This window comes from Hyperolius riggenbachi, chromosome 1 (assembly GCF_040937935.1).
Source record: "Hyperolius riggenbachi isolate aHypRig1 chromosome 1, aHypRig1.pri, whole genome shotgun sequence".
NCBI classification, from domain to species: domain Eukaryota; kingdom Metazoa; phylum Chordata; class Amphibia; order Anura; family Hyperoliidae; genus Hyperolius; species Hyperolius riggenbachi.
In genome coordinates, this window is record NC_090646.1 from 212,513,313 (window position 1) to 212,585,401 (window position 72,089).

The window sequence follows — 72,089 nt, forward strand, 5'->3', positions numbered from 1 at the left end:
TGTTTTTCTGATGCCTGAATCTTGCCGCTATCCATGCCGTGTGTATCACAAAAAATTCCGGGTGTGATATCTGTCACATTCGGCGAATAAACAAATTCTGATTCTGATTTGTGATTGCGGGTATCTGAGCATCACTGTTTACACCTTATGTACCAGCTTTACAAACCATTTACTTGGTCAGATCACTCGAATACCTCTCCCCGAGTCCCCCTTGAGGAGACTTTCTTTAGAATAAATGGATCATCTCCACGGGCAATAACATTCAGCATTCCTGAAAACTATATCACACTGTTGGTAACTATGCAATTTTCCATCTCCTGAATGAAAAAAGGCCAAACACTGACATAACTAGTTTAACAGAATTAGTTTTGTCCCATATATGGTAATTCCAGCTATTGTTGTTACAGTGAACTGTAAAAAAACACAAACCTTTTATATTCCTTAGATACATGTATATGGAACATGTTACCGAACACTTTATTGACTTTTTGGCTGCATTTTTATATGAAGGGTTACGCTGAGCATAAAGGAGACTTTGCAGGGACAGAGGCACACGTGTACTATGGACATTTGTTACTATTTTACTAATGCAATAAATGGAAAGTGTTTTTGGCACAGCTTTTAGCAAAAAATAGTTGAGAAATGCAATATCCTGAAAAACAACCTTGCTTTTCTAGGTTTATATCACATCTTGGTTCATTTCCAGGGAGGAATCTTGGAGGAATTTTACTCCCCCAGGCTCTCTCTGTGTTCCTCTCCTCTTGGCGTCTTGTGATGTGTTGTAGTTCATGACCAGTGATCTATGTAAAGAAAAAAAATAGGATGAATTAACTGGAGCATAGTAAAATGCATACAGAGTAACGGGTCTGCATGCAAAGAATAGGAGGATGAGATGTCTGTGCTGAAGTGAAGTTTTATTCTTCCAGCCATGTCTTCACCATGCAAGATCTCCTAGTAGGGGCTCATTCCACATTTTACCACAGTAGAATGTGACACCAGGGAAGCATTCCACAGAAGAGAATGCTATGATCATCAGAGCTGTCTAGACAAAGTTGCTGTGTTATTTCAATTATTGTATTAGTGTACTATGTTTGATAGTTATTATTTGAGTTAAGGGGCAGCAAGCTAAGTAGTAGACTGGTGGAGAAAGTCCTTTACCACTCCTATGTCATGATTTTCCGGTTGTGCATGTCACATTTGTAAGCTGCGCAGAGTCGGATCATCCACAAGACAATTCTAGGCAGCTGCCTAGGTCTTGGAGAGAGTCTAAGGGCCTGGTGGATGCTAGCCCCCACCAAATCTTACTACAAAAAAAAAAACAGGTGACCATCCATCAGTGGAGGGGAAAACTGCTATCTTGGCCAGGTCTTAATTTCATCTTTACTTATAAAGCACCAAAAGATTCCCCAGCAATATACAATTCCAAAGAGGGCACAGGTTCAGAAATGGAGCAATGGAGGTACTCAATTTCTGAACCTCTGCCTTCTTAGGAATTGTACATTGTTGGGGAATCTTGTGGCGCTTTATAAGTAAAGGCTAATGATCATGCTATAATGCACATGTGCTAAAGGAAAGAAGCAAGACATATATAAAATTTTCAAAGTCCAACTCCAAGCACTGGTGGAAGTATAGGATGTAGCACTGTAATCAGCTAGGTTCCCAAATGTTATCTCTTTTTGTATACCAAACAAGCACTGGCCTAACAATAGCCCCCATGACTCCTGCAATCATGGGACAATGGGGACCTGCTCTTATACCCCATGTTGCAGGTAAAGGTGGCCATACTTCAGGCGACTTGGCAGCCGAACCCCCACCTGATTTGATTAATGTAATCAAATAGGATGAAAACCGGTGCTGCCAAGAGCATGCCCGATAAACGAATTCCGGGCTGAAGCTGGTCACACGTATCCATTGGACATAGTGCAAAAGGTAGGGCCGATGTGCTTGATTGGGTACACGGAGGTAGCAGCGTGTGATATCGGGATGAGAGATGATCGTGACGGAACTTCCGGCTCTGTCCACGATAGTTTAATATGTACCCATGTGACGTCACGCACGCACCCACATTACACCGGTAACCATGTGGGCGCGTGTATGTGAAGCAGTGCAGAGAGCGAGCCAGCGGCAGACACCGACAGGTAAAGTATTCATGCACAAGAACCAGGGTGGGCACAAATTACACTAGGAGGGACAGCGCTCGGGTCAATGAGGCAGCATCATTACACTGATTCCCGCATAATTTCATGCTGAAATCGATCAGATATTGTACTCTGGTGTATGGGCAGCTGACATCTCTCCGATCAGATTTGATCAGAAAGAGCATATGAAGAAGCTAGCACATCCAATTATCTTTATTGTTATTTTGCAAATAAGCCAATGTTTCAGAGCCATGCAGAGTGCCTTTATCAAGACACACGTTGCTCTTGGCAACAATCTGTCTGCCGCTTCAAGTTAAACCTAAAAGGTTAAAAGTAGGTAGTCTCTGCAGTCTGCACCTCTCCACACTCACAGATGTGATGTGCATCCAGCAGGCGTCTACAGCCTCAATCAGAAAAAGATCTGTCTCTTGGTTGAATCTGCCCATCATCACTATTTGTATGGCCGCCTTAAGTGGAGTGGTGTATATTTTACTGCTCCAGTGTTGTGTCGAGTCTCCTCTTCTTCCTGGCAGCCGCACGTTCTCTGCTGCCGTCCTCTCGCTCCCGATGTCAGGTGATTGGGAGTGTGAAAGAAGAGAGCCAATGCAGCTCTAGAGCAGGAAAATATACACTATTTCTTGCACTCACTCTTCCAGGAATGGGTGTGGATGTGCGTCTTGTCACACAGAGGGGGCTCAGGCAGCATCACCATGCTCTTCAGACCGCTGGGGTAGGCGAACAGCCATCTGAGAAGATTACAGTCTACATCTGTAGTGTGCGTTGTGAAAATTGCGGAGAAAGGAACTCTTGACCACATCTTTTGAAACTGATCTATTAAACATTAGGCAATCAAGGAGTTTTAACACTGATAAAAACAAGCCTCCACTGAATGCCTGCACATAGCAAGGAAAACATTTGTGCCTGAAGGTGAGCTTTATCCTGTCAAGCAGACATCTAACTTTGTGAAGACTGACACTGTGCATCAAGGTAAAGTAATACTAGTCTTAGGTAAAGCTGACCTGTGGTAAAGGTAAAGTTCTAAAGCACACTGAATTACACCACTTCATACAGCAGTAAGATCCTATTCATAATTATTACCATATTCAAGTTTCCATGCAGACATTTTCCACTGCATAACCTTCATATTTGTATGCTTTAAAATATTTGCATCTGCAGCCGCTTTAAATTCAAAAATGTTCACTGTCGTGTCTCCAAAAGATCATTTTGCTCCAGGATTTATTTTTTCCCCGTGAACAGAGAATGCGGTAGATTTGATTGAGCACACTGAGTAACCTAGGTCAGTGATCTGCAAACTTGGCTCGCCAGCCACGCCAGTTAAAAATGGCGCCAGGAGCGGCCTCTGTAATAATGGCGCCTCATAGAAAACCATTATTGAACGATATTTATTGTTTTATAAGGTTAATAAATGGCGCCGACCGCCAAAACGTTATTTATCGTTTTAAAACCTGCTCTTTTTTGTCCTGCCTGAACGATATTTATCGTTTTAAGCCCTGCTTTGCTGCTGTTTGGAAAATGTCTGCCCGCCGATTTTAACGTTTAATAGCAAAGCCCCCTTAAAAGCTAGAAACACCAAATTTGCAGGTTATGTTAAGAAGAAAATTAGGAACAAGAGGAAAACATTTTTTTAAAAAAAGACTATACAGTTTTTGAGAAAATCAATTTTAAAACTCTCCTTCTGACCGTGGGAAAATTAAACGCTCGCCGAATTTAGCGGTTAATAGCAAAGCCCCTTTAAATACCAGAAACACCAAATTTGTAAGGAATGTTAAGAAGAACAGTGGGAACAAGAAGAACATTTTTTATTTCAAAAAGACCTTGTGCTTTTTGAGAAAATCGATTTTAAAAGTTCAAAGAAAAAAAACGATACATTTAAATGCTGCCGGTCAAAGAGTGTGGGAAATATTTCCCAGCAGTTAATACCAAAGGCCCCTTACATCCTAGCAACACCAAATTTGCAGGATATGTTAAAAAGAAGATAGTGGGAAACAATATTTATTTTTATTTTTTTTAACATTTTTAATTTTGGGGAATGTTTTGTCTGCGTGTGGGAAATCTGAAAAAAAATGGCGTGGGGTCCCCCTTCCCGAGCCCCTGTAACCCCTTGTCCCCCATGCAGGCTGGGATAGCCAGAATGCGGAGCCCCGACCAACTGGGGCTTCGCACCCTGAGCGATACCAGCCCGCATGGTCCATGCTATGGGGGGCTCCGGAGGAGAGGGGTGGTCAAGCCTTCCCCTCTACCCCCGAGCCCTTGTCCAATTCATGGACAAGGGGCTCTTCCCCACCTCCGGTGCACCAGGAGGAGGTGGGGCGATGACCCCCTGGGGGGGTTCATGGCGGCATCTGGGAGTCCCCCTTAAGAAGGGGACCCCAGATGCCCACCCACTCCCAGGAGAAATGAGTATAGGGGTACAAAGTACCCCTTACCCATTTCCACAAAGGGTTAAATGAAATAAAAACACAACCACAAGCAAAGTATTTTAATATTTTTAATTAACCAGAAATACCTGTACCTTTAAAAAAAAGTTCCCACACCATTATCCTCGGTAAATGATCCAACGAATACAGTATCCTCCAATCTTGCGATCTTCAATTAAGTTGATTGAAGATCTCCACCACCCCCACATAGCAGAGAATGTGTCCTGTGGGACACATAGCTTCTGGCTCCCACTGTCCTCCCCGCCTCCTCACCTGTCGTCTCACCTAGTCTGGCACCTAGCAGCACCCTGGGTGCTGCTAGGTGAGGGGTGACAGGTGCAGCCAAGTGGGGAGGAGAGCCGGGAGCCGGCAGCTATGCGACGCACTCATGAATGAGCCGGTTCTTTTTGTATTGAATCGCATGAATCGGTTCAGAGCCGATATTAACTGCTAAAGTCGGCGGGAATTGTTTCCCTAATAACTGTCATTACGGCATTTAAATGTATACTTTTTTTCTTTTGCAAAAATCGTGGAGTGGAGGAGTACTCAGTAAATGGAGAAATTCCTGCGTGCCCAAGCCAAAGGTCTCAGTAGCAATGAGGCCCATACAGCATGCGTACAAAAAGGGCTGGCACCACAAAATAAAAATAAGCTCTTTATTGAAATGCCATTAACCACTTGCCGACTGCCCACAGCCGATGGGCGGCGTCAAAGTGGAGTCCGCAACGACCGCGATACCCCCATCGGCGGCGGCTCATTGCGGACTAGCTGGCCGGGGATCGTGCGCTCGATGCACAATAGGCTCCGCCCACCGGCGACGTCAACCCGCCAGCCAATTAGCAGCACCGGCGGGCTGTTAACCCCAGACTTTTGAGCAGATTTTCCTGGGTTAAAAAGTAGTCTTATACACCAGAATATACAGTAATTGTTTTGTTTTAACCATGAAATACGTTGGCGTTTAGACCACATTTTCCTATTATGGTTAAGAAATATAGTAGGACCTCCGTTATCCGGCACCAGCGGGGAATAGCTGATACTGGATAAGTGTAGTTTCTGGTTGCTTGTGAGTCAATGTTAAAAATAGGCCTAGCTAAAAAAAAACCTGTACTATACCCCACACTGTATACTTACCATAAACTCTGTATTAATATTGAAATACAGTAATTAAAAACAAATTAGGACTCAGGACAGATTTAACTAAATGTAAAAGAGGTTTATTGATGTATTAAGAAATGTAAAAGTAGATTTATGCATCTTGCAAGGCAGGAATTTTTTTTTTCTGGTTGCCTGAGAATTCTGGTTAACTGAATTCTGGATGACAGAGATATTACTTGTATTAACTTTTTACATTGTATGTGTTCTTATGTATGGCTTGTTGCACTGCTGGAAATCTGTCTCTTAACATTTTCATGACTGGACATTGTAGAATGTTGCGGTCTCTTTACTGTACTTTAGTGTATAGTTGCCTTAGTTGTATCTTTAAGTTGGTTTATTTTCCAGTTTCCTTTGTTTCTCCATATTATGTGGAAACATAAGTTCATGTAGTGACACTATAAACTAATCATTACATAGAGTTAAATTTTGTTAGCCTAACATGGAATTACTGGTGTCAACATTGATAGGTATAAAAGCCGCTTCTAACATAACATTTTCCAGATAATCTACTATTCAAATGCTAAAGAGCAAGACACAAATCATATTCCCTTTCCTAGAAATATAAACTACTCGAATAGCAGAGATGTTTTTCCTGTACATGTAATACTTCCCATTGCTAAACTTGAAAAGGACATGTTTCTTGTCTTTTTGGTATCTTGATTTTATTGCCTAATCTAAATTTAAAGGAAAATATGACTCGGTGAGCAGAATAAGCATTAGGTAAAATTATCCAGATGCTCAGTTTCTCTATAGCTCCTGGGATGATGGGTAATAAAATTAAGGACTTACCCCACATTACAAAAAAACCCTATTGTTTTCCTCCCCTTTGATGCAGTTCCATTGTATGTCATCACACATAGATTCAAAGGGGGTCCATGCTCCAGTTTTATGTACTGCAGATGTAGACTATAGGGGTAGGGGAGCTGTTGTTTCTGCATATAGGCATAGAGTGTTCTCTGTCTTTATCTGTCATAGACAAAGAGGCAATCAAATGTGTGTATATACCGTATAAAAATCAGACAAAGCTGCAATCCAAAAGTACATGCATGGTGTCAGTATTTGCCACACAATGGCCAACTCCCCCCCCCCCGCTCTGATGCTTGAGTCCTCCAATAAAATGTGACAGGCCATGGAATCATAGCTGGTTGGATACAGACAGAGCCGGGCCGAGGCAGAGGCGAGAGAAGCTCCAGCCTCAGGGTGCAGTGTAGGAGGGGGCGCACAACTCCGCTATCATCCGCCTATTGTGTTTGAAGCAGAGATAAATAAGAAAATGGGATACATGGCAGTGACTGCAAGCCAGATACCTAGAGATTAAAGGGTTAGGGGGGTTGGGGGCCCTGGGGCACCTCTTAGTCTAATAGCAATCAGTGTGTGACAGCTGGGGTGGAGGGATGGAGGGGCTCACTTTGGTGTCTCAGCCTTGGGTGCTGGAGGACCTTGTCCCAGCTCTGGATACAGCTATGTATACACCCACAGCCTATCACATTTTATTTGGTAAGCACAAGAATCACAGCAGGGAGATGTAACTTGTGAGAGCAGTGCTAGCACACTTCTGGGGAGAGGGCAGTAAGGCCTGGACAGTGAACATGCAACTTTTAAGACAGTCCACAGACAGAACATCCAGCCAGCTGCTGCAGGGTAATTTGTGCAGCTTTATTAAGTAGGGGGTATTTAACAAGCTACAGTAAAGTCACCGTGCACTAGGGGAACCTTTTTTTTGCAAGCAGAGTTTCAGAAACGTGCGTAATTCAAAGCACTCTTACATCAAAGCAAATATCTCCATAAGAATTATTGATGACTCCGATGATTCGTTCCACAATCCAAAAACATTTATATAAAAAAAATTTAATACAAAGGACTGTACTGCAGAAAGTAAAAATAATTCCAGTAAAACAAACTAACCTGCACTTTACTTTTGAAAAGTATGAGTAAATGTGGCGGGTGGAAAGATGGGGGTTATTGTATAGGAAGACTTTCACTTTAACAAACAGAATTACTACCTGTTGGATCACCCCAATCTTTTTCTGTGGTTTTAAAGTGCAACTGTCTGGCATAAAATCAAAAATAAATTCTTTATTTTTATCTGGTAAACAAGTAATAAGGTTGCTAACAAGGCAATCCAAAAGTTAAAAATCAGTCTTACTTTTTTTATCCATAAAACAACATTCCCCAGTTTCCCTGGCTCTTATTTGGTACATCTGCCGCACAAAAGAAGTTGCAAGGCATGCTGGGTTTTCTTTTTTTCTTCTTTACTTTCCTGTCAGACATAACTAATGCAGCCTGATTGGCTGAAGCCTCTTTCCCTCCTGTTTTCCCCTCCCACACCTCTGTTCCTCTCTAATTGGTTAATATTTCTCATGCTGAGAAGCTGAGAAAATCACTCACCCCAGCAGCTTCTGCAATCCATCCATACAAATAAACCAGCTCTGCAGAGTCACACAGTGACGATGACAATGCACTTTCTAATGCAGAGCTGGGTGGGAGTGTCTGAAGACTGAGAGGAGGGTGGGCAATGTATACATAATCAGGCAGAGCAGAGTAAAGGAGGAAATGATGTCAGGATTGGCTTCAAAATAGACACAATTAAAATTTAAAATCCTAAGGATTCTCTCTTTTTTTACTATAGAAAAATCACTAAAACCAAAACGTGGACAGTGCATAAAAAAAATATATTATGTAAATAGAGCAAATATTTATCTACTTATGTATGTGTTTTTTCTGAGATAGTATGGCTGACAGCTCCTCTTTAACAGTCTCTACACTCAGATTAAAGTACAATTCTGCACCGTCAAAGAGAGAAGAACCATCGGCTCAGCTGTGATGATGTGACTCATGTATGTGTTCTCTGCTTGTATATCAAGACATTACTTGTTTATCGAGTTAACATTTCTTAAAAATGTTTGCCTGACTTGCAAAAAAACTTGCAATCCAAATTTACTTGCAATGCAAGGTATCTCTGTAATCCTAACAGTAAGGTAGTGCACGTTGCATAATTAGTATGACCCACAAGTAGCATAGCCTGCGGTACCCTGGTAACGATCACGGCACCTAGGTAACGCAAGCCACTCTAAATGCATAACACATCCTAATTTAGTGTCAGGATTACTGGTAACATTTGTAAAATTGCTGTGTGCTCCCCCTGTGCACAACAAGCTTTATCTGCAGTACCTATAGGGCTGGTCCTTGTGACCTTTGGTTTTTGCATATTTCATTCCCTGGTACCCATTCGGTGAGTGGGTCACATCCAAAATTAGCCACATTCCCATTTTGGCTGGGGTAGGCCAAACTTCAAATACAACTGTATGTTTCACTCATGTATCCTAGCCAGAAACCATTCAAAATATATCAATGTGCTTGAATTCAGGAGTTTGTTGTAAAGACATGAACATTATTATTGTATGTACTGTATATGTTGCAGGTGTTTAACTTTTATAATTACAATTGACAAATTTAGGTGGAAATATCCAAAGCAAATAGAATAAACATTTAACTTAATACTAAGATTATAAATCATAACCCTAATTATGATATAAAATATTCCCTAATTTTAAGATATCTATGTAGTGTAAAAATGTTTTTTAATATCCTCTATAATAATTTGCCTGTGTCTCTGCGCCCCCTCCTGCCCCTGTGTCCATGCTTTAGCGCTACTGCGCACGTGCAGCCGGGCGGCCGATGGGAAAGGAGGAGGACGTGGCCAAAGGAGCAGGCTGGTGCATGAGCATAGCGGTGGTGTGTGGAGGCGGAGCTGTTGTGACATGCAGCCGGCGGAGGTGGACATGCACAGGAGGGTTTAGGTCTGCTAGTAAAGTATAATTTGTCCCTTGGGGTAAATGTAGCACTTCATTTCTATACTAAGTATTATTTTTTATATACTGAGAATTTATGAAAAACATTATCACTGTTATTATTACCACTATGTATTTATATACATCACAGACATCTTCTGCAAAAAAAATGTTATGTCTATGTTTATTTTATTTTTATTTATTTATTTAAAGAGACTCTGTAACAAAATGTTCAGCCTTATTTCTTCTATCCTATAAGTTCCTCTACCTGTTCTAATGTGGTCTGTCTTACTGCAGCCTTTCCTAGTTGCACAGTGGCTGTATTATCTCTGTTATATAATCTAATCTTCTTTCCTCTGACGGCTTTGTCGGACTCAGGCAGGAATCTGCTGCTCTGCTGTGATAGGATAGAAGCTATATACACCCTCTCCACACACCCTGCAGGCTCTGTGTAAGTTACAGACTGAGCTCCTCTTAGCCTATCACAAGCTTTTAGCAGCCATGTCTTTTGTTGTAAACACTGCCTAAAACTGGCAATTACAAGCCAGGATCACAGCAGGGAGAGGCAGAAACAGCACAGAGGGGCCCAGGAGAACATAATGAATAGAATGGTATGCTTTTTATTGTAAGAATTTTAGAGTACAGATTCTCTTTAAGTATCTTATATAGGTTTAGTCAATGAGATGCAAATAAATTGGAGTTAATGCCCCGTTACGCAAATTTTGTATAACAATTTAAGCAGCTTGAAAATGGACCAAATCCATTGGTCCATTTTCAAGCTGCATCAATTTGCATATAGAATTTACATAATTCGTACAAGAAAGCTGGTCCGGGCACTGTCCCTTTAAAAGGCTTTATTCAAACCACCACCATGTCCATAATACAGAACAGCTCCATACATGCAATAATCCAAGATACGTCTGACCTGTGTTGCTGTGTGGTGTCAGGGTGATGGAGAGAGCGGTGACCAGGGGATGTAGGACGGCACTACAGCCATTTCATGCCGGTTCGGCGCTTGCTCACGTGCACTGTGTCCTTGGGTCAGCGGTGGCGTGCTCGACTCATCTTGGACACCACACAGCAACACAGGTCAGATATATCCTGGACTATTGCATGTATGGAACTGTTCTGTATTATGGACATGGTGGTGGTTTGAATAAAGCCTTTTAAAGGGACAGTGCCTGGACCAGCTTTCTTGTACGAAGTGTTTTCCATGTGTTTTTCTGCTATTCCGCCCGGTTGCACGCCCTGTGGCTACCCTGTTAACACACCATACCAGTGGTTTGGGGTGAGAAGTCACATTATTTTGTTTTGGTGCGTGTGGACATAGCCCTCCACCTCCGTTACTGGGTGCCGAGTAAATCCTTCTCAAGTGTACTTATTAGAATTTACATAATGCTGTATCCACTCAGAACTTTATATATCTCACTTACCATCCCTAAGTATGGGTAAAGCTATAATAAATCTTAAAATCAATGGTTTATAAATTGGCCTCAGTATTAGTGATAAAGCTTGATGACTACAAGCCCCAGTGCAAATACTGCAGTGGGCGTCTGAGAAATTACTGACACCCAATCAGAGATGGATTATGATGTAATAGGGCCCTTGGCAAGGTAATAGATATGGGGACCCCTTGTGTTGCTTTTGGTAAGCTGAAGTGGGGAGAGGTTAAAGAAGGTGGCAGGTGGGCCCTTTGACAACCACTAGGCCCCAAGCACCTGCCTAGGTTGCCTAGTGGTAGATGATCCTGCTCTGCACCCAATATAGACACTTGAAGAAAGTATTGACCCCAATATCTGTGGCTGAAGAAGGTCCACGCTTGGCTCTACTGCACAAGAGCTCAGTCACATAGGCAACATGACAACTATTCTTCCCAGAATCTACACCTCTATATTTCTGCCCCTATGACTCAGTCAAAAGAGTGTAATTTCAGGGGAACATCCACTTCTTGGAAAAATACAGAAATATATCTTGAGAACTCTCTACAAAGCAGTTAAAGGGACTCCGAGCAGTGCAGAAACTATGGAAAGATGCACATCATTTTAAAGCTCTATTTCTCCTCTTTCCAATGATATATAAACCACCACCCTACGTCTTTTAGTTTTCGCTATTTTCGCGATTGAAATTGCCGCGACCGCGATTTCGATCGCGAAAATAGAGAAAACTAAAAGGCGTAGGGCAACGATGTAGGTGTCGTCAGAAAGAGGAGAAAGAGAGCTTTAAAATGATATCCATCAAGCCATAGTTATATTGTATTACACAGGACGACACTTTCCCCAGTGTCAGCAGCTCCATTCTGCTGAATGCAGCTGCTGACTTTGACAAAAAGTCGCCCTGTGTAATACAATATAACTATGGCTTGATGGATATCATTTTAAAGCTCTCTTTCTCCTCTTTCTGACGACACCTAAATCATTGCCCTACGCCTCTTAGTTTTCTCTATTTTCGCGATCGAAATCGCGGCCGCGGCAATTTCAATCGCGAAAATAGCGAAAACTAAAAGGCGTAGGGTGGCGGTTTATATATCATTGGAAAGAGGAGAAAGAGAGCTTTAAAATGATGTGCATCTTTCCATAGTTTCTGCACTGCTCGGAGTCCCTTTAAGCTGACATTGTTGTGTTGGAAACAACTGAAAGTATTCTTTACAAGCCACATATAATAGCATGCTTACCAAACGTAATATTAGATGGGACGGAGAAGAAAGAGAAGAGGCAGGATATTTGCACTTGTTTAATAAGCATAAGCAAAATGATTGTAATGTCAGAAAGCAGTTTTCTTTTTGGTAAGTGAAAGGAAGTTAAACAAAACCACAAGCTGAACACAGAATACAAATTGTACTTCCTCTTATTTGAAAGCATATTAGGAACTGTCTGGGAGCCAGCTGTGTGTGGTTGTCTTCTTCACATACTGGCAGCATCCATTCCCAATAATTATTGCTAAGTTAGGGAATGAATACGGAGAATAGTTAAGGAAAATAATAGTTTTTCCAAGCAAACCGAGAGTTTATAATGTTGGAGAAACTCCATGTAAGTTCTATGCCTAAAACTCCACTGAACAAACCTTGGTAAGTCAGTGATCTCATAAAAGACACGAAGAACAATTCTGGACACAATTTCATGTATGCTGGCAGAGATGCCAACCATTGGCTTATCTGTATAAAAAAAAGTTTAAGAATTTAAATGACCTTTGCCAGAAGAGAATACAGACATTACATAAAGCACTGAAAGTTTATAGAAGTGAGGCCAAAAACGGGGTGCACAGTTCAGCTTGATGTTGGATGAGGTAAAGGTATGACCATAAGCCCTCAGCTTCTCCAAGCTGCATGGTCACTGAAGATAGGACTAGTGAGAAACAAAAAATTCTCCAAAAACACAAATCTCCATTGTCCCAGCGGGAAAAAAAAAAAGATTAAGCAAGGCCTCTAGCTACTGGGTTAATTAGCCATCTGTCAGCAAATCTTTCAAGGAACTGGTTTTCATTGGGTCAGTTTTCTTCTGTTTTTGGGTCACCGCAAATTCAAGACCATCGGAGGCCATCTCACTGTGGTGATTTTAACAAAGGCAAACAGAAATCCAACTCTATGGGTCCCAAATCTCCAGAGCAAGGCTGTCCAAGATGCACTTGAAACAAAAAGAAAAACCGAGAGCCCAATATAGTGCAGTAAGTCTAACAATTGTTGGCGAAATAATTAACAGATGTGGATATACTCACAAACACGGGTTACCACATAGGCAACCACTTGAACTGCAGGTGGGGAGTATTAGAACCTGACCCCACTCAGGTTTAAGAAGTCGCTCTCTGTAGATAGAAAGAAGGGGACAGTCCCCTCCACCCAAGGTGGACTATATACTGTGCAAATTTGGACAGAGGCGCCAGGCAGGTTAAAATGATCTAAAAACAACTAAAAAGGAGGAGTACAGGTGGACTTACCTCCTGAAATGATGGACAATCGAGATTGTTCAAATCGCAAATAACAATTTATTTTGGCACTCCGCAACGCGTTTCGCAGGTATAACCCGCTTCATCAGGCAAGGAGTGCAAGCTAAAAATCAAGCATACAAACCATAAACAATATACAATAAACAAAACAGGACCCTAAGAGCTTGCCATCATAATACAAAAAGCAAAAATGACATATGTCTGTCACAGAAGGGGCGATCTGCTGTGACAAGAGACGTGTAAATACCAAGGGCCTGATTTACCAAAGGACGATAAGCCCCTTTGCATGTCTAATTGTTTGTTTGCTCCTCCAAACAACCGCGAGAGCTATCGCGGGCGCCCGGACGCAATGCGCCACCCCGGACACGCAAAGCCCATAGACCCATATTGGGCCCCGCGCATCCAAGAAGATGCACCCCGCGCAAACGCAGCGCGCGCAAATGTATGCGCGTGCAAAGACGCTTAGCGCGAAAAAATCGCGCCAAGCGTTAGCAAATCAGGCCCCATGTGTAATGAGGAATGCGACCAAAGTAGTACAAGAATCTATCATGAAACAGCACATAAATAACTTTTCATTCAATTGTCAGCATAAGTTATTATATATATCAGCGTAAGTTATTATATAGTGACAATACCCGTGTGTCCATAGTGGTGTAATAACTATCTACATAGCCGCAAAAGTATCATCTATAAAAATGAAGTATAGCTCTTTGAATAAATAGGGAATTCCATCTTACCTCAAAAAGGTCCAATAGTGGCAATGCGCCTCTGTAACTCGCGCTGCTGCTGTCTGCTGTTTATAAAGGTGTCTATGTGCCTAAATTAAAGGTAGGATGTCAGGTGAGTACAGCGTGACATCACATCCCCCACACTGGGCTTATATGGGAAGTGATGCTGGGAAGCATGGGCGAGGTGGCGTCGGCCATGTTGATTGTGGGCAATTTTGCCAATAGCTGTAAATATGTATAAAATGTGGTGTTTTTGCCACATTATGCATCTCAACAATATTTCCATGCCTATGCGACCATATAGTGGCACTGATAGCGTTACTGGCTATCATTAGATTGTGATCTCTATTTGTTGTTCCTGTATTCATATAGTCTATGTAGTATATATATGAATGCTGCCATCTAGTGGTCAGAATATGGAATAGCAGGTAAAAGTAGTTCTACTCCTATACAAATGCATAAAACTGAATTAAATCCAATAACAGAGATAAAACAACAGTGTTAATATGGTTAAGAAGAAGTAACATCAATAAAATATATAAAAAAAAAAAAAAAAGATACACACATATACATATATATATATATATATATATATATATATATATATATATATATATATATATATATACATACACACACACATATAAAAAAAAATTCATAAAAATATGCTTATCTAATATAATAATTTTAAGAAATGTATAAAAAAATAAAAGAGAGGACTATCATAATAAAACATTGTTTGCTATTAGCAAGCGACTGTTTGGAGTAATAATAAATAATTAATCATTAAAATGCTTTTTCTAAAACCTCATTCAGACCATTGGGTATCAGGCACTTTAGAATTTGTATCCAATAAATTTCCTTTTGGCGCAGTATCTCGAAAGCATTTGTGTGAGATGGGGAAACTGATTCGATGAAAGTGATTTTAAATAAGAGAGGATTATTGTTGTGATGGATACCAAAATGTCGAGAAACGCTGTGTAAATTGTAATTATTTATGATGTTTCTCTTGTGCTGGCCAATCCTGCTGCGAGCCTCCTGGGTCGTACGACCAACGTATTGAGGCCCACATGGGCATGAAATAAGATAAATAATGAAACGAGAGTCACAATCGATATGTTGCGTGATAGGATATTCAATGTTTGTAGTGTGGGACTGAAAGGTCTTAGTGTTCACCACGAATTGGCAGGCTGTACATCTCGCTTTGTGGCAGGCATGTGATCCTGGTGGTAGGCGGGGGCCGGTGGATTGGGAGAATGTCCTCAGTTTGCTGGGAGCTAATAAGTTACGCAAATTAGGTGCACGTTTAAATGTGAGTGTTGGTTTGTTGGGTAATAATGGTTTAAGATAGGGATCTTGTGTTAATATGTCCCATCTAGACTGCAACGTGGTTCTAATAATATTGTGTTGTGAACTGAAGCGTGTGATAAACCTGGGAAATGGATCGTTAACGTTAGTAATATTGGAGTTAGGGGCAGTCTGGGATGTAGTGCTGGGGGTGTGAATTGCTTTGTATTTGGCGTCTTTGATTAATTTGTTTGGGTATTTTCGTTCGGAAATTTTTTTTGTCAATATTGTCGACTGTGTATGGTAGTCATTTATGTCAGTACAGTTCCGGTAAATCCTTTTATATTGGCAGTACGGGGTGTTGGTAGTCCAAGGTCGATGATGGTGACTGTTGAAATGAATGTAATTGTTGGCATCGACTTTTTTGAAATGGGTTTTGGTTTTTATATTGAGTAATTCGATGAACAATACCAGGTCCAGATATTCTATGGTGGTGGGATGATATTGGAAAGTGAAAAGTAGACCAGCCGGATTGTTGTTGAGGTATTGCACGAATAGAGGAATATTGTTGGGGTCGCCTTGCCATATGAAAATCAGATCATCAATATATCTACGATAAAACTTAATGTTCTCTGTAAAGGGATGCTGGGAATGGAATTTTAAATGCTCTAGGTAACCCATGGTGAGGTTCGCAAAGGACGGAGCAAATGAACTCCCCATGGCTGTACCTGTACGTTGGTGGTAATATTTATCCTGAAAACTGAACGTGTTATGTTGAAGTATGAATTCTGCACAGTGAATAATGAAGTTAATCTGTGGATGAGGCATGAGCGGATTGTTGTTTAAGAAGAAAGATAAAGCTGTAAGTCCAAAGTCGTGTGGTATATTGGTGTAAAGCGAGGTGACATCGCAGGTTAACCAGTAATAATCAGATTTCCAATGGATATTTTTAATCAGATGAATGAGGTGTTGGGAGTCTTTTAAAAAAAGATGGGAGGGACTGGACATGTGGTTGTAAGTGTTTAAAAGACTCCCAACACTCACAACAAGACTACAGTATGGAAATCTAGAATGCCAGATGATCCTTTGTGAAGTGTAAAAAACGGAATTAGTTATACCACACTGTTCCCAGTGCACATACACAATTAAGCCAGACAGAGTACAACTCTCCTACAGAGGCCTCTGCTTGGAAAGACAGACTACCAGGGTAAACCTGCTACCCAGATGGCTTAAGCTAGATAATGATCACGTAATAGGGTGGTACCATGAAACACTATGGCTTTAATTCACTAAGTTTTATCAAACACTGTATCAAACGTTTGATAATTTATCTGATGGGTAAAATCTATTTTGGAAATCACTAAGGTGGTATATATTTATGGAATGTTTTATCGATAAAACGTTCAAAACATCCATAACACCTTAGTGAATTCCAAATTTGATTTTATCTATGAGGTACATTATCAAAGGTTTCAAAACATGTTTGATAAAGCTTAGTGAATTGAGGCCAATATAGAGATATTGAAGTGTCAACTTTAGTTGGTTTAAAGTGGTTTTAGATTAGTGGAGGGATCAAATTCAACACTTTTTATTTTTTTTCAAAATCTTCAGTAATGTTTCTTCTATACACTTGTACCACTCATTATACCATTTTTTTCTCTTTTGATGGTGCCCCTATCAACAACACCTGGTTTCCCAGAGTGTACTGGGGAGGAGGCTTGATGCTTTAAGATTTCTGCCTGGAGTGGGTCTTTAAAATGCAAGTATGTTATCAGCTGATTATGGTAATAAAAATACATATACAATGACAATGCTAGTTTTTCTTTTATTTGCACAAGTAGGAAGCCCTCTAGCTAGGCCTGGGCTGGATTTATTGGAAATCCAAACATAGGTTGAAGCCTAGCATGGTAAATGTTCTTCCTGGCAGCAGGAGATCTCTTGTTTCAGTATACTGAAAAACATTACAACATTCTAAGCCGGAAAAACTTTTTTCTCTTCATATGTATGTTATACTGTTATGTATTTTATAAAATTAATTGAAAATTAAACAAACCCAAACAAACCCATGGGTCCGAGACTGCTAATGGGGTAGCCTGCAGGGGAAGGCGGGGCCCGTGAGTAGACCAGGAAGGCTCTATAAGACCCAGAGCCTTCCCTTTGCTTAGGCAAGTATCGGTTTTGGGTTTTTTTTTCACTTCAGACTCCCTTTAACCCTCCTGGCGGTTAATTTTTTTTGCCACTTAGGCAAAAATCCTTTTTTTTTTATTTATTTTTTTTGTTTCATGTAAAGCTACCAGAGTGGTAGCTACATGAAACACCACTAGAGGGCGCATGTGTCCCTCTAGTGCGATCGTCGCCGGCATCAAAAGCAAACAGGGGAACGCGTATATAACGCGCTCCCCTGTTTGGCTTCTCCTGTCGCCATGGCGACGATCGGAATGACGTCATGGACGTCAGCCGACGTCCTGACGTCAGACGTCTCCGATCCAGCCCATAGCGCTGCCCGGAACTCATTGGTCCGGGCAGCGCAGGGCTCTGGCGGGGGGGGGGCCCTCTTGCGCCGCTGCGTGCGGGCGATCGCCGCAGAGCGGCGGCGATCGAGCTGTACGCGCGGCTAGCAAAGTGCTAGCTGCGCGTACAGCAGTTTGAAGTGCGCAAATCGCCCCACCAGGGGCTGAGATATCTTCCTGCGCGGCATAGCCCGAGCTCAGCTCGGGCTTACCGCCAGGAAGGTTAAAGGCAACCTAGCTCTCAAAAAGGTAAAATAAATAAATTGCTTATTTTTGTGATTTGTCCACTGTGTGGGCATATTGATGTGTTTCACACGTTCCTGAATCTGCTTGCATTTGTTACGACTTATAGATAGTAGGGATGATCAGTGAGATGAAAATATCCTAGTTCATGCAAGATTATGTACATTTTTATGCAAATATATGCAGCTTGAAAATGGATCAATTAAGTACCACCCAGGTTTAAATTGATTGGTCCATTTTCAAGCTGCATATATTTGCATGAAAATTTGCATAATGAACTTTTGCATCTCATTGATCATCCCTAATAGATAGAATTATTCTCCCACAATGGCCCATACTCATAAAAGCACAGCAAAGTTGCCATGCGCACAGAGCACACTGCAAAGTTACTACAACTTACAGTGACAAGGTAGCACATGTTGCACAATTAGCATGAGCCTAAGTAACGCAAATGTTGTTAAAGTAACATGTGTTATGTAGGTTGTGCTAATTGGGCAACTTGCACCGCCATGTCACTGTAAGTAACAATAAAATTGCCATGCGCTCCTAGCACATTGCAACTTTACTGTGCTTTTGTAAATATGGGCCAATGTTACTGTGATGAAGACCTTGGAAGACCTTGGCAAAAAAAAGTTAAATCCCTTGACGGAAGCTCCAGCAACTCTTTTCACTAATGAAACATGTTATTTCTTTTCAGACGAATACTGTTAAAATACAATGTGATATGAAATCCTTGTATGCATACATGCAAACTTGGAATGTTGCTGAAAGGTTAGGTATACATTGGCCCAGAGGGTTTGAATCTGCAAGACGTGGGACAAAGTGCTGTTGCTTTAGTAAGTTGCAGCAGGTTAAAGAAAAACACAAAAAACACCATCTTAATGCAGAGCTAATGTGTTTAAAGCAAAAGTTAGTCCTTAAGCAAGTCATACACTCATCGATTTCTCCCATTGATATACGCCGATTAGATTGCTCTGATCGAATTGGTGAGAAATTGGTGCAGCATTTGGACTGATCATTCGACCAATCAATTGCTGGCCCAAATTGCTCAATCAGTCTGGACAGAAAATGTTGGGTCGATTGGCAGCGGATCAAGTTTGCGTTGCTATTGTCATTCAATTTGCCGACTGACAAAGGTACCCTCACCTGTCTGCCACAAGGCCTGGTCTCTGCTTCTCCCCAGCGTCTACTTCACTTCCATGTCCCCGTCTTCCATGTCCCACATCCTTCAATTGAGATCACACATGTAACATTACATTAGCAAGCACCTTTGAAATCACAAGCATTTACAAAAGGCTTAGAAAAGCGCTGCTAGTGGGTTCCAGGCAATACTTCCAAAAAGCAGTTGTGAGATAGCTTAAAGAGACCCTGTAACAAATTTTTCAGCCTTATTTCTTGTATCCTATAAGTTCCTATACCTGTTCTAATGTGCTCTGGATTACTGCAGCCTTTTCTAGTTGCACTGTCTCTGTAATATATCTAATCTTCTTTTCTTTGTCAAACCTTGTCGAGCCAGGGAGGAATGCACTGCCTCTGCTGTGATAGGGAGAATTTATGCACACCCCCTCCACGCCCCCTGCAGGCTCTGTGTGTGTGCTGTGTGTGAGTCACATGCACGGTCTCTGCTCACAGCCAGCCTGTCTGTGACCTTGTGAATAGCTGTGAGTGCAGAAAGATCAGTTCAATGTCCAGACAAGCAGCTAAGGCAACAAGTGGAAGAAACATTCCAGCAGTCAAGTCACGTTTGAGAGGAGCCACTGCAAACAGGTAGAGTTGGGCCGAACCTCCGATTTTCGGTTCGCGAACCGGGTTCGCGAACTTTCGCGAAAGGTTCGGTTCGCGTTAAAGTTCGCGAACCGCAATAGACTTCAATGGGGATGCGAACTTTGAAAAAAAAAATAATTATGCTGGCCACAAAAGTGATGGAAAAGATGTTTCAAGGGGTCTAACACCTGGAGGGGGGGATGGCGGACTGGGATACATGCCAAAAGTCCCCGGGAAAAATCTGGATTTGACGCAAAGCAGCGTTTTAAGGGCAGAAATCACATTGAATGCTAAATGACAGGCCTAAAGTGCTTTCAAACATCTTGCATGTGTATACATCAATCAGGTAGTGTAATTAAGGTACTGCTTCACACTGACACACCAAACTCATCGTGTAACGCACCGCAAAAAGCTGTTTGTGTAGTGACGGCCGTGCTTTACTGGTGCGCACCATGGCGAGAGTGCAGGTTTTGGTGGCTTTACAGCCCATATGGTCACCTGGCTGATGTAGCTGAATGACAGAACAGTGACTGTCCAGCTGATTAAATTTGGTCTGACCACAATGAGGCAACGACCTTATTATCGTGGGTGTGCCCCCCGATACACTCATCTAGGCGCCGGTCATTGCTCCATTGTGATACACAAGCCCCTTCACCACGGCAAGGTAATGATCACGAAGGGGAATGGGCGCATGTACATGCCTTTTCTTTTGTTGTTGCAGCTGCCCGCAGTGCAGCCAGAAAAATTAGGCAGTCATGTACACGCACCCGAAAAATTATTACAGCGGCCGCTGCTAGCAGCGGCCTAAAAAATTCAGCAATCCGCCTGGAGTCCCGGACCCTGTTGGTGGTGGCGGAGAAGGTAGTCAAGCGGCCTGCAGGCAGACATGCTGTGTGGAGGGACTGGGAGCGACTTAGTCTTCTTGGGGCAGGCCAGGCAGCCAGTCACACGGCGTGCAGGCAGAGATGCTGTATGTGCGGGGACTGACTTAGTCTTGGGGCGGGCAGCAGCCCTCCGGGATCCATGCCTCATTCATTTTGATAAAGGTGAGGTACTTAACACTTTTGTGACTTAGGCGACTTCTCTTCTCTGTGACAATGCCTCCAGCTGCGCTGAAGGTCCTTTCTGAGAGGACGCTTGCGGCAGGGCAGGAGAGAAGTTGGATGGCAAATTGGGACAGCTCTGGCCACAGGTCAAGCCTGCGCACCCAGTAGTTCAAGGGTTCCTCATCGCTGTTCACAGCAGTGTCTACATCCACACTTAAGGCCAGGTAGTCGGCTACCTGCCGTTCCAGGCGTTGGTGGAGGGTGGATCCGGAAGGGCTACGGCGAGGCGTTGGACTAAAGAACGTCCGCATGTCCGACATCACCATGAGATCGCTGGAGCGTCCTGTCTTTGACTGCGTGGACACGGGAGGAGGATTAGTGGCAGTGGTACCTTGCTGGCGTTGTGCCGTCACATCACCCTTAAAGGCATTGTAAAGCATAGTTGACAGCTGGTTCTGCATGTGCTGCATCCTTTCCACCTTCCGGTGAGTTGGTAACAGGTCCGCCACTTTGTGCCTGTACCGAGGGTCTAGTAGTGTGGCCACCCAGTACAGCTCATTCCCCTTGAGGTTTTTTATACGGGGGTCCCTCAACAGGCAGGACAGCATAAAAGACGACATCTGCACAAAGTCGGATCCAGTACCCTCCATCTCCTCTTGCTCTTCCTCAGTGACGTCAGGTAAGTCAACCTCCTCCCCCCAGCCGCGAACAATACCACGGGAAGGTTGAGCAGCACAAGCCCCTTGCGATGCCTGCTGAGGTTGTTCTCCTGCCGCTGTCCCCTCCTCCTCCTCCTCCTCCCCCAAAGAAACACCTTGCTCATCATCCTCTGAGTCTGATTCGTCTTCTGCACACGACTTCTCTTCTTCCTCCTCCTCCCCCCTCTGTGCTGCCGCAGGTGTTGAGGAAACAGCTGGGTCTGATGAAAATTGGTCCCATGCCTGTTCCTGCCGTAACGGTTCCTGGTCACGCTCATTCGCAGCTTCATCCGCCACTCTACGCACAGCACGCTCCAAGAAGTAAGCGTAGGGAATTAAGTCGCTGATGGTGCCCTCACTGCGGCTCACCAGGTTGGTCACCTCCTCAAACGGCCGCATGAGCCTGCATGCATTCTCCATCAGTGTCCAGTTGTCGGGCCAGAACATCCCCATCTTCCCAGACTGTTTCATTCTACTCCAGTTGTAGAGGTAGTGGGTCACGGCTTTCTTCTGTTCTAGCAGGCGGGAGAACATGAGCAGGGTCGAGTTCCAGCGAGTCGGGCTATCGCAAATGAGGCGTCTCACCGGCATGTTGTTTTTGCGCTGAATTTCCGCAAAGCGTGCCATGGCTGTGTAAGACCGCCTCAAATGCCCACAGAACTTCCTGGCCTGCTTCAGGACATTCGCTAAGCCAGGGTACTTTGCCACAAATCTTTGAACCACTAGATTCATGACATGTGCCATGCAGGGTATGTGTGTCAGCTTCCCCATATGCAAAGCGGCAAGCAGATTGCTGCCGTTGTCGCACACCACGTTGCCTATCTCCAGGTGGTGCGGGGTCAGCCACTCATCCACCTGTTTCTTAAGAGCAGCCAGGAGAGCTGCTCCAGTGTGACTCTCCGCTTTGAGACAAGCCATGTCTAAGATGGCGTGACACCGTCGTACCTGGCATGCAGCATAGGCCCTGCGGAGCTGGGGCTGTGTAGCTGGAGAGGAGAACTGCCACTCAGCCAAGGAGGAGGAGGACAGCGAAGAGCATGTAGCAGGAGGAGAGGAGGTGGCAGGAGGCCTGCCTGCAAGCCGTGGAGGTGTCACAATTTGGTCCGCTGCGCCCTGCTTGCCATCGTTCACCACCAGGTTCACCCAATGGGCTGTGTAGGTAATGTAGCGGCCCTGCCCGTGCTTGGCAGACCAGGCATCCGTGGTCAGGTGTACCCTTGACCCAACGCTCTTCGCAAGAGATGACACCACTTGCCTCTCAACTTCACGGTGCAGTTGGGGTATGGCCTTTCTCGAAAAATAAGTGCGGCCTGGCATCTTCCACTGCGGTGTTCCGATGGCCACAAATTTACGGAAGGCCTCAGAGTCCACCAGCCGGTATGGTAACAGCTGCCGAGCTAACAGTTCCGCCACGCCAGCTGTCAGACGGCGGGCAAGGGGGTGACTGGCCGAAATTGGCTTCTTCCGCTCAAACATTTCCTTCACGGACACCTGACTGCTGCTGTGGGCAGAGGAGCAGGAAGCGCTCAAGGGCAGAGGCGGAGTGGAGGAGGGTGCCTGTGAAGGTGGAAGGGAGAAAGCGGCAGAAGCAGATAATGCACCTGATGAAGGAGGAAGAGGAGAAGGAGGGTGGCTTTGCTTTTGTGTGCTGCTGCTGCTTTTGCTCAGGTGGCCATCCCATTGCTGTTTGTGCCTTTTCTCCAGGTGCCTTCGTAAGGCACTTGTCCCTACGTGAGTGTTGGCCTTTCCACGGCTCAATTTTTGTTGGCAGAGCGAGCAGATGGCTTTGGTCCGATCTGAGGCACACACATTAAAAAATTTCCACACCGCTGAGCCACCCTGGGATGTGGGCACTATGGGGACCTCAGCAGCTGATGCTGAAGGGCAAGTTGGCTGGCTGTACATAGGTGGCAATACATGGTGCCGGACACTGCCACCAGCTGTTTCTGACGAAGAGCTGCCCCAGCTTCTTTCAGCAACTTCTCTCCTCCTCCTACTCTCTGACTCCCCCTCTGAACTGTCCCCCTCTTCATCTCCTCTATTGGGTACATACAGAGGATCCCTATCATCGTCATCATCGTAATCATCCTGCCCAGCTTCGCTTGCCTCAGACAAATCCAAACATGCACCAACATCAGTAGGTCCTTCATCCTCCTTACACGTTACATCCATAATGTTGCCGCGTAACTCAGACATATGAGCTGGTGAAAATTCATCTGGCTGTAACAACAATGGCTGTGCATCAGTGTTTTCACCACTAAATAATTCTTGCGAAGTGTCAAATGCAGCGGAAGTGGTGCTAGTAGTAGCACTGGTGGCTGAGCAAGATGAGGTGTTCTGTGTCGCTAAATACTCAACCACGTCCTGACAATCTTGGGAGGTGATGGGACGTGCCTTCTTCCGAGCACTGTACTGTGGGCCAGGTCCACACGAAATTACATTTACACGACCTCGCGCAGACCTGCCGGGTGGCCTTCCTCTGGCTCTGCCACTACCTCTTCCTCTACCTGTTTTGTCCATATCGGGTATGCACGGAGTGGTATATCACACTGCGTGCACTCACGTAGGTAGGTGGGTTCACTTAACTGCACAGGTATGCGCACTGATGCGGTGGGTTCACTGAACAGAACAGGTATACAGTGGCGGGTTCACAGAACAGGTATGCAGTGGCGGGTCCACTGAACAGAACAGGTATGCAGTGGCGGGTTCACTAAACAGAACAGGTATACAGTGGCGGTTCACTAAACAGAACAGGTATGCAGTGGCGGGTCCACTGAACAGAACAGGTATGCAGTGGCGGGTTCACTTAACTGCACAGGTATGCGCACTGATGCGGTGGGTTCACTGAACAGAACAGGTATGCAGTGGCGGGTTCACTAAACAGAACAGGTATACAGTGGCGGTTCACTAAACAGAACAGGTAAGCAGTGGCGGGTCCACTGAACAGAACAGGTATGCAGTGGCGGGTTCACTAAACAGAACAGGTATGCAGTGGCGGGTTCACTAAACAGAACAGGTATACAGTGGCGGTTCACTAAACAGAACAGGTATGCAGTGGCGGGTCCACTGAACAGAACAGGTATGCAGTGGCGGGTTCACTAAACAGAACAGGTATGCGCACTGATGCGGTGGGTTCACTGAACAGAACAGGTATGCAGTGGCGGGTTCACTTAACTGCACAGGTATGCGCACTGATGCGGTGGGTTCACTGAACAGAACAGGTATGCAGTGGCGGGTTCACTTAACTGCACAGGTATGCGCACTGATGCGGTGGGTTCACTGAACAGAACAGGTATGCAGTGGCGGGTTCACTAAACAGAACAGGTATACAGTGGCGGTTCACTAAACAGAACAGGTATGCAGTGGCGGGTCCACTGAACAGAACAGGTATGCAGTGGCGGGTTCACTTAACTGCACAGGTATGCGCACTGATGCGGTGGGTTCACTGAACAGAACAGGTATGCAGTGGCGGGTTCACTAAACAGAACAACTGCACAGGTATGCGCACTGATGCGGTGGGTTCACTGAACAGAACAGGTATGCAGTGGCGGGTTCACTTAACTGCACAGGTATGCGCACTGATGCGGTGGGTTCACTGAACAGAACAGGTATGCAGTGGCGGGTTCACTTAACTGCACAGGTATGCGCACTGATGCGGTGGGTTCACTGAACAGAACAGGTATGCAGTGGCGGGTTCACTAAACAGAACAGGTATACAGTGGCGGTTCACTAAACAGAACAGGTAAGCAGTGGCGGGTCCACTGAACAGAACAGGTATGCAGTGGCGGGTTCACTTAACTGCACAGGTATGCGCACTGATGCGGTGGGTCCACTGAACAGAACAGGTATGCAGTGGCGGGTTCACTAAACAGAACAGGTATACAGTGGCGGGTCCACTGAACAGAACAGGTATGCAGTGGCGGGTTCACTAAACAGAACAGGTATGCAGTGGCGGGTCCACTGAACAGAACAGGTATGCAGTGGCGGGTTCACTAAACAGAACAGGTATACAGTGGCGGTTCACTAAACAGAACAGGTATACAGTGGCGGTTCACTAAACAGAACAGGTATGCAGTGGCGGGTCCACTGAACAGAACAGGTATGCGCACTGATGCGGTGGGTTCACTGAACAGAACAGGTATGCAGTGGCGGGTTCACTAAACAGAACAGGTATACAGTGGCGGTTCACTAAACAGAACAGGTATGCAGTGGCGGGTCCACTGAACAGAACAGGTATGCAGTGGTGGGTTCACAGCACAGGTATGCAGTGGTGGGTTCACAGCACAGGTATGCAGTGGTGGGTTCACAGCACAGGTATGCAGTGGTGGGTTCAATGAACAGGTATACAGTGGCGGGTCCACTGAACAGAACAGGTATGCAGTGGTGGGTTCACAGCACAGGTATGCAGTGGTGGGTTCACAGCACAGGTATGCAGTGGTGGGTTCACAGAACAGGTATGCAGCCAGACAGGAACAAGCTAAGCCTAACTAATCTTTCCCTGAGAGACAGTCTGCAGCAGCTCGCCCTACTCTGACTAATGCAGGCACACGAGTGGCCGTAATGGCCGCCGCTGCCTGCCTTATATAAGGGGGGGTGGGGCTCCAGGGGCTAGTGTAGCCTAATTGGCTACACTGGGCCTGCTGACTGTGATGTAGAGGGTCAAAGTTGACCCTCCATGTGCATTATGGGGCGAACCGAACTTCCGCAAAGGTTCGCCTGCGGGACGCGAACGCGAACCACTGAAGTTCGCATGGAACCGTTCGCAGGCGAACTGTTCGGCCCAACTCTACAAACAGGTACCTGCTCTGATGATGTATTTCCTGTTTGGCGGCCATCTTCATTGTTTACAAAAACAATGAATAAAACAGTGATTTTATCACCAGGAAAGCAGTGGGGAGCGGCGAAAATGTCACAGAGGGGGCTAGGAGAAGACAACAAACAGGCTGGTACTTTTATTTTTGTAAGATTTTCACAGTACAGATTCTCTTTAAAGAGAGTCTGAAGCGAGAATAAATCTCACTTCAGACCTCATAAATAGCAGGGGCATGTGTGCCCCTGCTAAACCGCCGCTATCCCGCAGCTTAACGGGGGTCCCTTCACCCCCAAATCCCCCTCGGTGCAACGGGGGAGCGCTTCCTGGTTGGGGCAGGGCTAACCGCCGCAGCCCTGCCCCACGCACGTCTGTCAGCGCGTATCTCCGCCTCTCCCCCGCCCCTCTCAGTCTTCCTTCACTGAGAGGGGCGGGGGAAAGGCGGAGATACGCAGCTGACAGACGCGACTGGAGGCAGGGCTGTGGCGGTTAGCCCTGCCTCCAGGAGCGACCAAGTCTGCGACCAAGAGTTGCAGTGGGGGGTTTGGGGGTGAAGGGACCCCCGTTTAGCGGCGGTTTAGCAGGGGCACACGTGCCCCTGCTAACTTTGAGCTCTGAAGCGAGATTTATTCTCGCTTCAGAGTCTCTTTAATGTTGTTTGACCCAATCAGCACTATCAAGTTTTTAGAATGCTGTGTTGTGATTGGCTAGTCAGCCCTGGTTTATTTATTTTTCATTTCATATGTGGCTTGAAACTGTAATAAAAAACTAATAACATCTTGCTTAAAGTCTTCTATACACTGAATACATGTGGATGCATTTCTAAACATGCATGCATTTTTTAAACTGCAACTACTTAAGTTTGCCCATAGGGAACACATATTAGTAATCCCTTGAATATGTCTGCATGTTTTGAATGTGCTTTGTGTTTTTCCCACACACTGTTTCACACCTTTTTGTGAAAAAACTTATGCATTTAAATTCAAATGACTGGAGTGACAAAATGGCAATAGGCTATAGAGGCATTCAGTCTAGAGTCTAGACATACTAAAAAAAACAATACAAATGCACTGAAAAAAACACTACAAATACATAGAAAAGCAATACAATTCACACCTATCTTGCTCATGTACATACATGTACAATGCATGTTATAATTTTCTTATGCCAGGGGAAAATTCACATAGAAATGCACTTACAGTATAAGATAAATAATTAGGAGAAAATGTAATCAAATGGGGTGATCCCTGTCCCATTCAGCAGCTTTGTCTACAGATTAGGAGCTGTTTGATTTTGTGATACAAACCATGAATATTTGATTCTGCTGCTATTCTGTTAGTAGAGATAGCAGAATGTCACCATTTCTGCTAAAGTGGTATTTTAAGAAATGATTTCTGAATGGTTGCACTTTGCCCACCTTAACTGATAAAGCACAAATAATTTACTGTCAGGTCCTGTCCTCCTGCCAATCACTGTGCTGATTTGTATGTAGCCAAGGTATTGCTGCCACTTCCTGTACATTAATGTCTGCTTAACACAGGACAAAAGTATTGCAGCTCACTAGAAAAAAGCACAATGCCAAAGTCATTTTACATCCTCCATCAAACATTTAAAGTCATCAAACTTAATTTCCCTTTTGTGCAATAAAACCCTAAAAGGAAGCTTTCATAGGTAGTATTATGTAACAGTTCAATAAAAATAGCAGTCCAGCAACTGGAGCACTTCCTTCCGGAGGCCCAATAACCTCCTGGTCTGAAAGCATACACTGGTTACCGTGACAACCATGTGAGATGACACTAGGGGAAACGCAGTAACAAAAGGGCCATTTTTTGCTCAGTAAAATAAGTCCTGGTTTTAAAAGCCCGCACCGCAGTGAATAAAGAGTGTCTAAATGAGGTAAACCATTTAGGAATTCCACGCAGGCTTCTCTGGCCATACAGAGCTGCTTCTTATGCTTCTCTTAAAAGCAGAAAACGTATTAAATAGCATTTAATTATGCAATCCTCAGAAAGAATCATTTGTCAAGTGCTAAGGGTGTCAATATAAATAAGTGTTAACCGCTCCATAGCTGGATCAGATTTAGCAAAATCCGCTTATTCGCGAATAACATTTTATCTGAATTTTAGAACTTTTTAGACAGATAGTGCTTTTTTCTATTAGTGGTCACATAACAGAGACAAAAAACTGAAAAAAAAAACCCAGCATTTTGCAAAAGTGTTTATCATAGAAAGAAACAATCTAATATTTATTTGGTAAAGTACATGCTTTAAAAAAAAAAAAAAAAAATGTATGTTGCATTTATTGTATTTACTATTGAAAAAAAGTTTTGTATGTTTATAGTTGTTGAGTGGCGGTTTGCTCTTTTTTGGCAATGTATTGTATTTCTATGGTTTTGAATACTTATTATTATTATTTAGTATTTATATAGTAATGTATAAGCAAACTGCGCCTGCCCTGGTGGATCTGATCCGTTGAGTGTTCGCTACCACAAGTCCACTAAAGATCTGTTGAAAAAGTTGTGACAGCGCTCCTCTTCTTAATAACTATATATCTGCAATGAACAAATTCCACATAGTGCATTACCAACAGTATAGCTGATTAGCATGCATATACACCCAGTGAACTTCCGTGCTCAGTGTGTTTCACTCCTTGTGACATCCACTCCCTATAATGCAGCCGCTCACCGGATAAAAGCCACCTCAGACTCCAGGTGGATCTAGCGCTTTGCCAACCGGCAACAGAATCCACAGCTCCGGTCTGTCTCTTGTAAAAACTCCAATTTATTCCATACAGAACATGTAAAAACAGATAATAGCACATAGCATAATACTGTTTAGAAGCATTCCCCGGCCTGCGCACTTCAGTACACTCACTTCGTTAAAAGATAAAAGCGCATATCGGGCTCCTTAGCCCAGCAATATCTCCCTCTCACCGCGGTGTCGGCGTCCCGTACTCCCGCTTCCCGAGGTTTGCCGGCGCTCAGTCTCCGTGCATAGGGTCCCGCTGCTCTGTGACGTCAGTCGCACCTGGCTCCGCCCTACGCGTTTCGTCCAATCGGACTCATCAGGGGCTGACGTCACAGGCACGCCGACGTCTCTTATAGCAGCGAGCTCCTTAGTCGCATCCATTGCATCATTTTTGGCCGCCTGAACCGCATAATGCGGAAATTATTGGTGTTTGCTCTCACTCCCATTAGTCTATGGTAGAGCCATCTAGTGGAGAAAACTCTAACAGCATCCATTATTCTATCTACACACTAGACCTAGAAAATGGAGTGCATTCAATGGTCTACACTGGGGCCATCTGCTGAATAAACCATTAACAGCCATATATATTGACACAATTAGATCGCATTCCTACCTAATCTCTAAAAAATGGAAATAAATATGAATATAATATAAAAAATTGTTTTAAAATTCCCTAACAAATTCCATGTGGCTCTCTGCTCAAATTATATCCATACTTCCTTGATTTCATTCACCTACTTTATATGGAAATTTAATAGAAATTTAATTGCTACAGTTTACACTCACAATCTAGCATTAATTTGGCCTTCAATTCATGTTAGTTGATGGGGGTTACTTAGCTACTGTGCCCAGTCATAGGGCACTTTTGTATTTGACACAGCTGCATAGGCTCTACCTTTTGCCCATTTTTCACCAATAATTTCCTTTTGAACCGATATTCCTGGGCTATCACTCCTATTGCCCTATGTTTACCATAATGTACAGTGTTCCACATGTCGCCAGTACATATAATATCCCATGCCAAACCCCTGTTTACATGAGATGACCCTGGGTCCATCTCCTACAGGGGGAGAAATTCTGCATACCCCCATTTAGAGCCCTGTCCCCTAGGGCCTCAATATCCACCCCCTAATCTACTATGTCTGCTGTTGTCCATTATTGATGTAATCTCTGGGTTGCAGAATCCTCTGGCATATCTTTTCCAAGTCCCACTATGGCTATATGTCATTGGTGATAAAACAGTTGAGGTCAAACTCCACATTCAGTCCCCTCGGGACTGAACTTTTCAAGTTAAAGATCCATCTGCCCTCAGCCTGGGAGATGTCCCTAACCAGACTCGAACCCCTCCATCTCTTTGTATGTGCCTCCACCCCCATGAATCTGAGACCAGATGGATCTCTATTATGCTGTAGCCTAAAGTGGTTGGACACATTATGAGTGGTCAGTCCCTTAAGTATATTTGCTACATGCTCTCCTATACGCTTGTGCAATTTCCGCGTAGTTCTCCCCACATATTCTAAATTGCATGGACACCATAGGACATATATGACCCCTTTTGTGTGGCAGGTAATACACTGCTTTATCTGGTGGAGATGGCCAGTGTTCTTGGCCCTAAAATTTTCCCCTCTCACAGCTTGTGCCTCTTTACATCCCCTACAGCCCCGGCACGGAAAAAATCCCTTCTGCCCCAATAGATCTGTCATGATGGTGGTTGGGGGATTTTGAAAGCTGGGAACCAGTTTAGATCTCAAATTAGGTGCTTTGCTATAAATAAAACCTGGTCTTTCTGGTAATGTCTTACCTAGTGTCCCATCCAGTTTAAGGATATTCCAGTGTTTCCTAATAATGGATTCAACCTCCTTGTGTTGGCAGTTGTATTCTAACAATATGTCAAACTCTCGATTTCTCCTTGTTTGTAACTCTGGGTGCCCTAATAAACTCGATCTCTCATAGTGGGCAATCTCTTCCACCAAACAGTTCAGGTCCTGCTGTTTGTATCCTTTGTCCACAAATCTCTGGACCAGAACCTGACTTTGTGTCCTAAAGTCTTGTTCCTTCGTGCAATTTCGTCGCATCCTCATTATTTGCCCTTTGGGGATGTTGTCCATCCATCTCTTGTGATGGCAACTATCCCTTGGAATATAGCCATTTTTGTCCGTGGCTTTAAAAAATGTTTTGGTAACTAGTTTGTCCCCCTCTTTTCCAATCACCAGATCTAGGAATTCCACCTCCTTAGAGGCTTGTTTAAACGTAATTTTGATCGGTTCCCAATGATTATTGGCTGCCCGGCAGAATCTCTCCAGATCATCCCCTGTCCCCCTCCATATAAAAAAGAGGTCATCTATAAATCTATTCCAGGTCAAGATATTTTCAGCCCCATCTAGCCCCAAGACTTCCTGTTCCCATTTGCCCATAAAAATATTGGCCAGTGAAGGGGCGAATTTGGCTCCCATGGCGCATCCTGTGAGCTGTAAGTAGTATTCCTGTTCGTACCAGAAGTAGTTATGAGTCAATGCATAGTTGAGGAGTTCCATTAGGAACAAAGTTTGTTTGTTTTTGAGAAAATCGCCCCCCCGAAGGGCTTCTTCTACTGCCATCATCCCCTCCCGGTGTGGGATCACAGTATACAGGGATGTAACATCCCCGGTGACTAATATGTCAGCCTCCTGTATCCGTATATCCCGAAGCTTTTGTAATACATGTTTAGTATCTTTTAGGAGGTATGGTAGTCCCCTCACCACATCCTGCAGGAAATGATCCACATATTCCCCCACTCTTTGTGTGAGGGACCCAACTCCACTCACAATGGGTCTCCCTGGGGGATTGATTTGGTCCTTGTGTATCTTAGGGTTATAGTAAATAACCGGCAACCTTGGATAAGAGGGCAGGAGATATTTAAGTTCATTGGTGGAAATAATGGTTTCTTTCTCCCCCTCTAACAATATCTCTTTCAACCTTTTCTTATATTCCATTGTAGGATTTGTCCTGAGCTTTTTATACGTGTGTTGGTCTGCAAGCAGTCTCTTCATTTCTGTTTTATACTGTTGCCCATTTAGTATCACCAGCCCCCCCCCTTTGTCTGCCGGTTTCAATATTAGATCCTTATTCTCAATCAGTTGCTTGACCTCCTGAGGAGGTCAAGCAACTGATTGAGAATAAGGATCTAATATTGAAACCGGCAGACAAAGGGGGGGGGCTGGTGATACTAAATGGGCAACAGTATAAAACAGAAATGAAGAGACTGCTTGCAGACCAACACACGTATAAAAAGCTCAGGACAAATCCTACAATGGAATATAAGAAAAGGTTGAAAGAGATATTGTTAGAGGGGGAGAAAGAAACCATTATTTCCACCAATGAACTTAAATATCTCCTGCCCTCTTATCCAAGGTTGCCGGTTATTTACTATAACCCTAAGATACACAAGGACCAAATCAATCCCCCAGGGAGACCCATTGTGAGTGGAGTTGGGTCCCTCACACAAAGAGTGGGGGAATATGTGGATCATTTCCTGCAGGATGTGGTGAGGGGACTACCATACCTCCTAAAAGATACTAAACATGTATTACAAAAGCTTCGGGATATACGGATACAGGAGGCTGACATATTAGTCACCGGGGATGTTACATCCCTGTATACTGTGATCCCACACCGGGAGGGGATGATGGCAGTAGAAGAAGCCCTTCGGGGGGGCGATTTTCTCAAAAACAAACAAACTTTGTTCCTAATGGAACTCCTCAACTATGCATTGACTCATAACTACTTCTGGTACGAACAGGAATACTACTTACAGCTCACAGGATGCGCCATGGGAGCCAAATTCACCCCTTCACTGGCCAATATTTTTATGGGCAAATGGGAACAGGAAGTCTTGGGGCTAGATGGGGCTGAAAATATCTTGACCTGGAATAGATTTATAGATGACCTCTTTTTTATATGGAGGGGGACAGGGGATGATCTGGAGAGATTCTGCCGGGCAGCCAATAATCATTGGGAACCGATCAAAATTACGTTTAAACAAGCCTCTAAGGAGGTGGAATTCCTAGATCTGGTGATTGGAAAAGAGGGGGACAAACTAGTTACCAAAACATTTTTTAAAGCCACGGACAAAAATGGCTATATTCCAAGGGATAGTTGCCATCACAAGAGATGGATGGACAACATCCCCAAAGGGCAAATAATGAGGATGCGACGAAATTGCACGAAGGAACAAGACTTTAGGACACAAAGTCAGGTTCTGGTCCAGAGATTTGTGGACAAAGGATACAAACAGCAGGACCTGAACTGTTTGGTGGAAGAGATTGCCCACTATGAGAGATCGAGTTTATTAGGGCACCCAGAGTTACAAACAAGGAGAAATCGAGAGTTTGACATATTGTTAGAATACAACTGCCAACACAAGGAGGTTGAATCCATTATTAGGAAACACTGGAATATCCTTAAACTGGATGGGACACTAGGTAAGACATTACCAGAAAGACCAGGTTTTATTTATAGCAAAGCACCTAATTTGAGATCTAAACTGGTTCCCAGCTTTCAAAATCCCCCAACCACCATCATGACAGATCTATTGGGGCAGAAGGGATTTTTTTCGTGCCGGGGCTGTAGGGGATGTAAAGAGGCACAAGCTGTGAGAGGGGAAAATTTTAGGGCCAAGAACACTGGCCATCTCCACCAGATAAAGCAGTGTATTACCTGCCACACAAAAGGGGTCATATATGTCCTATGGTGTCCATGCAATTTAGAATATGTGGGGAGAACTACGCGGAAATTGCACAAGCGTATAGGAGAGCATGTAGCAAATATACTTAAGGGACTGACCACTCATAATGTGTCCAACCACTTTAGGCTACAGCATAATAGAGATCCATCTGGTCTCAGATTCATGGGGGTGGAGGCACATACAAAGAGATGGAGGGGTTCGAGTCTGGTTAGGGACATCTCCCAGGCTGAGGGCAGATGGATCTTTAACTTGAAAAGTTCAGTCCCGAGGGGACTGAATGTGGAGTTTGACCTCAACTGTTTTATCACCAATGACATATAGCCATATTGGGACTTGGAAAAGATATGCCAGAGGATTCTGCAACCCAGAGATTACATCAATAATGGACAACAGCAGACATAGTAGATTAGGGGGTGGATATTGAGGCCCTAGGGAACAGGGCTCTAAATGGGGGTATGCAGAATTTCTCCCCCTGTAGGAGATGGACCCAGGGTCATCTCATGTAAACAGGGGTTTGGCATGGGATATTATATGTACTGGCGACATGTGGAACACTGTACATTATGGTAAACATAGGGCAATAGGAGTGATAGCCCAGGAATATCGGTTCAAAAGGAAATTATTGGTGAAAAATGGGCAAAAGGTAGAGCCTATGCAGCTGTGTCAAATACAAAAGTGCCCTATGACTGGGCACAGTAGCTAAGTAACCCCCATCAACTAACATGAATTGAAGGCCAAATTAATGCTAGATTGTGAGTGTAAACTGTAGCAATTAAATTTCTATTAAATTTCCATATAAAGTAGGTGAATGAAATCAAGGAAGTATGGATATAATTTGAGCAGAGAGCCACATGGAATTTGTTAGGGAATTTTAAAACAATTTTTTATATTATATTCATATTTATTTCCATTTTTTAGAGATTAGGTAGGAATGCGATCTAATTGTGTCAATATATATGGCTGTTAATGGTTTATTCAGCAGATGGCCCCAGTGTAGACCATTGAATGCACTCCATTTTCTAGGTCTAGTGTGTAGATAGAATAATGGATGCTGTTAGAGTTTTCTCCACTAGATGGCTCTACCATAGACTAATGGGAGTGAGAGCAAACACCAATAATTTCCGCATTATGCGGTTCAGGCGGCCAAAAATGACGCAATGGATGCGACTAAGGAGCTCGCTGCTATAAGAGACGTCGGCGTGCCTGTGACGTCAGCCCCTGATGAGTCCGATTGGACGAAACGCGTAGGGCGGAGCCAGGTGCGACTGACGTCACAGAGCAGCGGGACCCTATGCACGGAGACTGAGCGCCGGCAAACCTCGGGAAGCGGGAGTACGGGACGCCGACACCGCGGTGAGAGGGAGATATTGCTGGGCTAAGGAGCCCGATATGCGCTTTTATCTTTTAACGAAGTGAGTGTACTGAAGTGCGCAGGCCGGGGAATGCTTCTAAACAGTATTATGCTATGTGCTATTATCTGTTTTTACATGTTCTGTATGGAATAAATTGGAGTTTTTACAAGAGACAGACCGGAGCTGTGGATTCTGTTGCCGGTTGGCAAAGCGCTAGATCCACCTGGAGTCTGAGGTGGCTTTTATCCGGTGAGCGGCTGCATTATAGGGAGTGGATGTCACAAGGAGTGAAACACACTGAGCACGGAAGTTCACTGGGTGTATATGCATGCTAATCAGCTATACTGTTGGTAATGCACTATGTGGAATTTGTTCATTGCAGATATATAGTTATTAAGAAGAGGAGCGCTGTCACAACTTTTTCAACAGTATTTATATAGTGCCAACATTTTCTGCAGCGCTGTACAGAGAATATTGTCTTATCACTTAGCTGTCCCTCAGAGGGGCTCACAATTTAATCCCTACTATAGTCCTATGTCTACATATGTATGTATCATGGTCTAGAGTAAATTTAGGGGGAAGCCAATTAGCTGATCTGTATGTTTTTGGGAAGTGGGAGGAAACCAGAGTGCTCGGAGGAATCCCACACAGACACGGGGAGAACATACAAACTTTGTGCAGATACTTCCCAGCAAATACTACGAAGTATAATATTAACAGCTGTGAATTTTTCCACCACCTAGCCTAACAAATAATGTATTACTGAATGTAATTATTCCTTAAAGGGAGATCCTTATATACCTTACATTTTCTGCACAATATTCTCCGCTTCTTTAGCCAGCATACAGGCACCCTACTAGCACTTTTTGGGTGCCTGATATTAGTGCCCTGTCCCCTATGCTGGCCACGCCACACTACATTCATTATAGTGTAGGGCTTTGACCTGCAGCTTGGCCATAGTTCCTCCAAAGTTCTGCGTGGGAGGTGTGGTAATCGGCAGCTTAATTAATAATAATAATAATAATTGCAGTATTTGTATAGCGCCTTTCTCCTGTCGGACTCAAAGCGCTTGCGAGGCAGCCACTAGAGCGCACTCAGTGGGCAGTAGCAGTGTTAAGGAGACTTGCCCAAGAAACTCCTTACTGAATAGGTGTTGGCTTACTGAACAGGCAGAGCTGAGATTTGAACCCAGGTCTCCTGTGTCAGAGGCAGAGCCCTTAACCATTACACTATCCAGCCACTTACCACTCTTCCTTCACCTGAAGGCCAGGCACTTCTCCCTGGTGCCCTGTTCATTAGGTTCTTGGCACTACTCCTTAACCAGTCACCCAACTCTAACTGATCCCTATGGGGATGTAACTAGACTGAATGCCCCCCCCCCCCCCTGCAAAAAGATAGCATGGGGCCTCTATAGCCATTTTGTCACTCCAGGTGAGAAAACCTGTGCTGCCCCACGGGTCCCCCATCACCCCATGAAAATCATAATACGGCAATGTTTCACCATAAAATAATTGTAAAGCGGCAATATTTCACCATCAAATAATCGTAATGGGGCAGCGTTTCAGCAGAAAATAATAGTAACACAGCAGTGTTTCACCAGAAAATAATCATAGTGCAGCAATGTTTCACCACAAAATAATTGTAATGCAGCAATGTTTCACTAGAAAGTAATCGTAATGCAGCAATGTTTGACCAGAAAATAATCGTAATGTGGGCAGCATTTCACTAGAAAATAATCGTAATGCAGCAATGTATCACTGGGAAATAATTGAAATGTGGGCAGCGTTTCACCAGAAAATAGTCGTAATGCAGCAATGTTTCATGGGAAAATAACGTAATGTGGGCAGCGTTTCACCAGGAAATAATCATAAGGCAGCAATGTTTCACCAGAAAATAATCGTAATGCAGCAATGTTTCACCAGAAAATAATCGTAATTCAGCAATATTTCACCAGACAATAGTCATAATGCGGCAATCTTTCACCAGAAAATAATCATAATGCAGCAATGTTTCGCTAGAAAAATAATCGTAATGTGGCAATGTTTCACCAGAAAATAACTGTAATGCGGCAATCTTTCTCCAAAACTTGATCATAACGCAGAAATGTTTCACCAGAAAATTATTGTAATGCAGCAATGTTTCACTAGAAAATAATCGTAATGTGGGCAGTGTTTCACCAGAAAATAATGTGCACCTGGAAAAAAAAGCATTTACTCACCTGCAGAAGACTCCTCTCCCGGCGCGCAGCTCCTCCGATCATCTTCTTGCAGCCAGCGGCTATGAAACTCCCGTGCTGACACAGGCAGAGCAAGGCTATGGGAAGATGGCTCCTGAAGCCCTGTACTGGAGACATAAATAGTCTAGTCTCCAGTGCAGGGCTTCAGACGCCATCTTCCCGTAGCCCTGTTCTGCGTGCTAAAAGGCTCCTGCAGGCTGAAATGAGTGGCGATCTGCAGGGAGTGGATTGAAGCAGCCAGTTCACCACCTGGGGGGTCTCACAATCTGCTGGGGGGTGGGCACGGTCCCCCGTCGTGGCAGCCCTCCCCCTGCACAGTGCCCCAGGCCTAGTCGGCCTGGTGGTCCAGGCGCCCCCTTGGTCCATATACTTGCCTCCCGCCCATGTGAGTCATGTGATCAGGAGCTGGCAATTGGTAGTACAGAGTGTTTGGCTGTGAAGCATGGAGAAGACCTGCAATACCTGGAAGCAAATATTACACCCGTTCCCTGTGCTACCCTGTGTGGTGAGGGATGTTTTGGGGTTCTTTTGTGATGGAATGGGGGAGTTTTTTTAACATATACATATATATTTTTTCTTGTTTATTAGCTGCACTTGCTGGTGGGGAGGGGGTGCGACTCCCAGTTAAGTAACCCTTACCTGCCCCAACATAAAGCTCTCTACGATGCCTTTACCTTACTACACCTGAATGTAAATCACTTTCTGAACCCCAACTTCCCCTTCAATACCACAAGAACACTGAAAGTAAATGGCAAACTTTTGAACATATTCTTAATAAGTAGGGAATCCCAAGACATAACAACAAAAGTTTTTGGGTGATACCTTTAACTACTTAAAGACCGCCTCACGCCAATGGGCGTGACCACGGCGGCAGCCCCAGGACCGCCTTACGCCAATTGGCATCAAGTACTGGTGCTGCAGTTTCACAGGGAACGGCCGCGCGCATGCGCGATCCTTCCCTGCCATTTCACAGAACGGAGTTCCGTGATTAGCCTGCTAGCCGTCGATATCGCCAATCTGTCTGTAAACGAAAGGGGAAATAAATCTCCTTTGTTTACAACTGTACAGCGCTGCAGTCCCCGGCAGTGCTGTACGAGATCAGCAATCCCCGGCCTCTGATTGGCCGGGGAGCGCCGGCCTCTCATAGGCTGATGCCTATGAGAGGCGGAACAGGACAGATCGCCGTCCTGTTCCAATTCTGCTGACGAAGGGGAGGAGGGAAGGGGAGGGAGGGATAAAGAACCTCATGGAGGCTGGGAAAAAAAAAAACCGGCCGCAGCGATCGGACCCCTCCGGCAGCATGTCCCCTTAGGGACAAAAAAAGGAGATGAGTCCGATTGCTGGGCTCCATAGCTGGGCTGTGCAGGAGGCTGAAAAGCCTGCATAGCCCAGCTGAGCAAAAATGGCCAGGTCTTTAGGGAAGTTAGCACTGTGGACATCAAGTGGTTAATGACTAACTGTATAAGATTTCTTTGCAAGTTTTCAAAACTTTAAGTTTCTTCTTCAGGCATGATACAGCACTGGATCAGAACCTTGACAGGATTTAATTGGACTATTTTGAAGCTGCATACATTTGCATTTAAAATTTGCATGATCCTTTATCAGCTCAGAACTACATGCATCTCATTGTTCATCCCAAAGTACAGACATAGTGATAATACTTTTTATAAAGTCTTAGCATATAAAAATCTAAACCGTCAAGTTGGTATATAAGTGTCAGTTGTTTCTGTGGATGTCTTTTACTATCCTGTGTCGATTTGAAGCAATAAAGTTATCAGTTTTAGCACTCCTCTGAGCTTTGCAGACCCTCTTCTTGCACGTTATTGGAATTACATTAATATTTTAGAACAGGTACATCGAGGGTCAACGGGATGGAAGGTCTCACTTATAAAGAAAGGTTGGACAAACTGGGCTTATTTAGCTTAAAAAAGAGATGACCTAGAGGTGACCTTATTAACTTGCTTGCATTTGTTAAAAGGAAATATAAAGGCTTGGAAAACAAGCTTTTTTATCCCTAGCTCTATACAAAGAACAAGAGGACATGATCTACACAAAGAAGGGAGGGGGTTTCACCATCTATGTAGAAAGAGGTCCTTTATGGTAAGAGTGGCTAAGATATGGTATATCTTACAACGGGAAGTAGTAGTTATGGCAAATTCTAGTCTTACATTGCAAAGGGACGTGGAGGGTTTCATTACCTTGAAAGGCATCCACAGCTTTTCTTTCCTCTGGACTGAGGTACAGTGAGGCTCAAAAGATTTCTGAACATCTAGAGTCTCAGAATAGCGAATAACTCACAGTAAGCATTTCAAGTGGATTTTTTGGAATTTTTAACACGAGAGCATATGGTTGGTACTTGTGGAGTGCATTGCATGGAAACAACAGAAGTCAGTGCTGTAATGTTACCATATATCTAGTTCCAGCAGCAAAATCACTAATGCAACATAAATGTATCATTAATGAGAAGATATTGTGAACATGTTCAAAATGCCCTTTAATGCTGCATTAATGAGTATGAGCAAATTAGCCTAAAGTGGGTGCAGCATTTACCGTGCTGCAGTGTTAAGGCTATGCGACACTCACAGTGCAACGTTAGTGTCACTTTGTAAATGTTGCGTTATGGTAACGCACTGCTACAGTACGTTACCCCTAAACACACACAGATATAGGGAAGCATACTTTTCTTTTCATTACCTGTATGCTTCACTGTATCTACTGTATGCAACATTAATGTAGTGTTAATGTGCACTACGATTTCTTGTTGTATTGTAATTTTGCGTTGCGACTTTAAAGGGACTCTGAGCAGTGCAGAAACTATGGAAAGATGCATACCATCTTTCCATAGTTACAGAATGGAGCTGCTGACTTTAGGAAAAAGTCGCCCTGTGTAATACAATGTAACTATGGAAAGATAGATATCATTTTAAAGCTCTCTTTCTCCTCTTTCTGGCGACACCTAAATCGTCGCCCTACGCTTTTTAGTTTTCTATTTTCGCGATTGAAATCACAGCCGCGGCAACTTCAATTGCGAAAATAGCGAAAACTAAAAGGTGTAGGGCGGCGGTTTATATGTCATTGGAAAGAGGAGAAAGAGAGCTTTAAAATGATATGCATCTTTCCATAGTTTCTGCACTGCTCGGAGTCCCTTTAACGTTGCAAGGCAACGTCCCAATGTGAAGTTAGCCTTAAAGTATTTAATTGTCGAAAAATCAGTTTAGTGTTTAGAATTCTATTCAGCCAGTCTTGTGAGTCATACAGCCCTGCCTCTCTGCATAACCAGACAGGTGCCACATTTATACATTAATACTATGTCCACAGTAAACTTACTTGGATGAACATGCAGAAACTGCTCATGGTATGATCCCTTTCATGACTGTTGCATTGTGAGGCCCCTTTCACATATGGGGCTTGATTCACTAAACCGTAATAACTCAAATATCACACCGTATCAAAGTTAACACACCTTATCAGAGTAGCATAGCAAGCGCTACAAACATATGCCTGCTAATTGGCAATGGCACTTGTCCTGCCCTGAGCCCCTGCAGGTTTGTAGCGCTCGCTATGCTACTCTGATAAGGCATGTTAACTTTGATAAGGTGTGATATCTTTGATAAGGTGTGATATCTTTGATAAGGTGTGATATTTGAGTTATCACGGTTTAGTGAATCAAGCCTTTGGTGCGGTGTATTTGCACACGGCACATGACCCTACCGCAGCACATCACACCATTACAAAATCGGTGTGACCCTGCCCCCCTGAACTTCTATGCTAGTGACTTCAGAAACTTTAGAATTATTTGCAGTGCCATTGACTTACCTTGTGTCATGTACCACAAGCACCGCTCGCCAATGCTCTGTAGCTTCTGGGTCGGCGGTACCACTTAATGGCCACTACAACGAGCTACTGTGGAGGAAGGTACTGCAACGCAATGCTGTAAGTGTGCAGGCCCCTTCCTAAAATATTATGCAAAACAGAAATTTGCCTTCTTTAAACAGAAGGTATTTGCGAATATTCTGAATAGCAAATACCTTCTGTTTTAAGAAGGAGATTTCTGTTTTGCATAGCATTTTAGTAAGAGGGTTTTTTGGTCCTGTTTAGCCCCTTACACACTCTTAAGAGTTCTGGTTCACCATGAGGTTCCTGGGCAATCTGTTACTCTGTGCAATCTGTAACTCAGAGCCACAGTCTGTATGTATGTTGGATTAGTGTGGCCCTGTACAATTAACAAGCTGACACATCATTGCATTCCAGCGGTTCTGGAGGTGTGGTCAGCAGCATATTCAGCGGTGGTGCATTGTGGGACACCTCATATGTTCACTCTAACCTGAATAATCACAAATACCTTCTGTTTTAAGGAGGTACATTTCTTTATCTGATTGTTTGCTTACAATTAAATGCTGTACAGTACTGCATGTCTGCATGTTATATGCTTTACTGGTCTTCTCCCATGTACGGCACTGTATGTTTTTAATGCATGTATAACTTTCCTTGTACAGCAGCATTGAAGATAACGTTACTGTGCATAATAATATTGATTGTATATTTTTGAAAAATCCACTCTTTCTGTCAACAGAGTAAAGTGAACAATGGACAGTTCATCCATTCTTTCTGATAAGCAGTGTGCTTTAATATCTTTGTTTAGCTAGCTCACAAGGAAAATAATACAATAACACTTTTTGAAATTAAGTACACAGAGATTTATCACCATAAGCTTGATTGCGTGTAGCTTACAGACATTAACCACTTAACAACCTCTGCCACGCTTATCTACGTCCCTTTAAAATTCACCAAAATTCAAGAGTCACAGGGGCGTAGATAGGCAACTCCTGTTTATTTTCCTGCTGTGCGCGTTCGCGTTCGCGTGCACGCGGAAGTGCATACGCGTCGGGCACCCGCTGGTCTGTAATTGGCTGATGTGAACATGTGTTCACAAAGCCAATGACAGTGCTCATTCATGCAGAATGTGTGTAAACATTGTATCAGTCACTATGCTGTTACAGTTACTGAGATTACTCGTGAGAGGATCTCAGATAACTAACACAGCATTAGTGAGTGATCAGCATCAGTGAGGTTTTTTTTAAAAGAAATTATACCCCCATTAAAGAGGAACTCCAGTGAAAATAATGTAGTAAAAAAAGTACTTCATTTTTTACCATAATTATGTATAAATGATTTAGTCAGTGTTTGCTCATTGTAAAATCTTTCCTCTCCCTGATTTACATTCTGACATTTATTACATGGTGACATTTTTACTGTGGGCAGGTTATGTAGCTGCTCCTAGCTGTTTTGGCTGTTAGAGACAGCTGTAAACAGCTAATTCCGGTCTGTTTGTGAAAAGCATTATATTTCTTATGTAAAAGGGGGTATCAGCTACTGATTGGGATAAAGTTCAATTCTAGGTTGGAGTTTCTCTTTAAGCCCATTAACCCTTGCCTCCCTGAAATGTTAAAATTTCTGTGGTTTTTAGGTGAAAAATCCTGTGGTTGAGAAGTGGTTAAAAATACAGTGATTAATCTTTACATGTGACACATTGAATCTGTAATCTTTTTTTAAGGTAACACCAAGTGAGTCACAACCTGGTATACTTAGGGGCTGGATCCTTTGATAAAAAGAACGTACGGTATATATCCTACAGCAGTGATGGCTCACCTTGGCATTCCAGCTGTGACAAAACTACAAATCCCATCATGCCTCTGTCTCCCCGAGTTATGCTTAGAGCTGTCAGAGTATTGCAATGCCTCATGGGACTTTTAGTTCCACCACAGCTGGAGTGCCAAGGTTAGCCATCACTGTCCTACAGGAACCTGCTTCCTAGATTATGCCAGTAGCTTTCACTGCACTTTTTTGTAATATGTCAGGCTTTACTTTGCCTTCCTCTAGCAGGTCAGCAGTCAATGCACCATGTGGTCACCGCATCTTCTTGTCACATCTTAGTGGTTGCTGTAAACTGTTAGTCATCATGGCACTTTTCAGTAACTTGTCAGCAGTCACTCTTCCTGTATGATACTGATCCCAGTCTCTTATAGCAAACCAGAGGTCACAGTACTTTCGAGTAACAAGACAGTAAGCAATTGGGCTGCACTTTAGAATTTTTAACCGAGTGCCAGGAAACCTTGTCTCATCACTGCTGTTACCCAGAAAGAGTATCAGCTAGGCACATTAAAGGCTGACGACAAGTGAACATATGAAATAGGAGTGTAGTATAATTCCTCCTCATCCCTGTAACAAATGATCATACATACATGGCTTCAGAATGGTGAACTGTAAATGTCTTTCTAAGCGAGAAAGAGAGGAAGAGAGAGAACATATGCAGGAAAAGTGTGTATTTCCGAAATGTTAACGACATGATTTCAGTTCTAATATAAGTTTTGTTTTGCTTGCCTGCTGTACAGTGTTTCCTCTCTGAGCACTATGCTCTGCAATATTGTACTTCATTGTCTGCATCAGTCTTAAACCACCTCCCGTGCAAAGCCTATGGGGGATGTAGATGAGGACACCCACATTTTCCCATCCAGCTTACCATAACCAGGATGTAAACACTCTAGATAAGACAGCGAGGATGGAAAAGCAAAGGATCATTCTGTGCACAATTATCAGGGCTATCTAAAAGCATTCCATCATCACTCAGATCTCATCTTATGGACTTATTTGCCTTCTCCTGCCTGTTTCCTGATGAGAAAAGCGAGAAAGCTGAGTCATGCCTTCTGGTGCCACAGCCTGCATGAGTATATCAGAATCAGAATTGTTTATTTCACCAAGCATGACTGGGTCCTGGCCGGAATTGGGTTTAGCATAATACATAGTTCAATGTAGAGGGTAGAGATAGAAAGACAGATATGCACACAATGTGCAGTTGACAGAAGTAAAGAAGACAACTTGATAATCAACAGCATACATCACACAAACACTTCCAAATATGTTGAGGAAAGTCTAAACAGTTAGTCATTGGGGTCCGTTGGCTGGTTGACCGAAAGAGAAAAAATGTCCAGGTCATATCTTAGGAGTCGGTGGCACTGATGGGAGGTGGAAAAATGTAGAGGGAGTTCAGGAGGCTGACAGCAAGAGGTCCTGGTGGAGATGGCCTGAAGCCTCTGGCCCGATGGAAGTGGGCTGAAGAAGTAATGGCCTGGGTGAGAAGGGTCATTGGCGAACCTTAGCGCCCTTGAACACAGTCTGGTGTTGTACAGGAGGGCAAGAAGGAGGGAGTGGTCCTCCAATGATTCTCTTATGTTTGTCACTGGCGGTGGCATAAGCATACCAGACCAAGATGGAAGAGTAGAGGATCGATTAAATGGTGGCGGAATAGAAACTTGTTAGAATCACTTGGCTAATGCTGAATTTGAGGTAGGGTGGGAGCAGACTTCCTAAAGTCAATGATCAGATCAACAGTTTTGGCAGTATTGAGCACCACTCTGTTCTCTTCTCACAAGTGGCATATGCTCTCCACCTGATGATAGTACACATGGATGTTATCCTTTGTTATGAGGCTGGCAACAGTGGTGTCATCAGCAAACTTGATGACCTTGACAGAGTCTGCTGTGGATCTGCAGTTATTTGTGTAAAGGGAAAACAGCAGTGAAGACACAACGTAGTCTTGGGGTGCACCTGTGTTGGTGGTCAATTCTCAAGAACAGATGTCTCCCACCTTGACAACTTGGGACCTGTTGGTGAGAAAGTCCATAATCCATAGGCATAAGGTGGGATGGACCCCTAGTGCAGCCATTACTTCCTGGAGGATACATGTGCAGATGGTGTTAAACACCAAGCTAATCCAGGAGAAGTATACTGGCGTACGCGTTTGGTCTGTCTAGGTGGTTGTTAATGAACTCCAGGCAGATATTTATGGCATCATCGGTAGACCTGTTTGCCCTGTAGGCAACTAGAAGGGGTCTAGAAGGGGCAAAGTGGAGAGCCTAAGGATGGATAGCCATGTACTGAAGCAAAAGATCCGGGCACCGTCTCTCTATACAACCTTTTATTGATCCACAAAAGTTGCCATCATACAATTATGAACAATTCCAGCGTGACATGAAAGCTGGAGATCATTTCAAACCTGGTGTCCTGCGTGTATGCTGTGATGGACTGGGTCGAGTGACCAGGGGATAGTTGGATGGCACAACTACCCCCTGTTCACCCGACCCTGTCCATCACAGCACACACGCAGGACACCGAGTTTGAAATGATCTCCATCTTTCATGTTATGCTGGAATTGTTCATAATTGTATGATGGTGCTGGTAGCGAAGGAGCCGTTCTGCCGGTCCAGGCACCAGTGGCTGAGGGGCAGGCTATGTGTCCACAGAAGTGAGAGTCCTGGGAAGTGGACACGGCACCCCTGGGGTCCAGGATCGTTCCTGTCTGACCAGGAGGAAGGTGGTCACTGCTGCAACTAAATGAAACATTAACAACAATGTAAATACTGATCCGTTTAAACAGAAGTGATGGCAGGAGCCGCAGGGGTGATTGTTACACTCATATCAATGTAGATTCTTAACACTAAACCTTCACAAAATCTGGTGAACACAATATGGCATATTCTGCTTCAAAGGTGAGACTCTGCTCAGAAAAGGATGAAAAAGATGAACTAAGGCCCTATGCAAGATAGCAATTTTTGCGGGTACGTATTGTGACGTTACCATTGAGCTGGGCGAAGGGTGAACCGAATGACAGCTCTCCCTGCTGCCGCTCTAATTCCCAGTGGCGTTAAATACTATTCCCCTACCAAGTTGTAGCAACTCAGAGGAAGATGTAATTCAGGGTCTGGTGATCGCTGGAACCCCGAATTACCCTTGCTTAGTTCTATAGCGGCGCCGAACACCATAATCACCTGCTTCGGTTTTTGCCCACTGCTGAGGATCACCTGGCTTTTTTAGCTAGATTTGGTTGGGGCTAGCATCCTCCAGGCCCCTAAACTCTGTCCAGGCCCTAGGCAACTGTCCAGGTTTGCCTTGAGGGTGATCCAGCTCTGACTCTGCTGCAGGAAAGAGATAAAAATGGTCATTAGTTCATAGCTTTTAGCTCTGGCATACTTCAATTAATGTGTCATTAAGCAAAAACAATAAAACAGTAAAAACTTTAAAGTAGATTTAAATATAAAATAAAACTGTGGAATATCTTGAAAAGTCATTTTTAGGAGAAGGAGGACAGATACAATTGTTTATTTCATTAGTTTATTTTCACCTCAGGTGTCCTTTAAAGGACAACTTTAGCTAGAAATGTATACTAGGTTTATTTCATCCTAATCCCAGCTGTTACCACAGTCATTTATCAATAATAAGTACCGGTATATACATTTGTTATGTAACTGCTTTTATCACTGATGTCTGAGATATGTGTGTGTGCACTTTCCATTTATAGTAAAAAAAAGGATGTAGTTTTGTAATGTTTACTGTATTACAAATGTTTAAACAACTATTAACAGTGTATTAGGGAAGTATTATCCATACTAACACTGAACGCAGGTAAGTATGAGTGAGTATGGTTCCGGTGATAATATTCTGTCATGTACATTCTAGGGGTGTGATACAGACCACAATTTTTGAGTGAGTTTATTGCCGAAATTCCAGTCCAGTGCCACAGATGTCAGCTCAATGGTGGGGCTGTTAATGATTCAGCCAATGTTTACTCAAATGTTTATTAAGCATCAGGGAAGTCTCTCCACATTTTACTGTTAAGTGATCATGTTTTCAGCATGTGAACCACATGGATGAAAAGGGAATGGTTTGCCCAGCTGCCGTATTTAACTGGAATAAAATTCCATAGTGTTATGAATGTTTCTGCAAATAACCATTCATTTGTACACTTTTGTGCCAATCAATTAAGCTTTTTTTCCAAACCTGTAATTCTTTTATTGTTACCGCCTATTCTCAGAATCACAAATTATTTATTCTGAGCACTGTAATATTACAGGGAAACGTGGCAGTTTGTAGTTGTCTGTACCACTTCTGACCAGAGCAGGATCATCCACCAGGCAACCTAGGCAGGTGCTTGGGGTCTAGAGGGTGTCAAGGGGCCCACCTGACACCTCTCACCTCTCGCCACTTCCGCTTACCAAAAGGACCACACAGAGGTGCCAAATGGTACCTTGCCTAGGGCCCCGCTACATCTTAATCCCTCTCTGCTTCTGACCAAACTGTCAATGGGCCTTCAGAGAGAATCTTTACTTTATACATGAAACAAAACACATATTTTTTATTAATTTAAATATTGTACAATTCATGAGCAAAGAAAAAAATGTAGATTTGATGTACTCTTCCCCCATTGCGCTCAGAGCCGGTCCTAGACTTTTTGCTGCCTGAAGCAAACTTGTGAGGATAAGAGGACCCCCCTTCCCCTCCCCCTCCTCCCACCGATTTGGAATGATCGCACTACAACTAAAAATTTTAACCACAGTGGGCGGCATTGAAGAAAGAGGAGACTTGTGGGACGTCACCACGCACACAGCGCTCTCCTGCCTGCATCAACGTGCTGGCCTACTATCTGGAGGGGGAGCAAGGACAGGGGGACCCAGGTGAGGGAGGGGGCCAGGGGGGTCCCTCCCTCACCTGGGTCTGGGGGGTCTGATGCTATCATTTAATCAGATTTGTATAATCAAATTTTCACCAAAAATGCAGAAAATCGCAGAGAAACGACTCTATGATGGTTTGATTTGAAGAATTTTATCGATACAAATGTTGGATTTTATGATCGTCTGAAAAAGTGCTCAAGTCGAACAGTTTATGGGAACAATCAACAATTAACTTTGTATTATGTCAGATTATTTCCAATTACTTTAGGCTTAATTTTTTTTAAATCATTTTAATGTAAAATGTTTATCTTTCACTTTACACTATATTAGATGATATTCTCAACAGCGCAACTTTCAGCAGTGCAATCTTCTGAATGGATTTCTCTACAGCACTAACTACAAAATCACACCAATGCAAAATTTGCTACAGACACATGGTAGTATTACACTTTACCGTAGTATTCTGAAGTAACTCATAATCATTAACGCCCGATTGTTTCTGACATAATTTCCTGGCATCAATCCTACTATAATAAATGGGAAAGTTCGGATGTTTGGATGTTTGTTACTTGATCACGCAAAAACGGCTGAACGGATTTGAATGAAATTTGGCACACACATAGTACATTACCTGGAATAAAGTATAGGATACTTTTTATTCCCATAACCAAAAAGAGACAAATACAAATTTCACTGGAAAGTTTAAACTGCAGACATTCTTACACTGTTACACTGGAGGTGTGTTTAGCTTCTAAGGGTACAATGGTTAATTTGCATATATTCAGCAGTGATGCACTGGGAGACATCTCAAGCTCACTCCAACCTGAATTATCGCAAATTCTTTCTGTTTTAAGAAAGCTAACTTTTGTTTTTCTTAACATCTTAGTAAGGGGGCTTTTAGGACCATTGTAGTCCCTTACACACTCCAATGAGTTCTGGGTCACCATGAGCTTGCTGGTTAGTCTGTACCTCTCGGTGTTACAAGCCCTACTGCATAGAGCCAAATTAATCCATGCCATGCACTGATGAGGATCAAACAATCCAAAACAGTCTGTATGCATGTTGGATTATTATGGCTCTGTGCAAATTAACAAACTGACACATCATTGCATTCCAGCGGTTCTGGAGGTGTGTGTAGCTTCTAAGGGTAACAATGGTTAATTTGCATATATTCAGTAGTGATATACTGGGAGACATCTCAAGCTCACTCTAACCTGAATTATCACAAATTCTTTCTGTGTTAGGAAAGCAAACTTTTGTTTTTCTTACACTGTTAATGGTAGGGTTCTCAAACTGTGCACAGTTGGTCGATTTTCAAGGGGAATGTTTCTGCTATTCTTGCACTGTTAATGGCACAAGCCTCAAACCTGGTATAGTTGATCATTGGGTGACTGGGGTTCAATTTCAGAAAGGGGGTGGAGCCACAAATAGACAATCAGATTTGTTTCATTCCAATGCAAATTATTGTTGCCAAACACCGCAAAGCTCACAAACTTGGTAATTGAGTAATTGATTAATTGTGTGTTAGGGTTAGGAAAGTGGGCACAGCCAACACCAGCCAAATACATAAGCGGGCAACGCAGGGTCATAAGTGGGTGGAGACAAATACAAATTTTACTGGGAAAATGTAAACAGCAGCCATTCTTACACTGTTAATGGTAGGGTACTCAAACTTTGCACAGTTGGTTACTGGATGACTGGGATCAATATTCATAAAAGTTGGTGGAGCCTACAAAAAACAATCAAAAATTACCTATTGATTTTTCAGGGGAATATTTCATTGCTGCCATTCTTGCACTGTTAATGGCACAAGACTCAAACCTAGTACAGTTGATCATTGCGTGACTGGGGTTTAAATTTATATAAGGGGGTGGAGCCCCAAAAAGCCAATCTGATTTGTTTCATTTTAATGCAGGTTATTGATGCCAAAGACCGTAAAGCTCACAAACTTGGTCATTGAGTAATTGAGTAATTGTGTGTTAAGGTTAGGGTTAGGAAAAGTGGGCGCAGCCAACATCAGCCAAATAAATAATTGGGCAATGCCGGGTCATCAGAAGGCGGAGACAAATACAAATTTCACTGAGAAAATGTAAACTGCAGCAATTCTTACACTATTAATGGTAGGGTTCTCAAACTTTGCACAGTTGGTCACTGGGTGACTGAGAGTAATATTCAGAAAAGTGGGTGGAGCCTACAAAAGCCAATCAAAATCCACCTATTAATCTTTAAGGGGAATATTTAATTGATGCCATTCTTACACTGTTAATGGCACAAGCCTCTTGCACTGTTAATCACCTGTACCTGGTACAGTTGGCCATTGGGTGATTGGGGTTTAAATTCAGAAAAGGGGTGGAGCCACAGCCAATCAGATTTATTTTATTTCAATGCAAATTATTGATGCCAAAGACCGCAAAGCTCACAAACTTGGTCATTAAGTAATTTTGTGTTAGGGTTAGAAAAAGTGGGCGGAGCCAACACCAGCCAAATACATACCCGGGCAATGCCAAGTCATCAGTGGGCGGAGACAAACACAAATTTCACTGGGAAAATGTAAACTGCAGCCATTCTTACACTATTAATTGTAGGGTTCTAAAACTTTGCACAGTTGGTCACTGGGTGACTGGGATTAATATTCAGAAAAGTGGGTGGCACCTACAAAAACCAATCACAATTCACCTATTGATTTTCAAGGCAAGTATTTAATTGCTGCCATTTTTGCACTGTTAATGGCACAAGCCTCAAACCTGGTACAGTTGACCATTGGGTGACTGGGGTTAAATATTTAGAAAAGGGGTGGGGCCACAATCAGCGAATCAGATGTGTTTCACTTCAATGAAAATTATTCATGCCAAAGACCACAAATCTCACAAACTTGGTTATTGACTATTGACTATTGTGTGTTAGGGTTAGAAAAAGTGGCCACAGCCAACAGCAGCCAAATACATACCCGGGAAACATTAGGACATCAGTGGGTGGAGAAAAATACAAATTTCACTGCTAGAATGTAAACTGAAATGTGGCACACACATAGGCTATCATTCATGAACAGGCTGTCGGTAAGGGGAACCCGTGCGGGAGAATACCGCCGTCGGTAGTTGTGCCTTCTGGGTGGTCATTCATAAACTTTGTGCCTGGGGCGGTAGCAGTGCGGAGGTTTTCTGGAGAATGGTGTCGGCAGGCGGGCGGTAGGCATGCGGAAACAGAAAAGCTGGCCGAGTCCCTCCATGCGGTGTTCTCTCTGCTGCTGTGTGGGAGGTCCGTCCCATTCACTTACAAGGACTCCGCAAGCTTCCCGCTACAGCCAGGGGATCGGTAATCCCCTTCCGCATACCGCTATGCGGAAATGTTTATGAATGAGCATTTTGCAACTTTTTCTGGATACCTGCGTATCCACACTGCACAAGGCGGTACATTGTCACTCTGCACGGGAATGTCAGCTCCGCATACGGAAAGAGGCTTTATGAATACACAACTTGCTCGGTGGTCGGTAAAGTCAGCGGTATTACGCATTTCCGCATGCGGGAATGCTTTATGAATGATAGCCATTGTACATTACCTGGAATAAAGTATAGGATACTTTTTATTCCCATAACCAAAAAGGGGGCGGAGACAAATACAAATTTCACTGGAAAATGAAAACTGCAGCCATTCTTACACTGTTACACTGGAGGTGTGTTTAGCTTCTAAGGGCACAATGGTTAATTTGCATATATTCAGCAGTGATGCCCTGGGAGACATCTCAAGCTCACTCCAACCTGATTTATCGCAAATTCTTTCTGTTTTAAGAAAGCTAACTTTTGTTTTTCTTAACATCTTAGTAAGGGGGATTTTAGGACCATTGTAGTCCCTTACACACTCCAATGAGTTCTGGGTCACCATGAGCTTGCTGGTTAGTCTGTACCTCTCGGTGTTACAAGCCCTACTGCATAGAGCCAAATTAATCCATGCAATGAACTGATGAGGATCAAACAATCCAAAACAGTCTGTATGCATGTTGGATTATTATGGCTCTGTACAAATTAACAAACTGACACATCATTGCAGTTATGGAGGTGTGTAGCTTTTAAGGGTAACAATGGTTAATTTGCATATATTCAACAGTGATGCACTGGGCAACATTTTATGCTCACTCCAGCCTGAATTATCGCAAATTCTTTCTGTTTTAAGAAAGCAAACTTTTGTTTTTCTTACACTGTCAATGGCAGGGTTCTTAAACTTTGCACAGTTGGTCACTGGGTGACTGGGATTAATATTCAGAAAAGTGGGTGGGGCCTACAAAAGCTAATCAAAATTCACCTATTGATTCTCAAAGGAGTGGAGCCACAGCCAATTAGATTTATTTAATTTCAATGCCAATTATTGATGCCAAAGACCGCAAAGCTCACAAACTAGGTCATCCTTGAGTAATTGTGTGTTAGGATTAGAAAAAGTGGGCAGAGCTAACACTAGCCAATTACATACCCGGGCAACACCAGGCGACCAGCTAGTTTATAATAAAAAGAACATTTTGTGATGTTTCTGTAATGTATAATCGAGCAGGTGCAACTGCAACTCTTTTAAAACCATATGTCAAATTGACCTGTTTATGGGAACAATCGATAAATACCTGTTGATTACTTTCAATGCTGCAAATTTGATCAAAAGATCACATCTGAGGAAAATATTGTATCTTTAATGGGCACCTTATGGTTGACTGGAATACAGAATGTTGTTGATCGGAATGCTGGATTTTAAGATTGTATCTGAAGAGAGAAACAATCAATAATTACCATCCAATTACCGGTAGATACACCCTTACAAATATGATTGAATTATTGCATCTGAGGAAAATATTGCACCAATGGGCACATTAATTGATATGCCAGTTACTGGCTACTAGTGGTGCTCAAATACCCCTTTTTAAAATTCGAGTTTGGTCGAATTCGAATAGTAAATTATTCGAGGTCATTCGAATATTCGAGTCGAATAATTTTTACTATTCGATTCGACCTCGGACTTCGAGCTCACTATTCGAGTCGGTATTCGAGCTAACTATTCGAGCTGACTATTCGAATTGGCCTTAAATAGCTTCCAACACTTGTTTTGAGGGTGAATGATGCAAGAAACCTCTTTTTTTCCAAGTAACAACAGCAAGTGATTATGTGGGGATGTTCCTTTAAAAAAAATGTGGAAAGAGAAGTTGTGTCCTTAATTTTGTTCAGTAGTGTTACTGTATATACTTCTTCTTCTTCTTCTTCTTCTTCTTCTTCTTCTTCTTCTTCTTCTTCTTCTTCTTCTTCTTCTTCTTCTTCTTCTTCTTCTTCTTCTTCTTCTTCTTCTTCTTCTTCTTCTTCTTCTTCTTCTTCTTCTTCTTCTTCTTCTTCTTCTTCTCTTCTTCTTCTTCTTCTTCTTCTTCTTCTTCTTCTTCTTCTTCTTCTTCTTCTTCTTCTTCTTCTTCTTCTTCTTCTTCTTCTTCTTCTTCTTTTTCTTCTTCTTCTTCTTCTTCTTCTTCTTCTTCTTCTTCTTCTTCTTCTTCTTCTTCTTCTCCTTCCTTTTCAATATCGTCTTCTTCTTCTTCACGTATTTCTCTTTTCAATTTTTTTTTAAAGAAATGCAGCTATTTTTGAGCGTAACAAATAGCTGGTGGGCGCACGCATGTTGGAAGTGCCATTGTATGTGCTCCCTGGCAGTGGAAACACAAAGACAGCAGGAGGTAAATTCATCAGCAGGAGGAGGAGGATGAGTGTGTGGCAGCAGGCAGTCAATGAGGCAGGCAGCTCGCCGTGACATAATAGCCCTGGTACCTAGCGGTGATACCAGGGCTGTAAATAAACACAACAGGAGGTCCCAGACAGCGGTCGTGCAGCCCACATTGTGTCCAATACACAACTGGGACAACACAGTTTTCAACCCGGGCACCTCAGAAAAATTAAACCTTTTTTTTTTTTTTAATGGTTTGTTTGGTTTTGGTTTTGCAACCAATATAGCTATTGTTTGACGTAATAGCTGGTGGCAGAGTGGCAGCAGAAGGTAAATCATCTGTGTACCCTGGCAGTGGGAAACACAGACAGACAGCAGCAGCAGGAGGAGGAATGGAGGAGTAGGCGAGCAGCTATTGTTTGACGTAATAGCTGGTGGCAGAGTGGCAGCAGAAGGTAAATCATCTGTGTACCCTGGCAGTGGGAAACACAGACAGACAGCAGCAGCAGCAGCAGGAGGAGGTATGGAGGAGCAGTGTGAGTGTGGCAGCAGGTAGGCAGCGTGACATAATAGCCCTGGTACCTAGCGGTGATACCAGGGCTGTAAATAAACACAACAGGAGGTCCCAGACAGCGGTCGTGCAGCCCACATTGTGTCCAATACACAACTGGGACAACACAGTTTTCAACCCGGGCACCTCAGAAAAATTAAACCTTTTTTTTTTTTTTTAATGGTTTGTTTGGTTTTGGTTTTGCAACCAATATAGCTATTGTTTGACGTAATAGCTGGTGGCAGAGTGGCAGCAGAAGGTAAATCATCTGTGTACCCTGGCAGTGGGAAACACAGACAGACAGCAGCAGCAGCAGCAGGAGGAGGTATGGAGGAGCAGTGTGAGTGTGGCAGCAGGTAGGCAGCGTGACATAATAGCCCTGGTACCTAGCGGTGATACCAGGGCTGTAAATAAACACAACAGGAGGTCCCAGACAGCGGTCGTGCAGCCCACATTGTGTCCAATACACAACTGGGACAACACAGTTTTCAACCCGGGCACCTCAGAAAAATTAAACCTTTTTTTTTTTTTTAATGGTTTGTTTGGTTTTGGTTTTGCAACCAATATAGCTATTGTTTGACGTAATAGCTGGTGGCAGAGTGGCAGCAGAAGGTAAATCATCTGTGTACCCTGGCAGTGGGAAACACAGACAGACAGCAGCAGCAGCAGCAGGAGGAGGTATGGAGGAGCAGTGTGAGTGTGGCAGCAGGTAGGCAGCGTGACATAATAGCCCTGGTACCTAGCGGTGATACCAGGGCTGTAAATAAACACAACAGGAGGTCCCAGACAGCGGTCGTGCAGCCCACATTGTGTCCAATACACAACTGGGACAACACAGTTTTCAACCCGGGCACCTCAGAAAAATTAAACCTTTTTTTTTTTTTTAATGGTTTGTTTGGTTTTGGTTTTGCAACCAATATAGCTATTGTTTGACGTAATAGCTGGTGGCAGAGTGGCAGCAGAAGGTAAATCATCTGTGTACCCTGGCAGTGGGAAACACAGACAGACAGCAGCAGCAGGAGGAGGAATGGAGGAGTAGGCGAGCAGCTATTGTTTGACGTAATAGCTGGTGGCAGAGTGGCAGCAGAAGGTAAATCATCTGTGTACCCTGGCAGTGGGAAACACAGACAGACAGCAGCAGCAGCAGCAGCAGGAGGAGGTATGGAGGAGCAGTGTGAGTGTGGCAGCAGGTAGGCAGCGTGACATAATAGCCCTGGTACCTAGCGGTGATACCAGGGCTGTAAATAAACACAACAGGAGGTCCCAGACAGCGGTCGTGCAGCCCACATTGTGTCCAATACACAACTGGGACAACACAGTTTTCAACCCGGGCACCTCAGAAAAATTAAACCTTTTTTTTTTTTTTAATGGTTTGTTTGGTTTTGGTTTTGCAACCAATATAGCTATTGTTTGACGTAATAGCTGGTGGCAGAGTGGCAGCAGAAGGTTAATCATCTGTGTACCCTGGCAGTGGGAAACACAGACAGACAGCAGAAGGGCAGTACACAGCAGCCCACTGTAGGTGTAAAATGTGTGGCTGCAGGTGACGTAATAGTCAAAGTGAACCAGGCTGGCTTAGTGAGCAGGAGCCAGGAGGTGGTAAAGGGTGGTAAGGCACATTAACGATGGTTCCGGCAGCCAGTTCATGTCCCCCTCTCGCCGACAACAGGGGCCAGGAACTCGCCTTCCACCCACGCCTGGTTCATCTTGAGAAACGTCAGTCTGTCCACAGACTTGTGAGACAGACGTGAGCGTTTCTCGGTGACCACGCCACCAGCTGCACTGAAGCAGCGCTCGGACAGCACGCTGGAAGGGGGGCAGGACAGCACTTCCAGGGCGTACTGCGCCAGCTCGCTCCAGATCTCCATGCGCTTGACCCAATACTCCATGGGATCAACAGGGGCATCGCTGTCAAGCCCGCTGTACGACCCCATGTAGTCAGCCACCATGCGGGTCAGGCGCTGGCTGTGACCGGAGGAGGATGCTGCTGCATGCATCTCCTCTCTAGTCACTGCTGCCGGAGCCTCTACAGTCCTGTAGAGCTCGTGGCTGAGAGACAGCAGGTCTGTGGGGCGCTTGCTGCTGCTGGATGCAGGCACCTGCTGCTGCCTCTGTGCTGGCTGCTGGACAGTGGGGGTGGAAGGCTGGGGGAAGGCTTCCTCCAAGCGCTCAACAAGGGCCTGCTGCAAGCTCCTTATTTGTTGCGCTGGGTCTCCTCCTGCAGGCGGCAGGAACTGGCTCAACTTCCCCTTGAGGCGTGGGTCCAACATCATGCTGATCCAGATGTCCTCCCTCTGCTTCATCTGGATCACCCTGGGGTCCCTGCGCAGGCACGTCAGCATGTGCGCTGCCATTGGGAAGAGGCGGGCCACGTCTGCTGGCACATCGACGTCAGTGCTGTCCTCATCCTCCTCCTCTGCCGCCTCATCCTCTCTCCACCCCCGCACCAACTCAGCTGCGCTGTGCTGATCCCCCTCATCAGCTGCCAGGTCAGGGACCTCCACCAAGTCCTCCTCCTCCTCCCCCTCAGAGGTGGACTGCGCAGCTGGTTGCCGCTCCTGCTGGTCCAAGGCTGCCGCTCCCTGTTCCAGCAAAGCATCGAGGGCCCTGTTCAGCAGAGAAACCAGGGGCACCCACTCGCAGACCATAGCATGGTCCCTGCTCACCATGTTTGTGGCCTGCAGGAAGGGAGCCAGCACTAAGCACACCTGCTGCATGTGCCTCCAGTCATCATCGGGGACGATGGACGGGATGTTGCTGGTCTTGTCCCTTCTCTGAGCTGCGGAAACATTGGCCAGGGCAAGGTACTGGTTGACAGCGCGCCTCTGTTCAACCAGACGCTCCAACATCGCCAGGGTGGAGTTCCAGCGAGTCGGAACGTCAAGGATCAGCCGATGGCGTGGCAGATCCAGCTCCTTTTGCACGTCTTCCAGGCTCGCACAGGCTGCAGCCGAGCGCCGGAAGTGACGCACAACATTCCTTGCCGTTTCCAGCAGTTCGCCCATCCCCTGGTAGGTGCGCAGGAACTTCTGCACCACCAGGTTCAGCACGTGGGCAAGACAGGGGATGTGGGTCAGGTTTCCCCTGTGTATTGCGGCAACCAGATTGGCCCCATTGTCGGCCACCACCTCTCCGACTCTGAGGCCTCTGGGGGTCAGCCAAATCCTCTCCTGCTCCTGGAGTTTGGCCAACACATGGGTTGCCGTCAGCTTGGTCTTCCCAAGGCTGACCAAGTGCAGCAGCGCTTGGCAGTGGCGGGCCTTCACGCTGCTGCTGAGGCGGGGGGTTTGGCCAGGTGTGCCGGAGGATGGCAGAGGATCGGAGGAACCTGCTGCAGTTCCCCTGACCCTGCGGGGTGGCACCACCCACTGTGTTGCTGCTGCTGCTGTGCCCGCTGCTGCTCTCCCATCCTCACCCCCTTCCACCAAGCTGACCCAGTGGACAGTGAAGGACAGGTAGCGGCCTGTCCCGAAGCGGCTGCTCCAGGAGTCCATGGTGACGTGGACCCTTTCACCAACCGCGTGCTCCAGCCCTCGCTCCACATTGGCCATCACAAAGCGGTGCAGTGCAGGAATGGCCTTGCGGGAGAAAAAGTGTCTGCTGGGGAGCTGCCAGTCTGGGGCTGCGCAAGCAAGCAGCGCACGAATGTCGCTCCCCTCCTGCACGAGCGTGTACGGCAGGAGTTGGGAGCACATGGCCCGTGCCAGCAAGCCGTTCAGCTGCCGCACGCGACGGCTGCTGGGAGGCAGAGCCCTAACCACCCCCTGGAAGGACTCGCTCAAAAGGCTCTGGCGTGGCCTTTTGCTGACACGGGAATCAGCAGACACAGCAGAGGAGGCCACTGAGGACTGGCTGCCAGAACAGGCCTCAGTTTCGGCGGCAGGAGTTGCAGAGGGGGGAGGAGCAGTGCGTTTCCGCACTCCTGCTGGTGCTGCTGGAGGAGCAGGAGGGCGGGTGGCTGCTGTTGCTGCTGCTGCTGCTGAAGGCTGTGCAGTGATGGGTGTGGTGCCACTGCCAGCACCAGATGCCTTCAGCCTCTGGAACTCCTCATGCTGGTGGAAATGTTTAGCCGCAAGGTGGTTGATGAGCGAGCTGGTGCTGAACTTTAAGGGGTCTGCACCTCTGCTCAACTTCCGCTGACAGTGGTTGCAAGTGGCGTACTTGCTGTACACAGTGGGCATGGTGAAAAAGCGCCAGATTGGTGACAGAAACATCCCCCTACGGCATGGAAGCGCTGCTGCCTGTCTCCCTGTGGTGGTTGGGGGGGGGGGCTTGGGTGCGGCTGGTGGTGGTACTGGCTGATGCTGCTGTTGCTGCTGCTGAGCCTGAGACACCAGCAGGGTGTGGGACGCTGCCAATGCTTGCAATGATGCGCCTCCTTGCAAGGCCCACAAGCGCATCCTCCTCCTCCTCCTCAGAGCTGCTGAGGACGACATCCCCTGGAGGTGGTGGCACCCAGTCTCTGTCTGTCACCGGGTCATCATCATCCTCCCCCTCCTGAAACATGTCCTGCTGGGATGAGGACCCCCCAAACTCCTCTCCTGATGCATGGATGGGCTGCTTGACTGTCGCCACAGTCTTGCTGTCCAATCCCTCATCCCCCAAAGTGCCCATCAGCATCTCCTCCTCAAGATCGCCAACAACAGCAGACAATTTACTCATGATGCCTGGGGTCAAAAGACTGCTGAATGACAGGTCGGCGAGTGACGGTGAACTGGCCTCCTCCCCAGACCCTGCTGGGCGGCTGCTGCGAACAGGGGTGGTGGTGGTGGTGAGGGTGGAGGCCTCGGATGCAGAGCTGATGGCGGGCTGCTCATCCTCCGTCATGAGTTGCACCACAGTGTCTGCATCCTTTTCCTCAATGGGACGTTTCCGACCCGGCTGGAGGAAAATGGGAGCAGGTGCTACACGCTGCTGCTGCTGTGTCTCTGCAGCGTGAGTTGCAGATGCTCCTGCTGGGCGGCGCCCAAGGCGTCCACGGCCAGTGGCTATGGGAGGAATGTTAGCCACTGACGCTGCTGCTGCTGCTGCGGAACTGTGCATGGTGGCGCGCCCGCGGCCGCGGCTTGCCACAATGCTGCTCCCTCTCCTCCTGATTCCCTTGCTGCCCTTCCCCTTGCCCAAACCGCGCTGGATGCCACTTCCAGACATCTTCAATGTTTTGGGCGTATAGACAAAAGTTTTTTAAAAGGGCGGGTGAAAAGTGGGGTACTTTAATGGAGTGGGTTGGTTGGTGAGGTGACTGAGTGAGTGTCCCCTAGTACAGTAAGTAAGTAGTAACAGTCAGGAAGTACAACTAGCAGTTACAATAATCAGTAGTAATCACAAGTAAATTTAGTGTGTGTACACTCAGACAGTGAGTGACCGCACGCAGGAGCTAGTAGCCTATGAACACAGTGACTGAGTGTCCTAGACTCCTAGTACAGTAAGAGTAAGTAGTAACAGTAAGTAGAACTAACTAATAATCAATCAGCGATCAGAAGGAAATGGAGTGTGGGTGGTGTGTGTACACTCAGACAGTGAGTGACCGCACGCAGGAGCTAGTAGCCTATGAACACAGTGACTGAGTGTCCTAGACTCCTAGTACAGTAAGAGTAAGTAGTAACAGTAAGTAGAACTAACTAATAATCAATCAGCGATCAGAAGGAAATGGAGTGTGGGTGGTGTGTGTACACTCAGACAGTGAGTGACCGCACGCAGGAGCTAGTAGCCTATGAACACAGTGACTGAGTGTCCTAGACTCCTAGTACAGTAAGAGTAAGTAGTAACAGTAAGTAGAACTAACTAATTACAATAATCAATCAGCGATCAGAAGGAAATGGAGTGTGGGTGGTGTGTGTACACTCAGACAGTGAGTGACCGCACGCAGGAGCTAGAAGCCTATGAACACAGTGACTGAGTGTCCTAGACTCCTAGTACAGTAAGAGTAAGTAGTAACAGTAAGTAGAACTAACTAATTACAATAATCAATCAGCGATCAGAAGGAAATGGAGTGTGGGTGGTGTGTGTACACTCAGACAGTGAGTGACCGCACGCAGGAGCTAGTAGCCTATGAACACAGTGACTGAGTGTCCTAGACTCCTAGTACAGTAAGAGTAAGTAGTAACAGTAAGTAGAACTAACTAATTACAATAATCAATCAGCGATCAGAAGGAAATGGAGTGTGGGTGGTGTGTGTACACTCAGACAGTGAGTGACCGCACGCAGGAGCTAGTAGCCTATGAACACAGTGACTGAGTGTCCTAGACTCCTAGTACAGTAAGAGTAAGTAGTAACAGTAAGTAGAACTAACTAATAATCAATCAGCGATCAGAAGGAAATGGAGTGTGGGTGGTGTGTGTACACTCAGACAGTGAGTGACCGCACGCAGGAGCTAGTAGCCTATGAACACAGTGACTGAGTGTCCTAGACTCCTAGTACAGTAAGAGTAAGTAGTAACAGTAAGTAGAACTAACTAATTACAATAATCAATCAGCGATCAGAAGGAAATGAAGTGTGGGTGTTGTGTGTACACTCAGACAGTGAGTGACCGCACGCAGGAGCTAGTAGCCTATGAACACAGTGACTGAGTGTCCTAGACTCCTAGTACAGTAAGAGTAAGTAGTAACAGTAAGTAGAACTAACTAATTACAATAATCAATCAGCGATCAGAAGGAAATGGAGTGTGGGTGGTGTGTACACTCAGACAGTGAGTGCCCGCACGCAGGAGCTAGTAGCCTATGAACACAGTGACTGAGTGTCCTAGACTCCTAGTACAGTAAGAGTAAGTAGTAACAGTAAGTAGAACTAACTAATTACAATAATCAATCAGCGATCAGAAGGAAATGGAGTGTGGGTGTGTGTACACTCAGACAGTGAGTGCACGCACGCAGGAGCTAGTAGCCTATGAACACAGTGACTGTCTGACTGAGTGTCCTAGACTCCTAGTACAGTAAGAGTAAGTAGTAACAGTAAGTAGAACTAACTAATTACGATAATCAATCAGCGATCAGAAGGAAATAGAGTGTGTGTTGTGTGTGTACACTCAGACAGTGAGTGCAGTGCGCACACGCAGGAGCTAGTAGCCTATATGAACAGTGACAGTGAGTGTCCCTACGGGTACAGTAAGAGTAAGTAAGTACAACTAACTAACAATAATCTATCAGTAATCAGAAGGAAATAGAGTGTGTGTACACACAGACAGTGAGTGAGTGCACACACGCAGGAGCTAGCTAGTAGCCTATAAACAGTGACAGTCAGTGAGTGTCCTACTCCTAGTACAGTATAACTACAATACTATTAGTAAAGGACAGCAGAAATACTGGTATAGATGAGAGAAATAAACAGAGGACAGCTGCCCACAGAGGCAAGGCCCCCCTGAGGCCTAAACCTGTAAGCTTGCAGCAGCTGCCTGTCTCTAATGTAACACACAAGCTACTAACTAAAATACAATGTCTATCTAACTAACAACAATATAGGTGTATATGGCAGGTGTAGGTGAGCAAAAACGCTAGGTAAATGATCACAATAGAGCACTTGCTAAGCCAAAGCACAAAGGAGCAACTCTCTCTCTGTACAAGTCTCAGGCAAGCATGGAGAAACGGAACATGGCGGCCGCTATTTATAGGGTAGGGGCTGGCCAGGGTCCCCCTCTGTGATTGGCTGCCGTCAGAGGGCCTGGGAGCCCTCTGATTGGCTCTAAGGACATCAATCTGGGCTATGACGCTATTCGAGCTCGGTACCGAGCTCGAATAGCGCCGTTTGCTCGAATAGCTCGAATAGTGAATGGGCTATTCGAGTGTACTCGGATAGCCCATTCGAATAGCTACAGCTATTCGGAGCTCGAATACCGAGCTCGGATAGCTGAAAAAGAGCTCGAATATTCGAGCTACTCGAATATTCGAGCTCTGCTGAGCACCACTGCTGGCTACTGACAGATTGGCTTCTGTTTATTAACACATCCCACCATTAATGTCAGCTGTGCCATCTTTGGCAAAAGTACCACTTCTTGGCATACTAAATGGAAAGTTCTTGCAAAATTGCTTTTCTGCAATAGAACACATAAAATTACACAAATGTTTTCACAAAATACAAATTTTCATAAGCATAAGAATTTTCACAAAAATGCATTTTCTTTTGAGCCATTCATTTTGATGCATCAAAGTGAAAGTAAACTGAGAACTTCTCTCTGCTCTGAGGGCTTGTTCACACTACAAATTGCAGGTACTAAGCTTTTTTCGTGAACGTTTTATTGAAGCGATTACCGGCCTTTTTTGTGTGATTTGCGTTTTTTGCACGCAATTTTGTAACCATTTTTGTTTTGCGATTTTCCGTGTGCAGACAAACAATCTTTGACCTGAAACTGAATGTCTTTAAAGTACTTTTGCTTGAAAAACGTACTCAAAATTGCTGTTCTAAGCACTTTTCAAAGCGATTTGCAATTTTTCTATACCTTGCATTGAAGTGCAAAATGGTGCAGGATCCATATTTGTGATTGGAAAGAAAGCTCATAGCTCATGTGAGAACACTCACATTGGATTTCATTACACAAGCGCTTTTACAAAACTTTTAAAAACACTAGCTCATGGTTGTAACATCTGAAAATATGGCGGCTGCAGATACGCAGGCTATACCCGCAGCCGCCTTTGTTCCCTGTTCACAGGCCTTATTCGTCCCGGCGGCGTCCAGCACGCCGGGAACGGCATTGTCTCTTGCTCATAGGGTCTCTGTATCGCACAGGCGCGCGCGGAGACAAGACCTTTATGCTGGAAGAAGGCGCGTCAGCTGACCTGCCAGTCGGCTGGCGTCAGGAGTGACTCGCGCCGCTCGGATTGGTTGATTGCTAGGGGGCGTGGTGCTGGGCTCTCCTCGGCTTCTTAAGCCTTCACAGATCGTTGGCAACTTGTCTGCTGTTGTGAATACACTCGTGTTAGCGCTCAGACCTAGTGAGGTTCCTGTTGATGATAGATGTATATGCAGTGTTTGCGATATATATCTATCTATAGTTAGTTATTATTTCATTGTACTCTGATAACCTGTCTATGATTCTGGCTACTCTCTGACCTTGCTATTGCTAAAACGATTCTGTACCTCTGCCTTTCTGACTTAAGTTGCTGAACCTCTGCCTGATATTAACTACTCTCTCGCCTGCCGATTTTGTACTATCTCTACCTGCCTGTTATCGAACCTTGCCTGTATGACTACTCTACTCACCAGTGGGCCCTTGCCACTGGTGAGGTTCTCTAGCTATTAGAACCTACCAGCCCCTCTGGTGAGGTTCAGATTTACTTGCATAGCTCCAGTGACTGATAATACCTTGCCAGCTCCTCTGGCAAGGTCTAGTTAAACTACTCAGTCATTTGTGCTGCTAGTACCTTACCAGCTCCTCTGGCAAGGTCTAGTTAAACTATTCAGTTATTTGTGCTGTTAGTTCCTTACCAGCTCCTCTGGCAAGGTCTAGTTAAACTATTCAGTCATTTGTGCTGTTAGTAACTTGCCAGCTCCCAGTGGCGTAGCTAAGGAGCTGTGGGCCCCGATGCAAGTTTTACATTGGGGCCCCCCAAACACTCTATACACAACAATTGATACGGTGCACCAAAACCTGCCAATGGCAACTACAGTATCAGAGGTGCAAGAAGGGGATGGGGAAGTGATTATTATGAGCACAGGACCAATAGAAAGGTAATACTGTAGTTGAGGCAGGGCCCCTCTGGCCCAAGGGCCCCGATGCGGTCACTACCTCTGCACCCCCTATTGCTACGCCCCTGCCAGCTCCTCTGGCAAGGTCTAGTTAAACTATTCCGTCATTTGTGCTGCTAGTACCTTACCAGCTCCTCTGGCAAGGTCTAGTTAAACTATTCAGTCATTTGTGCTGTTAGTTCCTTACCAGCTCATCTGGCAAGGTCTAGTTAAACTATTCAGTCATTTGTGCTGTTAGTACCTTGCCAGCTCCTCTGGCAAGGTCTAGTTAAACTATTCACTCATTTGTGCTGTTAGTACCTTACCAGCTCCTCTGGTAAGGTTTAGCCAAACTTCGTTAATTCTTTCATTATTAGTACTTTGCCAGCTCCTCTGGTAAAGGTATTGTTATTTGTATTGGTAGACCCTCCAGCTCCTCTGGAGAGGTCTATACTGTTGCACCAAACACCACACCTTACTCTCAGCTAGCTATACTAGTATTATTGGTGATACTGCAGATCACCACATAATCAGGTATAGCGTCTGTATTATTGGTGATTCTGCAGATCACAAATAATCAGACGTCAGAGTTGCAGCACCCAATCGTTACAATAGTTACAACAGATTAGCCACAGCATGATAACCTGGAAAATAACATTATTCATTACAATTTGGAAATCCTAAAAAAACCTTTAAGTTTTACATGGGTTTTATTTTTGCAGAAGGCACTGAAAGGGTTAGAGAACACTCGAGGTGAAAATAAACTAATGAAATAAACAATTGTATCCATCCTCCTTCTCCTAAAATGACTTTTTAAAAATTTCACAGTTTTATTTTATATTTAAATCTACCTTTTAAGTGTTATTTAGGCAATTATTTTGGCTCAATGACACATTCGTTGAAGTATGCCAGAGCTAAAATCTATGAATTGTTGACCCTTTTATCTCTTTACTGCTCTCAGAAGCTATTTTCTGCTAGGAAAGTGTTTTATAGTTGTAATTTCTTATCAGTGAAGGTCACACTGTAGTTTGACCCAGTCCTGACTCAGACAGGAACTGCCACTTACATACCTGATGTTTAACTCTTTCAGGCAGATTAAGAAAAAAAGGAACACAGCACAGTTATGTGTATGCTAGGCACTGTACATACACATGTCTATCTCATCATGTCACATGTCACCTCGGGTATCCTTTAAGCCTTAGTGTTTAATATACAGCAGGCTGCCTAGGCAGAGCTCTCATGCAGTTGCTGATAATAAAACATGTTAATCTGCCTAAACAAACAAAGAAATTAATTTCTCCAGCAATTATAAGTGGAATAAAGACTTTTTATTGTGTGCTGTGCAAGAGTTCCGGTCCGGTTTAAATAAAAATCCTCATCTTTGGGAAAATGCCATATATTTTTATGAAAAGTTAAATTTTTTCATCTCTAAGTTAAGTTGGAGCAAGAACAAATTACCTAATGATAAGCAGAGATGCTTGATACAGAGATAATAATGTATGTTTTAGGCCCGGTTCACATTCGCGTCTTTTGCACTGTCAGTTTTTACAGCCAGTGTGCTGTAAACTGTCAGTTTTCTATTTGTTCCTATGTAGCTGCAAAACCTTCCGTTTCTGTTTCGCTGGGCACAAAGGTCTGGAAAAATAAGTCCTGCAGCATTTTTTGTCCGTTGAGCGGAACAGACAACGGATCCGTACAAGCAGATGGATGTGAACGGATCCATTGGTTAACATTGGATCCGTTCACATACCAGACCGTTTGTACAGTATATGTTCCGCTTCCATTCCACTCACCACTAATGTGAACTGGGCCTTAGGCTAGGTTTGCGGTGGTCAGTTGCAGAAGGCACATGGTATAATGTGTAAACTGCAATGGAGACTGGGCATATGCTTTAATAAAAAGCCTGCATACAGTGAGTTATAATAACGCAAACAGTTACAACACAGTACTGTGAACAGACGTATAGAATTGTATGGGCAGTGAGTGGACATGCAGAATTATTCTGCAATGTAATTGAACACTGTAAACTAGCCCTTAATGTTTATCTGGCAGCAGAAGGTTAATGTATTAGTTTGCTCTGATATGGTCATACCACCTCCTATTTAGAGATGGCCCGAACAGTTCGCCCGCAAACAGTTCCTGGCAGACATCAGCTGTTCACATTCGTGGTGGGTAGCGAACAGTAAGGGCGGTTCGATCCCCCTACTATACCTCGTCATTGGGCTAGAGTTTGACCCCCTACATCACAGTCAGCAGACACATGGCAGCCAATCAGGCTGCACTCACCCACGGACCCCTGCCACCCCTATAAAAACGCAGCAGCGCCGGCCATGTTCTCAGTCTAGTGCTGCTGTAGTGAGTGGAAGGGAGAGACAATGCTGCAGAGACAGGGACAGTTAGCTAGGTGCTTCTGTTTATTACTGATTGCTGATAGCACCCTAAATCAAAAGCCCTTTTGAGGGCTCATATTGTTCTATTTGTTTTTGTGTGTGTGTGGGTGTGTGTGTATGAGACACTGGGCACACTGCATACAGGCCGCCCACAGTCATTGCTGGGCTGTGTAGTTCTACTATACGCTTCTATCTATATTGGGCAGCACGGTGGCGTAGTGGTTAGCTCTCTCGCCTTGCAGCGCTGGGTCCCTGGTTCAAATCCCAGCCAGGGCACTATCTGCAAAGAGTTTGTATGTTCTCTCCGTGTCTGCGTGGGTTTCCTCCGGGCACCCCGGTTTCCTCCCACATCCCAAAAACATACAGATAATTTAATTGGCTCCCCCTAAAATTGGCCCTAGACTACAGTACTTACACTACATAATATAGACATATGGCAATGGTAGGGATTAGATTGTGAGCTCCTTTGAGGGACAGTTAGTAACAAGATATATATATATATACACTGTACAGCGCTGCGTAATATGTCGGCGCTATATAAATACTAAATAATAATAATAATAATAATAATAATAATAATATTGCAAGCAAGCCAGCACACTGTCTATCATAAACTGTGCTTAGCTTGCTACTGTATCTGTTATTGATATCTGTGTGGGTTACACACACTGCATACAGTCCACAGTCGGTTGCTGGGCTTTGTAGTTCTACTATACTCTTCTAACTATTGCAAGCAAGCCAGCACACTGTCTATCATAAGCTGTGCTTAGCTTGAAATTGTATTTGTTATTGATATCTGCCTGTGTGGGTTACACTTACACTGCATACAGGCCAAAGTCAGTTGTAGGGCCCTTGTAGTTCTACTATACTCTTCTAACTATTGCAAACGAACCAGCACACCATCTATCATAAGCTGTGCTTAGCTTCCAACTGTATCTGTTATTGATAGCTGTGTGGGTTACACACTGCATACAGGCCACAGTCAGTTGCTGGGCCTGTGAATTTGGTCTGTCAGTGTGAAGAAGTACACTACTTACACTACCTGATTGATGTATACACATGCAAGATGTTTTAAAGCACTTTATGCCTCCAATTTAGCAATGCAATGTGATTTCTGCTCTTTAGGGATTGTAACCCTACTCTGTGTCAAATATGTAATTTTCCAAGGGACTTTTGGCATGTATCCCACTCCTCCATGCCCCCTTCCAGGTGTTAGACCCCTTGAAACAACTTTTACATCACTTTTGGGGCCAGAAATAGTCCCTGTATGTTTTAAAATTCGTCTGCCCATTGAAGTCTATGGCGGTTCGCCTGGTTCGCTCTAACTCGAACTTTTACGGATGTTCGCGTTCGCAGTTTGCCAACCCAAAATCTGAAGTTCGTGCCATCTCTACTCCTATTGTCTATATACTGTTAAGTCTGTTTGGATTTGATTATAAACCTTTTAGCTGAACTATGCTTCTATAGTGACACTTTTTTTTATTGTATATTTCCTCCATAAGGGGATTCATATATAATTAGTGAAAGATTGTTACCTGCATTTTCTCAACCATGACCACTTGGTGTCACTATGTAGCTTGGCTTTTGCACTAATAGGCCCCTTGTCATTCTGGGCCCCAGTAAAGTGGCTGTTTCTTCTGCACTATCTCAGTTGTAAGTAACCATCACAAAATACCGCTATGTTATATAGTTTTAGTTTTTTTTTTTTTGTTTTTTTTGTTTTTTGTTTCTCAGTTTACATTTTTAACAACAATAAGAAATATTAATTGAAAACAGATCTTTTGAGATGGAAATTTTCATTAGATGCAAATACTGTTCAGATGGCCTTGGACGTTGCTGTCTGTACAAGCACAGGTACTCTCTCACTTTGAAGCAGAATTGCCATATTATCATATAGGTTTATGCCACACTGTGTTCAGAAGCATAGCATTCCTTTGGAATGAAGACATTCCTTGTTTTAGGATAAACACGTAAAGTGATCTCCATATTGACACTGCCCTCTAGCCAGCTTTTTATTAGGTAAAATCCTAATATGCTTCACCTCACTTATCAAACTACAGGAGATTTAGCAGGCTATAGCACATTTGTTCTTAAAGTAAATTCATATAGCATTTTTATTATATTAGTGTATTTCTTCCTAAGGGCATGAACTAGGGTCTCTTGATTAAACTTGTTTCTTTTGAAGCATAAGCTCCCAGAAGCAGATTCCTCTTGGCTCTGTTTGCCTGAATACATTCTGCTACTTTACCTTAGTTTACACAATCAGTGTCATTACAGTCGGATGTATAAATTTAGAATAATGCGGGCTCATCGCTGAGGACATGCCTGCCTCTGACTTTTAAAGGACCACTATCGTCAAAAAAGTAGGCAGTTAAAAAATGTGACAGATGACAGGTTTTGGGCCAGTCCATCTTTTTAAAGAAAACCTGAACTGAACATTAAAAGTCAAAATAAGCATACACAAGTCATACTTACCTTCCATGTAGTCTACTCCTCAGTGTCTTTCTCCTGTCCCGCGTCCTATTTGTTCACTGTGATCAAGGGAATTTTCCGTCCTCCATTTTGAAAATGGCTATTACCCATAACAGCTTTCTGGTCAGCACACAGTTAAACTGTAACATCGTCCACTTGAGCCATAGGGAAACATGGACATTACCGGGTACATCAGTTTTCCTCTCAGCTATAACTGACAGCAACTGATATTTTACTGACAGCAACTGATATATTTCAGATCTGACAAAATATTGTCAGAACTGGAAGGGATTATTATCAGAAGAAAATGGTGAGCTTCTAAAAGGAACTGATGGCAAGGTAACTATGCAATGTTCATTTGAAGTTACCTCATGTGTTTATTTTAAATATTTTTACTCAGTACAGGTTCTCTTTAAGGGGGATTCTCAGGGCTTTCTTTGTTTTCAACAGCATTTCCTGAACAGCAGTTTAACTGCCAAAATAGCAAGATACCAGCCGGCCTCCCTAATCACTTGCACACTATTATGTCAGTTAGATTTTGCAACTGTTGTTCAGGAAATGCTGTTGAAAACAAAGAAAGCCCTGAGAATCCCCCTTAAAAAGATGGACTGGCCCAAAACCTGTCATCTGTCACATTTTTTAACTGCCTACTTTTTTCGCGATAGTGGTCCTTTAACCATAAGCATAGGTTAAAATAATTGTGTGATTTCTAGCTATTCAGTTAGATAATATCCACTTTATTTTGCACTAAAGCCCAGTTATTATAAAAAAGCTATTTAGCACTCAAAAGTATGGAAAGGATTTATTAAAGGACCACAATAGGGAAAATGTATAAAATTTGTACACGTTTTAGTTGTACATTTGTACTAGAGTAAAATGCACTATAAATGACTTATTTCCTATGTTCCTATCAATTACTAATCCATCTTCTCACGAGGGATTCTCAGAAATTCCTTTCTTTTCGAAAGCATTTCTTGGATAGCAGTGGCACACTCTAACTGTCATAATAGTGTGCATAGGAGGAGACTGGCTTTAAGGTACCATGGTTAAAGGGAACCTAAAGCAAAAGGAAAAAAAATCAGTTACCTACCTGGGGCTTCTATCAGCCTCTTGCAGCCGTCCGGTGCCCACAATGTCACTCCACAATGTTCCTGTCACCCACAATGGGCCTCTTTCATCTGGTCTGCATGCTCTGCACATGCGCAGTACGCAAAAATCTCTACACCGCATGCGCAGAGCGTTTCCGATGACGGGAGCATGATTGAGGAAGTGCGCTGTCGGGCTGTGCATGTTCAGTGCCTGTCAACTCGCCCTGCCAAAAGAGGAGTGCTTTGGGGGACTGGAGTAGCCCTTAGTGATGGCATGGGCACAGGGCAGCTGCAGGGGGCTGGTAGAAGCCCCAGGTAAGTTAAACTAATTTGTTTTTCATTTGCTTTAGGTTCCCTTTAAGATCCAGTCAAGGGAGTGCTGAAAATCCCCATGAGAAGATAGGCTAGTCCAAAATCTGTCATATTTGTCATATATTTACTGTCTATTGTACAGCAACATAGGAAAAAAAGAAATTCATAGTACATTTTACTCTGGGACAAATGTACAACTTAGTTGTCCTTTAACACTTTTGGGTTTTACTACTTTTTGTGTCTTCCCACAGGTGACTGTTTACTATCCTGATAGGAAGTCAATAAACCTCTGTAGAAAGGATGGAGAAACCTCAGTTAATTTGTACAGTTAAAACCTCCATCATGATTTTCCTGCCATCTCTCATTTCCTGTCCTCAGGACCACCATAGTTCATCTTAAAGCCAGGGAAGTCCCAGAAGCAGGAAATGAGCCAAAGCCTCCCCAAGGGCAGTGAGGAATCTGATAGGGCTAAAATTTCAAAATTTAACTTTGTCCACAAGCTAAAAAAAATTTTCCCGATGTAGGCTTTAAATGAGCTAGACGTTTAATTGCATTAACCTGCATATTACCTATTTGCTGGCAAAATGTATCTTTAGTATGGCATTAATTTGATATGCATCCCTAAAATACCTAAACATATGTCTCGGTTGCAGTCGCAGCTCAAATGACTGCTACATTTAAAGGGATACTGTAGGGGGGGGGGGGGGGGGTCGGGGGAAAATGAGCTGAACTTACCCGGGGCTTCTAATGGTCCCCCGCAGACATCCTGTGCCCGCGCAGCCACTCACCGATGCTCCGGCCCCGCCTCCAGTTCACTTCTGGAATTTCTGACTTTAAAGTCAGAAAACCACTGCGCCTGCACGCCCGTGTCCTCGCTCCCGCTGATGTCACCAGGAGTGTACTGCGCAGACACAGACCATGCTGGGCCTGCGCTGTGCGCTCTTGATGACATCAGCGGGATCGAGGACACGGCAACGGAGGCGCAGTGGTTTTCAGACTTTAAAGTCTGAAATTTCAGAAGTGAACCGGAGGCGGGGCCGGAGCATCGGTGAGTGGCTGCGCCAACACAGGATGTCTGCGGGGGACCGTTAGAAGCCCCGGGTAAGTTCAACTCATTTTACCCTGACCCCCTACAGTATCCCTTTAAAACCCTCCAAAAAATGATTGTTAAAAAAATAGCTTTTTTTCAGGAACATTTAAAATGTTACAAATAAACATTTCATTTTTGGAGATCAACCTCCTGGTGGGATTAGAAACATTTGTTAGAAACATTGTCTCTATGTAATGTCTCTTGCATTACAAAACCAAAGTCTCCACACTAACGATACTTAAGGTGGCCACTAATGATCCAATTTCTAGCGAAAAATCGTTCGAGCGATCAGAAATTCTGATCGGAAGTGAAATATTGAAATACATCGTTCACTACACCATCAACGAACCAATCTTTGCTTCCTATCTATCATAACCAACAGGAAAATCCAAATTTTGGTTTGACGAAAATTCATTCGGATGACATGTTATTCACTCGTTCATAATCGATTGTGTCCACCAACAGAGATTATTTACAACCAATCTGATCAGAATTTTTCGCTAGAAATTGGAGCGTTTGTGGCCAGCTTTACTTGCATTATGCAAGTAACATAACACATGTTACCAAGGCAACATTAGTGTTACATCCATAGCTCAATTGGTAGATTTAGGTGCCAAAAAATAAAAAGCTTTTTAAAAAAGAGAGGTGTACTTGGCTTACCTCTCCAGCAGAAGACAAAGCAGCCAATAAAACTCGACTGAAATGTTCAAAAGTTTTATTGCACAAAATGGGGTCAGACAA

At 44.2% G+C, this 72,089-nt stretch overlaps 1 long non-coding RNA gene across 1 annotated transcript; it reads right to left on the reverse strand.

Annotated features, from left to right (window-relative positions):
* Window positions 1-618: 618 nt before the first annotated feature.
* LOC137547059 (uncharacterized) lies at window positions 619-28,027 on the reverse strand. Its single transcript, XR_011026456.1, has 3 exons — window positions 27,965-28,027; window positions 19,376-19,455; window positions 619-800 (listed from the first exon to the last, which is right to left on the reverse strand). It is a non-coding gene; the product is annotated as an uncharacterized lncRNA (long non-coding RNA).
* Between the last annotated feature and the right edge of the window lie 44,062 nt (window positions 28,028-72,089).